Raw genomic sequence first — 64,421 nt, forward strand, 5'->3', positions numbered from 1 at the left:
TTAAGTAAAAATATACACTCTTTTAAAAAAAAAATCCCAAATACAAAATATTTACATTTCTTTTAAATATTAAATATTTGCATACTTTCCGCAGCTTTTCAGTGGTTTCGTTTGTAATTCTCTAAAATCATGTGCTTTCGTTCAAAAACAGAATTATGGAACGTTTTTAAACCTTTTAAGCGTTATCAGACTATGAGAACACAGCAACACACTTCACTGACAGCCGCACTCCTCCACAATCATGTCCTCATGGTGGCGCATGACCACACCATCGCCTTCATAGTAAAGCATGGAGAGCGCGCTGAGGCGCGTCGGCACACAGGACGGACAGGTGACGCGCTCTGGATGGTAAAGCTTCAACAAACTCTGGAAAGAGAAAGCAAGCACGTTATATCACCACATATAGTAGCACTAAAAGCCATTAAACACTTTAATTCTAGATATTGTTGGTCTATTAAAAAAATACAAATCAAATAAAAAAGAGAGAGAGAGCTATGTTGCACATAAAATATGCATTGCATTATATTAGGTGGCCTTAACTACTATGTACTTTCATTTAAATTAATCATTTGGTAGAATGTACTTATTGTGTACATACATGCTTTTACATTGTACTTATATATTTTTAAAACCTATATGTAATTAATTTTCTGTAATTACCACTGTTAAACCCTTATACCCTGTTAAACCTACCCATATCCCACCTTAATAGAAGCAAAAGTGTTTTGCAATGCAACATGACCACATTAAGTACATTGCACTTATTTTTTTGATGTAAGTATATAAAAGTTAAGGCCACCTACACTGTAAAAAGTTTTCACCAGTTTCAACTTAAAAACTTAAGTTTAGCAGCGGTCTTAAGATTTTAAGTTAAATCAATTTAAGCCATTTAAATTTACAAGTTATATCAACTCATTTTTATTGTAATAAGTTAAAATGACTTGTAGTTTTAAGCTGATTTAACTTAAAAACTAAGATTTTTAAGTTGAATCTGGTGAAAACTTTTTACAGTGAAAGTGGGACCGAAAAAAATTTACTATTAAAACAAAACAGTAATTTTCTATTCATTTATTTTTCTCACCTGCATATAGGCGTGGTTTGTTGGGTTGAAAGACTCATCCAGCGGACTTGGACATTCGCCTTCGCAGCGGTAAGCATTATAGCGCTTTGGATGCACGATCCATTCATCCCATCCAATCTGATCAAAATCCACCCACATATCGACTCGCCGACAAAGCGATCCTTGTTGTTGCTCTAGAGGTGCTACCATTCCAGTGGCGTTTCTATCATCTGTTGCGCGCATCCTTTCGACCCGGTTTCTTTTGTGGCGTCGACCTTGAGCTACACCTGGTGCCTGGTTGAGGATGACATATTTGGAGTGGGCCACTGTACTGATCAAGCTGGAAGTACGCTGCTGGCCACTGTGGGAAAAGTTGTTTTTGTAAAAAACTACAATCATAACTCGTTCTGCAGTGGGATGCTGGATTTTTCTGTGCCAGCTATTTGCAACCAGTTCAGGTAAGTCTTCTCCGCTTCCGGTGTCCTCTCCATCCGGGACATGCTCAGGTGTCTCCGCTCCCTGACTCAGCCAGTGCTCGAGTAGATCTGTAACGTTGAAAACTCTCCAGGCTGCTGGAGTGCCTGGCACTGACTTGATGCTGCCTATAAAAAGGCGCTTTTGGCGACAAAACACCGAGTTTGACTCACAATCTTGTTTACGCAAGTGGAAGATGTCCACAATAACGCGACTGGATGCTGAAAACGCTGGCAGACGGATGCGGAGCTCCGACATTTGAATGCTGTCACTCGCTGAGAGGGAAGACATGTCAAACGTCATGGTCCATCGCTCACCAATTTGATGACAGTCTGGAAAATAAATAGAAAATGTTTGTATCACTTTTTGCTAATGGTGTATTCACACAAATGATGACTTCTTGCATTCAAAGGTTGACGACGTGCAAACAAATGCTCCAAACTATTTTAAGAATTGACTTCTTAGAAAAATAGCAAGTAGGAAACATTGAAAATATTTTTTAATCAGTTGAATGAAGGTTAGTCAGATTTTCATCATTAACAAAATTAAATTATATAATAAATGATATTTTCATAAATAAGGCCTGAATGTAGAATGTTTTTAGTGCCCTCAAATCGATTAATCGTGAATAATTGCATTAAAAAATGTGATTAAAAAAAATAGAAAGAAAGTTTTTCATTAGCAAAATTAAATTATATAATAAATGATATTTTCATAAATAAGGCCTGAATGTAGAATGTTTTTAGTGCCCTCAAATCAATTAATCGTGATTAACTGCATCCAAAATGATGCAATTAATCATGGCCAAAATTATTAGAACAAATGCTCCGAACTATTTTTATTTAATTGACTTCTTAGAAATGTATCAAGTAGGAAACATTGAAAATATTTTTTAATCAGTTGAATGAAGGTTAGTCCAATTTTCATTATTAACAAAATTAAATAATATGATAAATTATATTTTCATAAATAATGCCTAAATGTACAATGTTTTTAGTGGTGTCAAATCGATCAATCAAAAAATCTAAAAAAAATGGTTTTCCAGTGAGATTTTTGTTTGCACAAGGAGCAACAGCCAGTGTTCCACACAGAGATCTGATCTCATCTTCATCAGTTCGTCTGGAATGACATGAAAAATCAGAACAAACTGAATCCAGAACGGTGGCAATGTCTCCAAGACGCTTCAAGAAACCTACCTGCAAAGCTACAGTACTGTTAAAAGATTTAGGCACTTGTGTAAAAATGCTGTAAAATGAGGATGCTGTCAAAAATAATTTCATAAGATTTTCTTTATCAGTTAACTTCTATTAACTAAATGAAATAAATATTTGGTGTGTGCATCCTTTGTGTTTAAAGCAGATTTTGCCCTATAGGTAAATTTGCACACAATTTTTCCAGGCAGTTTTGCAGGCCTCTTGAAGCATCTTGGAGACATTGCCACAGTTCTTCTGGATTTATAGTCTGTCTCAGTTGTTTCTTGTTTCAGACAGACTGGATGACGAAGAGATCAGGGGCCTCATTTATAAAGACTTGCGTAGAAACCATCCTTGATTTTATCTAAGAACTTTTCTGATTTGATCGTAAGAGCGATTCAGAGAAAACGAACGTACCACGAAATCCATGCGTACGCCAGTCATTCGGTTATAAATCACAAATGATCGTGGAATTGTGTGCAGCTGAATGTTCCGCCGTCGAAACGCCCCTGCTTAATTAATTAACATATAAAATGAGCTCATACCTAAAGCAAAAACTCTGTGACAATGGCAAGAAAAAAGGAGCGCAAGAAATCAAATTATAGTGAGGCTGAACTATCTGCAATACCAGGCATTACCACAAGGAAACGGTCGTACGCCAAAAAGACGGTTTCTATAAATCTGTATTTTGACGTGGATTTGATCGTACAAACACTCTAAGATCAAATCAGTGCGTAAGAAAGTTTTATAAATGAGGCCCCAGATCTCTGTGTTGTCAGACTTTGCAAATAAGAATCTTACTGGATTATTTCAATTAATGGCACAATCATTAGAAATGTAAACTGATATTTCTGACACACTACAGCAAAAGATAGAAATAACTGACTTAAAACCATTTTTTAGCTGGTGAAAATAGTGTTCTGGTAATGTTCTGTAAATATTTCTTTATTATATACATGTACATTTATGTCTTTGTACATATAGATATACACAGCACACACATGTACAGTACATAAACAAAAACTTTTATTTTAGATGCGATTAATCGCGATTATTCAATTTGGCAGCACAATTTTCGATTTTTTTTTTTAATTATTGTGACTTATTTTCAGCATAACTAAACATGTTCTACCTTTTCTCAATGACTGTAATTCGTAATAGGCTAATGTTTTACTTTTCCCATTATTTTTTGATTATTAAAATAAAAAACATCATCAATTAAAATCGGTAGTGAAATGTAGTCAGATTATTTTCAACAACAGGCAGCAGGTTCTGTCAGCGCGGAGCGGCCAAATGTCAGCACACTGTCAGGACAAGAGCTGCTTGACAAGAGATGTGTATTGAACCTCGCGTTCTAACAGACGTCTGAAGGGCTAATACACACACCCGTGTACATAAAACAGCCAGCTCTTTAAAGTTGAATAAGCATTGTGACACTACTGAGTTGTAAAAGCTGAGGGTCAGATAGCTGGAGAGCGACGGGCCTGATAATGAGCCCACAAGTTCCCCAGATGCTGAGGCGTTCCTCTTCTATAAAACGCATGTGCTTTTATTGAATAAATCTGTTAAGGTATGCAGCGTGCTACTTACTAAAACAAACAAACAAACAACCAACCAAAAAATCTTGCTTGCTTTGTATTCAGACCAATACTCTTTGCAAATTACAAAACTGCTTAGCACAGTTAAGGATGCAATGGTACTTTGATATGGTACTTGACAGAATACAATGCAATGCAAATCGCTTTAGATTAACGCGTCCGCCAAATGCATAAATTTAATGAAACATAAAATATGATGATTAATTATTAGCCATTTTATGCACTAATAAATGCATAGCATTTAATCGTAGGCTGCTTCCAAGAGTCACCAAATGTCCAAATGACAAGGTTGCGCACTGTAACAAGTGGCAACCTGATGTCCCATTAAGTGTCAAATCGGTAGAAATCGAGGTATGTGGCTAAATTGGTTAAGTGGCAGGCCAATTTAGATTTTATCATTTAATTTTCAGCGTGCACCGTACGTTTCTCCATCGCTTTGACATTTGACATGCAGAAATAATTTAGGCAGGTTAAAGCAAATAGCAATAGTGCGTGTTTTACCTTGTGCAATCAGGCTTAAGACGAAGTCAGACTGATGAAGAGTTGGGTTGTCTTCACTGGCTGGGGTAGTTGTCATCTTTCCGCTGAAGTCTCTGTATAACTGCATCATGTAGAGTGGGTACCTGTGATACGACTGGAGGCTGAGGTCAGAATATGGACCTAAGAAGGCTTTACGATGCTCTCCCATGAGTGCGCCGTGATTATCGATCTTTACGCATCCAGCGCGCAACAGTGAACCCATCAAGACGGCGAACAATATGATTGGCTGAGTTCCCATTGCTAATCGATGAAGTTTTCAATTGTGAACTGATCTAACGCGTCTGATTCCTTCTCCTGGCTCGTCTGAGGTCCGAGTGATCGCGGTGGCCGAGCTGTGGACAGTGCTTTTAAAGTGTGCAGCTGGCCCCTGATGACCCCTGTCATCTTGTAGTCTCCGCGGAATCCCTCTGATCCGTGAGGCACATCAGAGGAGAGCAGAGCTGTCAAGTTCACTGCTTCTGGAAACTGTGCAGGCTTTTATTTGCGGGAGGCGCGACACTCTTGTGCTCTAATGTGCCAGCCACATCCTTTGATTTTGGGCCACCCAAAGTTAAACTAAATCTAGTTCATTTCATATGAATGCAGTACAGTTGTTTTAAGACTATTATTACTTTGCAAATTTTTTCTTTCTTTTTTAGCGGCTAATAGGCCTTTAAAATCAAATTAGGTATTTTTTATATTTTAATTGCCTATGCCACACACAAGAAGCTGTTATTCTGTAAAATCTAAATAATATATTATTGATTTATTGATTTATTATTATTGATTTTTCTTTTATGCCAAAATCATTACATCAAGAAAATATAAATGTAAATATATCCAAACAAATTTTTTGATTAATAATATGCATTGCTAAGAACTTCATTCGAGGTGATTTTCTCAATATTTCTCAAAAGCGTGAACATTCGGCATTCCCATGGTGATTGAAAAATGACAATTTGCATGTAATTTGTAGTAAAATGCAGATAAAATAAACATTCTGTGTGGATAAGTTCTAAAGTTTACACTGTTAATAAACTGAGAATGCCACTACTATCCCATAGCCTACATTTGTCTTTATTTTATAACCCTTACGAAAATTAACCATAGTTTTATTTCAGTAAAAATGTAGTAACAATGTTTTTTTGCCGCATTGATTACTATTTGTATAACCATAGTTTTGCTACAAATACTATGGTTAAACTATGGTTAGTGTAGCAAGACCATGGTTAATTCACTGCAAAAAAATATTTTCCTATTGTTTCCAGCCAAATATAAAAAAATTCTTAAATCAAGAAGGATTTTCTAGACGAGTAAAAATATTCTCAATATTTTTTTTTTTTTCACCCTCAGATTCCAGATTTTCATATAGTTGTATCTCAACCAAATATTGTCCTATCCTAACAAACCATACATCAATTCAAAGCTTATTTATTCACAAAAATTTACCCTTATGACTGCTTTTGTGGTCCAGGGTTACATATTAGAATTAATTTATTGTTAAATCCTATTGTTAAACAAGTGTTCTGTATGATATGATGTGTGTGTGATAATAATCTATTTCTTTTAGCTTATCCAATATACACAGACATGTTTAAACCAGCAATAGTGTTGTAAAATAAAATTCAAATCTTTCACTTCTAGAAAATAATTAGTAAATCCACATCAGTGAGGAGGTTAAACTTACAGCTCTGCAATGAATATTATTTAGTTTTTGTGTTCATGTTTGATATTTCTTTACTCTTTCCGATTTTTTTTTTTTTTATTTTATTTTTTTGTGGTTTGTTTGAAAGAAAATTAAGTATGTTTACTACTGAATAAAAAGACGATGAAATTGCTGTGTGAAGCTTGTGGACACTGAGGACACCTTCCCTATAGGCCTATTTGATTTTCTTGATGCTGCAATGCACCAATCTATGTTTTTAGGATGATTAAAAAGTTAAACATTTATGCATTTTTGGCAGCATATTGTAATGTTTCACAATAAATGTAAATGGCATAAAAAAAACTTGTTTTTTTGCACAATATGTAAACATCTGTTATGTGAAATACCCTATTCAGGAGAGAACAGAATTAAAATACATGGAATGTATATGATCTCCTCCTATTTTGTTAAAAATACTAACATATTCGCAGATTCTACAGGGGTATGTAAACTTTTGAGTGGAAGTGTGCAGATTCTGAAACAGAGTCGGCCAAAATCACACTGCAAAAAATGCTTTTCTTACTTAGATCTTGTTTCCAGACAAAATATCTGAAAACTCTTAAATCAAGATGGATTTTCTAGACAAGTAAAAATTATTTTCTTGTTTTCTAAAAAAAAAACAAGCCACGATTAAGTGATTTTTTGCTTAGAATAAACAAAATAATCTGCCAATGGGGTAAGAAAAATAATCTTATTTCAAACAGAATGAAGATTATTTTAAACACACTTAATTTTGACTTGTTTTTTTCTGAAAACAAGACAATAATTTTTACTCGTCTTGAAAATCCTTCTTGATTTAAGAATTTTTAGATATTTTGGCTGGAAACAAGACAAAAAATCTTAGTAAGAAAAGCATTTTTTGTGGTGCACACATTAGATACACACTTCATTATTGTTGTTCAATACGCTTCCATGTGCCGATACTCAAGCAAAGAATCAAGTCTTTTGGAGGAAACGTAAGTGTTATTTCCTTAAAATAAAGCTACCTCCATTAACCCTTTCACCCGTTCACGTCTCCGCTGATAAAAAAAAACAAAACATAACCTATGACTAACTCGCCTTCCAAAGCCAATGAAATCTATGTTTATGCGAACAGACCTACCTGTTCTTGTGACGAATCAGGAAGACTGTCGCTGGCTTGTGATTAATCTCGCTACTTCCTCCTCTTCAAAATACTGTAAAACATTTAGACACAGAGCGTTCAGGTTTGTTGTTTCATTGACAGCAGTGCAGGAGCACTTCTCACTCCAGAACAGCATCATGCAGGTTGCCATCGTCGCTTTTTTTCTCTTCACTGCTTCTACCCTGACCTCAGGTAAGAGAGTTTAAATGTGTAGTAAAGCTAGACAGGTTATATGCGTGTTTATAAACTGTAACACGAATAATTAACACGCTTAATATTACTAAAAGAGAATAAGTTAGGAGTTGAATTAAGATTTTCGAGTTAAGTAGACTCCATGCAATTCCATTTTATTCATAAAGCAATACCTCACATGTTCTGTCTTGTCTATAGGATGGGCAAGAAGTGCAGACCATCGAACATCCAGTATGGTGAGTGACCAATCTGATTCAAAAATTACAATTTGCATGTCATTTGTAGTGAAATTCAAATGAAAATAAATATAATGTGTGTTAATACTGTTAATAAACTGAGAATGCTACTACTACCCCATAGCCTACATTTTCTTCATTTTATAAGCCTTACGAAAATTAACCGTGTAGTAACCATGTTTTTCTGGCCCATTGATATTTGTATAACAATAGTTTTGCTACAAATACCATGGTTAACTATGGTTAGTATAGTGAGACCATGGTTACCTCGCTGCAAAAAAAAAAAAAATGATTTTCTTACTTAGACTTTTTGTCTTGTTTCCAGCCAAAATATCAAAAAATTCTTAAATCCGGAAGGATTTTCTAGTATATAAAGGACAAAATATAAATGAGAATTACACTCTTAAAAATAAAGGTTCCAAAAGGATGTTTTTGCAGTGATGCCGTAGAAGAACCATTTTTGGTTCTCCAAAGAACCTCTCAGTGAACGGTTCGTAAAAAGAACCATTTTGAAGAAATCTGAAGAACCTTTTTCAAATATAAAGAAAATTGAATGCATTTGAACACTGCAAAAAATGCTTTTCTTACTTCATTTTTTTTTGTTTCCAGCCAAAATATCTCAAAATTATTAAATCAAGAAGGATTTTCTAGACAAGTAAAATTATTATTTTTTATATTTTAGAAAAAAAAGCAAGTCACAATTAAGTGAGTTTTTGCTTAGAATTAGCAAAATAATCTGCCAATGGAGTAAGCAAAAAAAATCTTATTTCAAACAGAAAACAAGATTATTTTTCTTAGCCCATTGGCAGATTGTTTAGTTTGTTTCAAGCAAAAACACACTTCATTTTGAGTAGTTTTTTCTGAAAACAAAGTAATTTTTACTCGTCTAGAAAATCCTTCCTGATTTAAGAATTTTGAGATATTTTGGCTGGAAACAAAAAAAAAATGAAGTAAGAAAAGCATTTTTTGCAGTGTTCAAATGCATTCAATTTTCTTTATATTTGAAAAAGGTTCTTCAGATTTCTTCAAAATGGTTCTTTTTACGAACGGTTCACTGAGAGGTTCTTTGGAGAACCAAAAATGGTTCTTCTACGGCATCACTGCAAAAACATCCTTTTGGAACCTTTATTTTTAAGAGTGTAATTCTCATTTATATTTTGTCCTTTATATACTAGAAAATCCTTCCTGAGAATTTTTAGATATTTTGGCTGAAAACGAGATAAAAAAATCGAAGTAAGAAAAGCATTATTTGCAGTGTTGTGGTTACCATGGTTTAACTATAGTAACCATGTTATTATGTTTTGGTTTTATTTGTAGCAAAACCATGGTTAATTTTCCTAAGGGAAACTACTGTCATGCCAGCACACACCGTGTCTATGTTACTTTATATTGAATAGAAGAAGTAGAAACATGCATGCTTTTATCAACTCAAGCATGTGTTGCTGCTGATGATACATGAGGCAACTTTTTGAGCAATGTTGCATTGCAACTTTCCAGAATGTCTAAAGAGTATCTGGATCTAAGAAGTATCCAGACGGAAATTTGTTACCAATTCTCAGTGGGAAAGTACCCAAGCAACATTGCTCAAAAATAGCCTTAGCGTCAACTCTCTTTTTGACCAGTTTTCTTTTTGGGGTCAACTAGGTTAATGTTTGACTAAATTACACTTAATACTGTTTACCCCCCTTATGGATTTATCAAAGGTCCTATTTTATACTTAAACTTAACCACCACTAAATATATAAATATGTTTATTTGTTAACCTGCAAGTTGTTTCTGATCATTTGTTTACTATTTGCAAATATACTAACTTTATTTCTTATATTGCACAATAGCAATAAAGGTCTTGCATTGTCAGGCTCACGCATTATTCCTCACACAGGTGCACGCTTGATCTAAATATAACCTGAACAGTAACAAATAGATACGGAAAGCGTCATTTCAAAAATGAGTTTTATGTTCTGCTCCATTTGGATCATTAGAAGATAAATTATCACTATTGTTATATTTATTGAATACTATTTGTATAATGTAGGTTGCAGGCAATTGGCCTTCAAATAATAATAAGTCATATTATCCACATCTGTGAACTGTGAACCTTAAAAGCAGATCTGAAAAATGGTAATTTTTACACTTCCTTCTTTCTAGTGAAGATAGATTCTCTTTTACTTATGCATCCCTAAAAAGAGGTTGTGAAAGTTTGTGGTTTTATGTTAGAAACAGTATCACATTGCAGTCAAAACTATGCCTTTGTGCATTTAACTGTGCAGCCAACACTGCAAAAAATGCTTTTCTTACTTAGATTTTTTGTCTTGTTTCCAGCCAAAAATATCTAAAAATTCTTAAATCAAGGATGATTTCCTAGTCAAGTAAAAAAAAAAAAAAAAAATCTTTAGAAAAAAACAAGTCAAAATTAAGTGAGTTTTTGCTTAGAACAAGCTAAATAATCTGCCAATGGGGTAAGCAAAAAAAGTCTTATTTCAAATAGAAAACAAGATTATTTTTCTTACCCCATTGCAAGATTATTTAGCTTGTTTCAACCAAAACTGCACTTAATTTTGACTTGTTTTTTTCTGAAAAAAAGACAATCATTTTTACTTATCTAGAAAATCCTTCTTGATATTTTGGCTGGAAACAAGCTAAGTAAGAAAAGCATTTTTTACAGTGAATAAACTACGCACTGAAATGCACTTATATTTAAGATTTGATTAAGTCATCAAAGAGTCCACAGAACATAACTTTGATGACTAAGTCAACTTGATATTCCACTGTCCTAATCTTTTAGATGAACAGCACATGCACCGACTGCAAAAAGATTGTACAGCTGTTGACAGAAATGCTCTCCCATCAAGACTCACAGGTGAGATTGTGTTTCTATTGAAAGTAATAGTTTGAATTACATATTTTCATACCTAGTAAATACCACCTATACAAAACAATCTCATGGCAGTTCATATCTATTTTCTGTTTTAGAGAAGCGAAAATTGCAATTGCCTTATTTTCAAACCAAAAAGCTAGTTTCACTTTCTTACAGTTAAGCCATGGAAACTAGTTTATCTTGCTATAATAATTTGCTTTGTGTAGAAGCATCAACTAAGCCCTATATGAGTTGTTCATATATTGATCTTGAATTGTTCCCTTTTCACAGCATCTTGTTGAAAAAGCTCTGGACAAGTTTTGTTATGAACACCCTGTCATCCCTTTGTGTATGGATGGAGCGAAGACATACATACATTTGGTTATCAGACATTTCAGTGCATTTGCAGTGAGTACTTCCCAGTGCTATTCATAACCAACTTATCAACCCAGTCTAATTTGGACTGTCTGACTGTTCTTTCTTAAATCTAAATACTTAGAATATTTAAAAATGAGTAATATATATTCTTACATAAATAATACAACAGATGTTTTCGCCCTCATTGCAGAATCAAAATGGTGACATCTGCTCAATGTTGGGACTGTGTGGCAGCCAGTCTGAGAGAAAAGCACCATCCGAGCTCACTGTTGGCCTGAATGAGCAGGGTTTGCTCTATGCAAAACCTTCACAAGGAGCTAGTCAAGAGGTATGTGCTAGATAGGACATAAGATAAGCAACAGAAATTTAACCCTCTGGGGCCTGAGGTGTTTTGGGGCCCTGAAGAAGTTTTGACATGCCCTGACATTTGTGCTTTTTTCAGTATCTTAAAAACATATGAATGGTTAAAGTCAGATTTCATTGTAATCAGCACATATTGGGCTACAATAATATGCAAGCAACATTAATGTGCATGTTTGTGTTTTTGAGAAAACTATGTTTATGCGTGGTTATTGAAAATCTAAAGTTTTGAAGTCACTGAAATAAGGCCATGAAGCACATACAGGACATTTCTTTACAAGACTTTTGATAATTGGATGTCGTAGGCTAGAATTTTTTCAACCAAATGATGTGAAAATCATCTCGTTCACTCGTTCAGAGAAAACAATATATTGATTTAAATTTTATAAAACATGTTTTGTGATCGAAAGGGATTATTCATAGGTGTGGCAATGGCCCATGAATATTTAGCAATTCACACCTGAAAGACAAAAGGGCCCTCCCTAATGGCCCCATCAATGATTGACTTGACTATAGCAGGTAAGGAAACAATGTGAAAAGATTCAGAGAATGGTGTTTTAGATTATTTTTATTTTATTTACTATCACTGTATAAACAAAACATACATAATGAAGGTCAAAGACACATTATTGAGCTCCCTCATCTAACCACACAGATGTGCACAGACTTTGTGGCATTTCTGAAAACTTCTTCTGAATTCTGTTCAACAAATGAAACAATCTTACCTGCTATTTTGTGTGCCCTTAAAAAAATACAAAAAAAGTCAAAAACTTGTTTTACACTAGAATATCAGTGTAGTTGAACATCTCAAGTTTCTAGTGCTCTCAGAGGAAAACAGTTTGAAGGGACTCAAGGGAAAGAGGGCAGGATTCATCTTTTGAGCAGGTTTGAGATCACTACAAAAAACAAAACAAACCAAAAATCATATCAGGATCATCTGTCAGAATACAGTCTATACTCTAGCATTTGTACTAATGTAAAAAAAAGGACATGCAATATCTAAGAAACTAATAATTATCGTTTAGCACTATATTACTAATAAACGTGATGTAAACACATTCAGTGTAAGCACTCATATTACTTTTACACTATTATACAATAAAATAAATAAATAAAGTATGATTCTACATTCATAAAGATAACGTCATAAATGCATCTCACAGTCATAATCACATCGTTTTTCTAGAACATTATAAATATCCTGGCATCGTGAGAGATGCAATGCAATCAAACGTACTTCATAATGTTTCATTTGATAAAGTCAGGAATTTTAGTTTGGAATAAGTCTAACTAGTAAAATGTGTACATGTTTTGTCAAAGGAAATAACAGCGAAAGCTAGTAGGAAAATGAAAGTAAGACTTACTCATGTAAATGTCTCCTCCTGCTGGGTTTGCGTCGCATCGCGTCCTTCTTAGGGTTGAGGTAAATATAAGTCTTATTCCTCACAGCATATCTTCATTCAGTAACAAACTGTAACCAAGATGAACTTGAAGTCATGTTGCTTTGTTGCGGTGATGTGGGAGTTTCCTCGTGTACAGATACTCCGGTCCTTGCCGCGCCTGCAGCACATGGCTAATTTGCATGGCAAAAGATTTCGCGATAGTGGGCGCGGTCACATTAGAGATAATTAGTTGGAACTGGATAGACTAGACATCTCCTTTGTTTCATATTGATTAATTTGTCACAGATTATTTGTTTTTGATAAAACTTACTTCGTTTAAAAGCATAAATCTCAAGCTTTCAGTAGATACCACTTTTATGTTTGTGTGCTAAATATTCACCGTGTTTGACTGATATAAGTGACGCATTTCTAAAAGCAGTTCACGGAGACAGAGAAAACAGAAATCACCCTGTTTGTTTTCTTTATTCTAAATAAAAAAACACAACTTTCTGCTGTTCTTGTGAGTGTGCCCAAATAAAAGTACACGCTTTACAGTTTCCATTGATGTATATCTCTAATGTGTATGACTTCAACCGACAGAGCATTTTTAATGTCTTTTGCGCTGATCTTAAAAAAGTAGGTTGGTCACGCGGGCGTGACCGTCGGCCCCAGAGGGTTAAGTAGGGATGCACTGAATTATTCTCTTTCGGTGTTTGGCTGATTAAGCGAAAAGGCTGAATAAAGTATACTGAACAATGATGTGATGCGATCAAATAGAGGTGTGCACTGAAAGCATTTAAAACTGTCTGAGAAAGATGCAAAAATCATTCCAAGCACAGACAACGAGAGACTGTTTAGTGTCGCATCGCATGTCTTCCATGAGAAGAGAAAGAGCTGGTTGTTGCTGGTTACTGTATGCTGACTGAAATCACCAAATGGCCTTAAACCATTAGGAAATAAACTACAGAATGTTACGTTGTCTAATACATGCACAAACTGTATTTATTCTGACAGATTTTGAATCTGCGTGATGAGAATTATTCATAAATCTGCTGCTGTCAGCAAAAAGCAGTACTGAGGTCTTCTTGCGGGTTTCCGACAAAATAAAAGTCAACATTCATAAATGTTAGTATTGTATTTTTACTGTTGTTCTGTAAAATAAAATAGTAAAACAAAAATGATAAAAATCATTACAACAGCTCTATTAATACAGTTATTCTAACATTCTCCTTTGCTCAGCAAGGCTGCATTTATATGTACATTAAAAAACCTGATTCAAGAAGGGGGTCTTAAAAATGGCCAAAGAATATTATTTCACTAACTTATTACTTTTAAGTTAAATTGTGGTTTGTTGGTAGGCTATAATGTCTACTAGAATGTTAAAAATGTTCAGTGTTAAATAAATATTTTTAAATTGTTGTTTTCTAATAGATTTTTTCTTTGAAAAGCACGAAAAAACTGTAAAAAGCAAATATTGGCTATTTAATTTATGCAATGGTAAAAAATATTGGCAAAATACATAGGGGAAAAGCATGAAAAAACAGTGTGTAATTTTGTTCAGCTTCCGCAAAGAATTATGATTTCGGTGCATCCCTAATTTCAACATAATTAAAGGAGAAGTTCACTTCCAGAACAAAAATTTCATGTCTTTGTTCACATCCTAACCCTTTCTTCAGTCGTAAAGAAATTGTTTTTTGAAGCAAACATTTCAGGATTTTTCTCCATATAGTGGACTTCAATGGTGTCTATGAGTTTGAACTTCCAAAATACAGTTTAAATGCAGCTTCTCATCTAAGGACGCTTTAACCTCATATGCTCATCGTGTCTGGCTCTGTGTGAACTCTGTGTATTCCGGTTCAGTACAGTTAGGGTATGTCGAAAAACTCCCATCTCATTTTTTTTCTCCAACTTTAAAATCATCCTACATCGCTGCAGAAGTAAAATGTGTTTACAAAGTGAATGCACAAGGTAGGGTCAAACACCCTTTACAAAAAAAAAAAAAAGATAAAACAGTGATGTAGGGCTATTTTAAAGTTGGAGAAAATGAGATGGGAGTTTTTCGACATACCTTAACTGTCATGAACCGGAATACACAGAGTTCTCACAGAGCTAGACAAGATAAGCATTTGAAGTTAAAAAGTATATAAATTGTCCTTAGATAAGAAGCTGCATTTAAACAGTATTTTAGAATCTCAAACTTGCAGACTGTAGCTGCGTTTCTATTACCTGCATTGCGCAAAATGAAATTTCTAATTGAAAATATGCCTAATGGAAAAGCGTCAATTGCGCAAAAACTCCCATAATGCAAAACAGCAATGGAAACATTTTTTTTTCTTGCATTTACAGGTCACATTCGATTAATTGCAACTAAAATCCCACAAAAATCCGTTGCCATGACTTATCGAGAGAGGAAAAAATTTGGTTTTAGTTGCATAACATTGGTTAATGTAAACGGCGTCATTTTGCAATACTTTTTAATCGACATTTATAAAAATCGCCAAAGATTTGTGCAAATCTGTAATGGAAGTCCACTGTGGAGAAAATGAAATGTCTGCATCAAAAAGCCTTCTATTTCTTCACGAAAGAAAGACATAAACATCTTGGATGACAAGAGAGTGAGTAAATCATCTGTAAATATTTGTTCTGAAAGTGAACTTCTCCTTTAACTGTTTATTGTTTATGTAATGAATTATAAACGGCCCCTTCTGGCATTATGGTGTGTCATTCACCCCTTCATTTTATGACTACGCCCTTCCTGCGGTCAAAGACAGTGAAAGATCACTTTTTTGTGCTGAAAGATAAGCAGATGTGAGAAAATGTGTGAGAAAATATAAATGGCACAGTTCCTATTCTGTTTTAATTTGTGCTCTATATCACTGATATATCACCGTCAGCGATCTTAGTGGAAGGGCAGCATTTAATGAACTTGCAGTAAAAAAGTAACATATCAATACATACATTTTTGATTGTAATATTTGTATTGTGTGGTGCATGCAGTGCTGCAGTGACTCACATCAGGCCTAACAATGCCCTCACTCATTGACAATCATTTAATAATGGACTGGTAAATACTCAATAGACAGTTTTCACTGGAAAACAAATGGAATTGTACTTTCATGTTCATGCATTCAAAATAAAAACTAAAACTTTAAGATGCTATTAGTCATAAAAATACATTCTGCTCTGATATGCATTTCATGCACAACTCCGCATTGACTCTCAAGTTCTACCACTTCTTCGTTTCATAGGTTCAACTCAATCCCATCTGTAACTTCTGCATGTTCTTCATAAAAACAATAGAGAGCATGCTGCCAAAAGAGAGAACTGAAGTAAGACTGCTTCTGTTGGAAATCTGGTTCACCATTTAAAAAGTGTAAGATGTTAATAATTTAATTGACGAGCAAAAGCCTGACTATAAATTGCTTCTGGGTTTTTTCGTTTTGCTTGTCTGACTTGTAGGATGCTATAGTGAACCTTTTGGAGAAAATCTGTGACTATTTGCCTTCACAATATAAGGACACATGTAACAACTTTGTGGAAAAGTATGGAAAGCAGCTGATTGATCTGCTGTTGTCCTCCCTCCCTCCACATGCCATCTGCACTGCGCTGGGCCTGTGTCTCTTTGCAGAGACGCCACTGTTATGTGAGTAGCATGAACGACAGAAGCGCAACACAATGTTTTTATCACAAGCTTCATGATTTTCTAAAAATCATACGTTTTCATACAAATGAATACAAAACGAGAGAGAAACACGGAAGATTCTAACATGAGAAACTCTGTTTTCTCCACAGGAGGATTACCTTTGCAGAGGAACTAAATGAAAGTGATCAATCAAACAAGATCAGAAGAGCAACAACCTTTTTTTACTTTACTTGAAGCTTTTTATATGCACTTCCCCTAACCACACACAGAATTAAGAGGAATTTGAGACAATTGTGAAGACATTGGCTGTTCAATTTGTCTCAAAAGACATTAATATGTTTGTAAATGCGTTTGTACTTAACTTCTTCCTGTCAATAATGCTTTGTACCTGTATTTTCATATGCCAAACCTCACTGGGTAAACATCTAACACAAAACTAGTTAACTTAACATAGGAAATCCTAACACGGTGTGCATTTTGTGTAACATTTTATAAAATCATTACTTCTGCATTTTTGTTAAAATGATGTAAGAAATTATCTCAACAGATTGATATTTTAGAGAGTGACATTTCTGTTTTTGTCAACTCAAATTGAGACCTTTGACAATTATCTTTACTAATATACCTGAAAAACTTTAACGTGAGAATGTCATGTTTTTTGTTGAAAAACAACTAAGTCCTATTATTCATTTCACCAACAAACACATTTCTTCGCAACTCTAGAACAGACTGGACATCAAATGAATGTTCTACTTTAATTTTGAAGGCTTTGATTTAGCGTATTTTTCACAATATATGTTATCCTGTTGAGCTAAATGAACAACACTGTATATAGTTTTGAACACTTTAATAAAAAGTCTCATTCCACAAACAGCCAAACTTCATAGGCAAATGAACACAACCAAACTGAAATAATTATAAAAGATTTCTAATCACCAGTTACATGAATTAAAACACATGAGGGTTTTAGTTTAATGTCTTCTTTCAATGTAACTCAGTCTCTGCAGTCTTAAAGCCTTAATGTGGCTTTAAGAATTTAACTATAACTTGTTTCATTTACATCTCACCAAAGCTTGTTTTTGGGCTTCCTACGCCCCTGTATGGCTTTCTGCTCCATCGTCGTTATCCTGTCTTTTCCAAATCTGCAAAAGAAAAGAATCGGGTGAATTCAACAAGAGATGACATTAAATATTGCATACACTTTAAAAAAAAAAAAAAAACATCCTACTCATGTGTTTTTGTCTCGTTTTCCAATATAAATATCTAAACATCCTTATGCAAAAAACAGTTGTTGTTTTTAATTGAAAACTGCAAAACAATATTACAGTTAAACCTAAAAGTAAAACAAAATATATAAGAAAATTTATATTTATATTTTATTAGGCTACTTCTAATTTCATCAAGTTTAATAATGTAATAATACAAAACTTAAACTGCAAAAACAATTGGTCTTAAAGTCACAAATTTATCTTCATTAGCTGTTGAAACGCTATCTTTTTGAATGACAATGACTACAGCATCATATGTAATGCTGTATAATTTAAAATTAGGCTCACAACAGTACTAGAATTGACTTCAATACAGCTTGTGTGTACTACTTTCCATTTAATGTTTCTTCACCTTTAATCAGAATAATATGATCAGAATATGGCAAATATTTGAATTTATGAATCCTTCTTTATTATTTTTAATTATTTAATTTCATTTTTTTTTATGTACAATTGAGGTCAAAAGTTTACATACACCTTGCAGAATCTGCAAAATGTTAATTATTTTACCAAAATAAGAGGGATCAAACACTGACCTGAATAAGATATTTCACAAAATATATGTTCACATATAGTCCACAATTTTTTTTTTTTGTTCAGTGATAGTTCATGTGTTCCTTGTTTGTCTTGAACAGTTTAAACTGCCTGCTGTTTTTCAGAATCCTTCAGGTCCCACAAATTCTTTGGTTTTTCAGCATTTTTGTGTATTTGAACAGTATTAGAATATTGCATCAAAATGCATTAAAAACATTTTAAAACCTAAATTATGTTGAAAAGGATGTGTTATAGTTTCTAGAGTAAATATGAAACAGGGAACCAACACTCCTGTTAAGCAAGCAGTGCTAACAATAACAAGAAAAAGGATGTTTAATTCAGAAGCCAATATTTCATTGGGATTTTCTCTGTAACAGGAGTGTGTCGGGGATTTAAACTGTGAATCATGGGTCTTATTGCTGGTGCATGACCAAAATACCAAAACGGTGTAATTTTGTCAACAAAACATGTGATGTCCATTATGCTCAGCCATGTTTTAAGTAATGAGCAGCAAACCTGTATGTAGGCTTCTGAGAGCGTGATCATCTGTGGAAGGATGTCAATCACCTGCAGGTCCTGAAGCTCGTACCACTTTCCTGTACCCTATCAAACAACACAAACCACCCAGATTATATAAACCACACCAATAACAGTGCCGGCATCCTCTGAATAGACTGAAGTGCAGGCGACACACTCACATGATGCAGAACATGAATTCTGTAGGATCCCTCGGTGGGTTTTCCATCATGAACTACATTGGCCACCAGATCATAGGTGGTGATCTTCTCTGTAGCCTGCGCCTCTTCTGTCAGGTATTCACGCAAATCAACATTCCTATTGTGCAAGAACATTTCAACATACATTTACAGAGAATATAAAAGTCTAAAAGAGTACAAACGAGGTTATCCGGAACACTGGTGGTCACATACGTGATGGGAAAGTTGACGATAGTTGGGTTCTTTTCCACAAAGAAGTTGTTTTTGGTGAATCGTTTGATGCAGAAGATGAGGTACGGAGGAAGTTTGGTAAGCTGGAACCTTTTCAGAAAGTTCTCTTTGTATGTTTTGTACTCCTGTGATGAAAAAGTTAATCATTTATGAAGTAATAATAATAATAATTAAAATAAATATAACATTCTACATGACAAAAGCATGCCTTTCTGTATCCACAAAAACGCACAGGTGCAACTCTGGATGGAATTCTATTCATACTGTACTCCAAAGATGACATTATATTTTCCTTGCAAAATAATTCAGTGAAAAAAATGCAAAACACAGTTGAGGTCAAAAGTTTACATACACCTTGCAGAATCTGCAAAATGTTCATTATTTTACCAAAATAAGAGGGATCAGACAAAATGACTGTTATTTATTATTTAGTACTGACCTGAATAAGATGTTTCACGTAAAAGACGTAAACATATAGTCCACCAAAGAAAACAGTTGAATTACTAAAAACAACCCTGTTCAAAAGTGTACATCCACAGCTGTGTTTTTTGTTTAGTGATAGTTGTTCATGAATCCCGTGTTTGTCCTGAACAGTTAAACTGCCTGCTGTTCTTCAGAAAAATCATTCAGGTCCCACAAATTCTGTGTTTTTTCTGCATTTTGTGTTCTTGAACCCTTTCCAGCAATGACTGTATGATTTTGAGATCCATCTTTTCACACTGAGGACAACTGAGGGACTCATATGCAACTATTACAGAAGGTTCAAACCCTCACTGATGCTTCAGAAGGAAAAAACGTGCATTAAGAGCCTGGGGGTGAAAACTTTTGAACAAAATAAAGATGTGTCATTTTTCTTATTTTGCCTAAATATCTTTTTTTTTTCATTTAGTACTGCCTTTCAGAAATACAGGAGACACTTGCATGTTTCCCAGAAGACAAAAAAAGTTAAATTTACCTTGATCTTCAAATTAAAAAACTTTTTACCCCCTTAATGCATCGTGTTTCCTTCTGGAGCATCAGTGAGTGTTTGAACCGTTGCTTATGAGTCCCTCAGTTGTCCTCAGTGTGAAAAGATGGATCTCAAAATCAAACAGTCATTGTTGGAAAGGGTTCAAATACACAAAAATGCTGGAAAACCAAAGAATTTGTGGGACCTGAAGGATTTTTCGGACTAAATGTAAACATCTGTTATTGTATGATCCTCTTATTTTGAAAGATTTCATACTACAAATACAGCTTTAAAAGTAACTGAAAGCAAACAAAACAAAAAGGAAAAACAATATTTGTATTAACAGACTTATGTTTGATGGTCATTTTCTCAAGATACTAAAAAAGCAAACAAAAAAAGAATTCTGAATTTAAAGAAAGAAAGAAAAAAGTGAATGAGTGAATACACACCTTCTCATTGTTTCCGTTGAACTTGGCTAGGATGTTGAAGAGAGGAACCTGAGGAATGATGAGCTGCTCCTTCTCGTCTTTGTAGAGGGGTGCGGTGGGCAGATCCAGCGTCAGGTACAGGAAGGTGGACTCAGACATCTCCTCCTGGTACTCGTCCTTAAGCAGCAGCGCTTCCTTCTCTTCTGGAGGCTGTGAGAAACAAGCACGGAAACCTATGAGACTGTTCAAATAAAGCATTTCTCGAATCTTACATTGCAAATATTCACAACAATCCCCCAAAAAATAATGTAGAAAGGCTCTCGAAACTGTTTAGCATGGACAAATCAGGCAGTTATTGATGCAAGAAACTGTCCAGCAGACACCTACCAAATCTGGATGGGGAAGCTTCTTTGAGAAGATTCGCATGGACCCCTGAAACACCTTGGTGACGATGGCTGCAAAAGACAAAAACAGAGTAAACAGATTTTACTCTATAGTGCTGTCGCGATTCATTTATTCTAATCGACTATTTGATTTTTAAAAATCCTTGATTTCATTTTTGCCACATATTCATTAAATTATTGCGGCTATAGCATTCTGTGGTAAAGATATGGCCAAATACTAAAGATTAAGTGGACATTTTAATTAAATGTTGTTTATGCAATATTAAACAAGGATTAGATCAGACAGTGAAGTGTAAAAGCAATCGTTACATTGTAACGCGTAATGTACATGCTCTATTGTTTATAATACATTGAGCATTTCAACAGTTTTGTGCAATAAACCCATATGATTTCGTGTTTTTTTTTTGTTTTTGTTTTTTTAACTAATTATTATTGCATCAGTGCTATTATATATGTGACCCTGGACCACAAAACCAGTCATAAGGTTAAATTTGACAAAACTGAGATTTATACATCATATGAAAGCTCAATAAATACGCTTTCTATTGATGTATGGTTTGTTAGGATAGGACAATATTTGGCTGAGATACATCTATTTGAAATCAGAAATCTGAGGATGCAAAAAAATCTAAAAGACTGAGAAAATCACCTTTAAAGTTGTCCAAATTAGGTTCTTAATGCATATTACTAATCAAAAATTACATTTTGATATGTTTACAGTAGGAATTTTACAAAAAATCTTCATGGAACTTTACTTAATTTCTTAATGATTTTTGGCATAAAAGAAAAATCAAAAATTTTGACCCATGCAATGTATTTTTGACTATTGCTACAAATATACCCCAGCGACTTAAGACTGGTTTTGTGGTCCAGGGTCACATATACGTATGCATTTTAAGAAATTCATTTTCATCTTCATTTTTATTACCACAAAAAAGCCTTATTATAATAATTTTAGGGCCCAATGAAATCCATTTTGATTTTTCTATACTCCGTTTTAATGGCTAAAAAAAAATTTTAAATCAAAAAGCTGTCTAATTAATTGAGTTTTACCGTTTTACTTTTACCAAATTATTTTCCAAGAATTTTCTCGGTTTCATTTTAATGGTTCCATTAATTAATTTTATTAAGATAAAAAACAAACAAAAAAACAATTGTGGGAAATTAGTCATTTAGATTATTTGATAAATGAGTTGATAGATTAATCAATATCAATTTAGTTGTTAGTGGCAGCCCTACTTATGAACATTACATCTGAGAAGGAGAACTAGCACACAAACAAACACCACTTAAAAATCAAAACATACTAAGAACTCAAAATAAAAACTCACATGATTTCTTCTTTGTCCCACCAAGAGCACCATGCAATGCATTCATAAACCAGGACAGAAAGTCAACAGCGTCCCCTGGAGGACAAAGAGCACAACATTAGGTTTGCATCCTACCACACCATTTGTACTACACCATTTTCTGCAATAAACACGCAACAGCGCCATCTTTTGACAACAACCAGCTAATAATTATGTGCATTCTGTTTTACCTTGTTTAGTGATCTGAAAGGTCTTTTTACTGCATAACACCACCGCCTGCAACATTTCATGCGGCGACACATGGGCTTTGAAGTTACGTGGGTTCCAGAGCTTGCGCATGAGCTCCCCAAAGCGCTGCACCAACAGAAACATAATGTCACCCGGTGGCCGGCGGATTCTGCGATAGTTGTCCTCCTCCAGGAAGTAGTTTCGCAGAGGCGGCGCATTTGACAGCGCCTTAGGAGAAAAGAAAAAAGGGGTCAGATAGTACACTTAAAACAATGTTTATGCCTAAATTTAAGATTCATTTGAATTTATTTGAATTGCATTTCAAATGTTCAACCAATTGGATTTCACAGTTTTACTGAGTTTTCAACTCAGGGTTGCCACTCTAAGCCAAATATAAAATTTTCGGACTTTTTCCTGACTTTCACTAACTAAAAAGCTGAATTTCCATGACCTATAATGAACGGATCCATCCATTTGCAACCTTTATTTTTAGTATAAAACACACTTTTTTTTTTTTTGCTTTTACCCGTTAAATGCACTTTGATATTTCTTTATTTCTACAGAAATTAATTTATGTTTTTTATGCTTTCAGGGGTTAAACATTCTGAAGTAGGGCTGGGCGATTTGGCCTAAAATCAAAATCTCGATTAATTGAACATTTTAACCCGATTACGATTAATGAACGGTTATTTTATTTATTAATAAAATTATATTTAATTATATTTATATAATATTTAAATAATATTTATTTTTTTGCCCTCATAATTCACTGACTAGTTTTTAGTAGTTTTCTAGTAGTGAGAGATTTTTGAATGAAGGGTGCACACACTATCCACTATCTATGATTATTTATTGAACATCAGTGTTTAACAACTGAAATTAAAGCACACACTGCTTAAAACGAAAAGTCACATTTTTCTTAAATTAGTGAAAATAAATAACTTGCACTTTTGGAAACAAAATAAATAATTTTCAATGTTTTTCATATTAAAAGTAGAAAAATAAGCAGTATCTCTAAATAAAATTACTCTTGTATATCCTGTAAACACTTTTTACTGTATAAATACTGTTTAAGCTCTCCATCGACATGTCGGCGGAATAACGTAACGGAGCAGGGTCACGTGACTCCATACGCGGTAGTGTTTTTAAAGGGAAAGTAATTGAAATAATCGACCTGGAAAATTTTGATCGATTATAGGTTCTGAATGTTGATTTCGATTACTTTTCTATTAATCGCCCAGCCCTAAGTTTGTCATTCTGTCTTTTTTTCCTTCACATTTAGTTTTTGCTTTTCTATCATCTACAAAAGTGGTCATTTTGTAGCCAAAGCTCTTGAAATTTACATTTTCCTGGCATGTTTGCCTTAGTTAACAGGTACAGCCTGTCAGTCAGTTGATGTGCGGGAAGGGAATAAAATGATGCTGAAAAATAGCCTAACCATAACAATAGGCAAGACTTGTGAAAAAACAATGCAATGGAAAAAAAGAACAGTATAGAAAAATGCAAATACATTTTGATGAATGGAATCTAAAATTTAAAGCAAAGAATGAAATTACTGATATTCTATGACTTGGACAAAAGAAAAGAAAATTCCCTGGACATTTAATGTCTGGATTGGAATAGACCTTTTAAAATTCCATGTTCCTTGGGAACCCTGTAAACTTAAAGTAATGTATATTTGTTAGTCATGCATAAATAAAACAAGTTTGCTTTAATGATTTCTGTAGAAGTACTAATAAAAAGAATGGTTTTGAATACACAATATATCAGTTTTATGTTTTACCACTAATAAATCCAATCTCAATCTTCAAATACTAACTAACTTCATATTATTTGTTCCCCATTTTAAACATATATGTGACCCTGGACCACAAAACCAGTCATAAGGTTAAATTTTACAAAACTGAGATGTATACATCATATGAAAGCTCAATAAATAAGCTTTCTATTGATGTATGGTTTGTTAGGATAGGACAATATTTGGCTGAGATACATCTATTTGAAAATCTGGAATCTGAGGGTGCAAAAAAATCAAAATACTGAGAAAATCACCTTTAAAGTTGTCCAAATTAAGTTCTTAATGCATATTACTAATCAAAAATTACATTTTGATATATTTATAGTAGGAATTTTACAAAAAAAATCTTCATGGAACATGATCTTTACTTAATGTCCAAATGATTTTTGGCATAAAAAAAATCAATAATTTTAACCCATACAATGTATTTTTGGCTATAGCTACAAACAAACCCCAGCGACTTAAGACTGGTTTTGTGGTCCAGGGTCACATATTAACCCCGTTAATATTTTGGGATAATATATGCAATTGGTTTCACAATGAACAGATTTATGCTCATTTTAAGCAATAGATTAAATGGATTTAGCAAATTGTCATCAAGAAACTATACCATGACTTTTAGGAGTGCAGAAATCTTACCCGTTTCATTTATGCATGACTGACAAGCATGGGCGACATTTGACTCTTGAGTCAGGGGGGGCAAGAAAAAAAATCAGATGTAAGCATTAAAACAGTGCCCTACGGTATTGCAGCACATCAAAGCAGTCAATTAAAGCGCTGCACTTCAGCCCGGGCCGATGGGCCCTGACTTTTTTTTACACCCCAGGGCTACGGCTTCGGGCCAATTTTCACGTCATAGTTCAGACCCGGGCCGGCATCGGGCCTGTTTTAGGCTTCTCCTTATTTTCATAATTTAGACATCCATCAATTATGGTGAAGAAAAAAAAAAGCCGCGCTGGTGGAAACAACACGAAACTTCACTTTCGCTTTCACTTTTGAGACCGACTCAGACACCGTTTAGTGTGCTTTAGCGCAGCTGAATCCGCGTTCAAGCGCACACAATAGGCTAAAACTCACCCCAAGCACCGGCAAAAATAAATAACAATGAATGTGTCGAGGAAAGAGTAAGGACATAAATGAATTATTTATTAATTAATTTGTGTATTCTGAGTCAGTGTCGCAATCTCCTTTTTGGACGTGCCTTCAGAGAGAAATTCATCTTTACGGATTACATGAAAGAGTTTGTGCTTTTGATTTGTTTTATTTCGTTAAGTAATAATTTAAAGCTTTCTATAAATGTATTTATTATGTCTGTGAGGCATGCATTTCGCTTCATTTTGTTAAGCACTCCTGTTCAAGAACCAGACGGCAGAAAGCACATAATTTTTGTTTTCTTTATTTTATAAAAATGCTGTAACGTTTTTTTCGATGTATTACTCGTACTTTGTGAGCAAAAATGACGGATAATTTTAAATTGCTTCCAATGAAAAAAATGCAAGTGATTGCGCTGGTGCCTCGATGTCCTGCAAGCTTTAGCTTCCACTTTCTGCACAAACTATGCGCATATAGCTCACATGTATCTGTAACGTTTAAACTACCATTGTTTTATACTTGAACTGTTTTATATCTATAGATTTCATTTTAGGCAAGTCGTGATGATTTGAGAAGGCAAACTGATCAAACAGACTATGATCAGTCTTCCGCTGGGCGCTGTTCGGTAAATATATATATTTTTAACGAATAAAAAATGCTCCAAGCGTTTTTCTAAATTAGCTAAATAAAAAACGAAACTAAATATAAACATTTTACCATTACATACAAAACTGAACTATTTTATAGCTGAAACAGTAAGTTGTTTTGGGAGAAGGGGAAAATATATTTTTATCCCGTCTATTGCTTCACCGTTATTTCGAGAATAAACCCAGCGTAAATATGCAAATGTCACTCCCAAAACACATCAGCTTACATGTGCCGAAAAACGAAAGTTTCATACAAATTCTAAATGGATTATAGCATGGAAAGTGCAAAGCACGCTCCCCTTATTATCACTAAAAATTCATAGAGATCTCACAAAATTCCGTTATAATTAATAAAGCTCTCTAAACTACACAATTAATATTTTATTTACATCGCGTGTACACTCATAAGATGATTCACGAGCGCACAAAACGGCACTTAATAAAAACCGATCAGGCGCTTTCAGCAGTGAGTGAATTCTGACAAGTGTTTCTAATTGTTCGGAAACAACAGATATGTCTGTGATTGGCTACATTGCTCAACGCTGCAAAAACACGTTGGATAGTTTGCCAGATCTTCAATTGCTTTGCTTTCGTTTGAGGGTTATATAGCACCGTCTAGTTCCCAAGTACAACCGAGCCTAAGCTTGGCTAAAGCAGTTGCAGCGGGGCTGTCGAGGATTCCATGACTAACCACAGGGGGGGCAACTGCCCCCCCTTGCCCCCCCCCCCCCTAATGTCGCCCATGCTGACAAGTATGCATGACATTAAGTTTATTAGTTTGTTAAAACTGCGTAATCCATTTTTAGAATTTTAGTCTTAGATATTTTTTTGAGTGAACATAAACAGTATGTAAAGACACTAGAACAAACCAAGGATCGAAGCCTGACGTTAAAGTTTTTTTTTTATGCAAAACACATTCATGGTTGGGTTTTTCAGAGAACATAAAGTAAAACTAAAGGTAGCATTACAAAAATCATTACAAAAATCTGTGTAATTACATGCAACTAACCTCAAAACAAACTCTCATCCTAAACCTCATTCTAAATACTTAGTATTCAAATGTATAATTAAACTATAACAAATACACAAAGACATACAGTGCAACCAGAATAAAAATCAACCCACAGATGGCTCACTTAAAGCCATTTATGTGCATTTAAACTGTGAGAGAAGTAAAATAAATTACATAACTAGTTGCTTATCTCACCTGCAGAACCACGTTAGCGTAGTCATTAGCCTTGATATTATTGAGACCCACAATTCCAGGTAGATAGGTTGTGCCGTCGTAGGCTCTGTACAGCTTTCCATGCTTGTCCAAACCAGCGATGTGCTGTTTGGTGAATGTGGGTTTCAGCACATACTGCAATAAAGAAATCAAGCAGAACTCAATCAGAGATGTTAGTCTTTAATCAGGGGTGTTCTTCTGAACATAACAGGGTTCCTACATATTTTCAATTTCAAAATTTCATACTTTTCCAGACTCAAATGGCTCAACGAGCATTATTTTCAGCTTTATATTTGGTACATATTACAGTCATCTGTAAATATTTGTATTTTCTTAAGATGTTTTCATTGATTTTCCCAAAGTGACAACATATATATAATAAAAATACAGACTTTTACAAACACACAAGAAACTCCACTATGCCCTCAAGAAACTATTCACATGTGCATGGTATTTTATGCATGCTTACGAGTTGCAATTTCTAGTTTTATATAACCTATTTCCTGTGCATCACTGCCATCTTACTATGAATAAAACAAGAGCATGGATGCACATGAATTAACAAAAATCTACTTGCTCAAAATTAAGCTTTTCTTCTGGTAGTATCACTAATATCAAGGCCTAATGTTCAATTTAACACATCCTCTGTGACAGCGAAGAAACCATAACATGAAATGGGCTGATGGCATAAAATTGGCCAAGTTCAAGGGTTTATATAAAAAAAAAAAAGTGTTTAAAATCTGTCTTTCATGAGGGCAGTATGCTATTTTTTTAAGACCTTAGGTCTCTTTAATGCTTGTCTGTGACGGCCAAGAAACCACAAAGCATAACGGTCTGATGTCACAATAGGTGGATCGGTGTGCATTGTCCTATATGCTAAGTTTAATGGTTTCTTGTGCACACATAAAAATCTGTATATTTTTTATTTTTGCTAAGGTCCTTGAGGTTATGTAATACGGTGCTGAGAATATAGTGAGAAGAAGCCCAAAATGCTTATAACCTGTTTTTTGCATAATGAAAAAGTGCACCTTGAATTCATTCAGTCGTATTTGACCATCACTAAACAGCTGCCATGAAACCTCACTTCTCATACAATAAATGTATTCTCATTAAATTCTTAATTTCCTATTATAAAAAACTAAATGGGGGCAAAAGCCTGGAAATACAAATACCTTTCCATACTCTGCGTTCTTTTTTCCATACTTTTCCCAACCCTGAAGGAACCCATAACCTCTAGGACATAATTTACGTAGACAAAAACTACAATTTCATCGCATTTTTCACAGTAATGAGACAGTTTGACTGTACTCACCGTAATGTCCTCTAATGAGGAATCAATGATCTCATAATTGTCTGGCAGGCAGTAAAACTTTAACGTGTGGAGATTCAGGAAAACATGGTGTGTGAACTGAACGCTGTGGATGTACGCATGAGACTTCTGACCTCGACCTGACAGAAAGAAAACAACAATTGAGTAGTGTGCCTAAAAATGACATTTTGTAAACATAATTTGTAGGGATGCACGATATGAACATTTTTTACCGATACCGATAGCCGATAATTAAGTCCTTCTTGTGGCTGATACCGATACGTTCATATTTATATATGATAATTTTGTGCACACAGGAGAATACAAAATCTGAGATAAACTAATGAAATGTATATTACTGTATATATCTGGGTCTAACAATCATAGCAAACATCAGTCCTGACTCTTCAAAAATGTTTTTATTTTTTGTGTAAGGCACCACAATTCTAAATAAATAAAATGCTTTGACATTAGTCAACCTGGAAAAAATGAAAAGTGCATCATGGAGTAACGTCAGATGTCCAGATGTCCGTTAAAGCTTCTTATTGATCATATTATGAATGTGTGCAGCAACCAAATGGTACAAGGCGGGGAATAAAACATCAGAATCGAGATAAAAACATCAACTTTTCAAAATGCAGGTCATGTGACATGAACCAACCAATCAGCTTCACCCGTTCCCTTAATAACATTGAAAGCACTGCCAAGGTGGAGAAACAGCTCATCATAGCTGTACAGGAATAACCATTTTTAAATAAATTTAATAACAGAGCTACTGCAAGCAATTTTTAATGCTGAAAATCCATTCATCCTTTATCTGTCCGATAAATATCGTGCATCCCTAATAATTTGACATAACAAAACATAAAAATAAGATTATCTGTGACACTTACCTTGGAAATATTTCCCGCAGATCAGACAGGCATAGACGTTAATGTGTGAGAGAGAGATTGAACAAAGCTTCTCAAAGTCAAAATCCAAAACACTCCTAAAGAAAAAAAAGAAGTATTTCAGCAAAAGAGCAATGTTGGGTTACAATAAAGACACTCATGGTCATTAATTTACCTGTTGATCGTGTCCAGATATGGACAGTGGCGGCTTCTTCGGTCTTCAACACCATGAGAGCGGCCGACTTTCACACGCACCTCTGAAATCAACCAAAGACCACATATGAAAACCATGTTGAATTCTATGTTATCAGTTCTAAAGTTAATAAAGATCTATTTTCCATTCCATAAGAAGTTCTATAAGAACTCTGAAATGGGATAGCAACATACTAGGGTGATCAGACATCCCCTTTTTCCAGGAACACGTTACCCAAAAGCATCGTAAATCATCTAAGTTATTTGTTTTTGTCTGTCCTCAGAAAAGCTTCCCATTTTAAAGAAGCATCCAAAAATAGCCCGCAATTACACCACAAAAAAAGCCTTAAAAAATTGTATACTGTATGAAGTTAAAAAATTCAAAACAATAAAAAAATTTAAATATTTGTTAAAAGTTTTATCATTTGTTCTTCTCATATTTATTTTTGTTTCGTTTATTTTGTAAAGTCAATTTTATGGTAATAAAATATTGCTTTGAAATTTTTTTTTTTTTTTGGTGAAATGTATTACAACCAGTTAACACCATAATATTTCATAATTATAATAATAGTACATGTGACCCTGGACCACAAAACCAGTCTTAAGTAACATGGGTACTTTTGTAGCAATAGCCAAAAATACACTGCATGTGTCAAAATTATTGATTTTTATTTTATGCCAAAAATCATTAGGATATTACGTAAAGCTCGTGTTCCATGAAGACATTCTGTAATTTTTTTACTTTAAATATATCAAAACTTAATTTTTGATTAATAATATGCATTGCTAAGAACTTCATTTGGACAACTTTAAAGGCGATTTTCTCAATATTTGGATTTTTTTTACACCCTCAGATTCTAGATTTTCAAATATTTGCATCTCGAAGAAATATTGTCCGATCCTAACAAACCATACATCAATAGAAAGCTTATCTATTCAGTTTTTATGATGTATATGTATACTCAATTTCAAAAAATTTATGTATAATAACAATTTAGATTTCAAATTTATCTAAAACACATAATACCCAGAACAAATATTAAACAGACATGACCACCTGTGTTTTTATCAGATGTGCCTCACGAGTGAGATCATATAACCATCTCCTTAGGATAAATATTTAGTTTTGTAGTCTCTCTGATTTCCTAGTCGCTTTATACACACTTTTATTAAATGCATAACAGTAATGCATTTTATCAACTAACGTTGCGTTGAAAACATGGGCCTGCAGATTGACGTTAAACCGTGTTCTCTAGTCTCCTGCTAAACTATCAAGCTCATACACGCTCCAGACATACCTTCCTCTTCATCTTCATCAACTTCCCTCTCCCGTTTCACGCCAGCGATCATTTTGTGTCTAATAACACGTTAATTTCTAAATTCAGTGTTGAATGAACGCTTCTCAAATATCCCCTGCGTGTGTTACAAACCTCCCGCCATCACTTCCGCTCTAAAATGGGATGGCCAAGAGCACAGTAACCCGGGGTCGAAACAAAAACAAACACTGGATTTATCGCGTACCATTCGTTTTGGACTATACCATGACCTAGTGTACGATGTATTTCACTTTTTAATGTAGAAATGCGCACTGCTGGGTTGTCTCACGAACAATTTTCAATAAAATTGTTTGTGGAAATAAAAAAACAAACCCGAATGCTAGGAGTTCGCTTTCTGTTGGCCAACGTTTTTTGTTTTCGGCCCCAGTTTTCGGAGAGATGTTGTAAAGGGAAAGGTTAACATTGTGGTAAAATGAATTTATTTAGGGAATAATTGACTCTAGAGAGCAGAGCTATGGAGATCATACGTGATGGAGAGGGAGACAATGCCAAATACAAGCCAGGCGGTCGCTTGGACATGAGCCACGGGTTTCTGAGACACATCAGGAGGAATCAGATCGCCAGGTTTCTGCTTGCTCTCATACGCTAACAGTCAACACAGTAGTAGCAGTAGTAGTAATAGTAGTAGTAACTAGTTGTTGTTGTTGTTTTTGTTTTGTTTTTTTGTACGTTGTAGTGGTCCGTCTTATCTGAAACTACAAATAAGTAGTTCGTAATCTTAAAGGAGTAGTTCACTTTCAGAACAAAAAAATACAGATAATATACTCACTCCCTTGTCATCCAAGATGTTCATGTCTTTCTTTCTAAAGTTGTAAGGAAATTATGTTTTTTGAGTAAAACATTCCAGGATTTCTCTCCATATAATGGACTTCTATGGTGCCCCTGATTTTTTTAAAATTACAATTTATATACTTTTTAACCTCAAATGCTCATCTTGTCTAGCTCAGCAAAAAAAGTATATAAGTTTTAAATGTTTTTAGGAAATAACCGATTGTTTCACTAGATAAGACCCTTCTTCCTCAGCTGGGATCATTTAGAGCTCTTTGAAGCTGCATTTAAAGGAACACTCCACTTTTTTTGGAAGTAGGCTCATTCCCCAACTCCCCCCGAGTTAATAAATTGAGTTTTACCGTTTTGAAATCCATTAAGCCGTTTTCCTGTTCTGGTGATATCACTTTTATCATTTCGATATTTGTCCTGTTTAAAACTTGACTCTTCTGTAGTTATATCGTGTACTAATACCGGCGGAAAATGTAAAGCTGCGATTTTCTAGGCTGATAAGATCAGGAACTACACTCCCATTCCGGCGTAATAGTCAAGGACGTTTGCTGCCGTAATATGGCCGAAGCAGGCGCAGTATATGGGGGTAAGCAGATAAATATCAAATTTTCATTTTTGGGTAAACTATCCCTTTAAACTGCATTTTTGAAAGTTCAAACTCGGGGGCACCATAGAAGTCCATTATATGGAGAGAAACGTTTTCCTCAAAAAACAGTTTCTTTACGACTGAAGAAAGAAAGGCATGAACATCTTGGATGACAAGGGGGGGGGGGGGGGGTACATTATCTGTACATTGTTGTTCTGAAAGTGAATTACACCTTTAACTCAGTGATGTCTGACAAATGAAATTTTGGCCAGAAAAAAAAATAAAATAAAAAATGTAACAGTTTATTGAACCTTTAGACAAAATATACAAGGAAGTCTGAAACAAAACAAAAAATGTTTCCATATTTGCTTATTGTAAAGTATATTAGATGAATCATTTATGGTTTATGTAGTATGGTAAATTTAGAATTTGGACCTCAGTTTTATTTAGAGTCCCAAACTGCTGACATTTTTATGACCAAAATTTAAAGGAGTAGTTCACTTTCAGAACAAAAATTAACAGATAATGTACTCACCCCCTTGTCATCCAAGATGTTTGTGTCTTTTTTCTTCAGTCATAAAGAAATGGTGTTTTTTGAGGAAAACATATAAGGATTTCTCTCCATATAATGGACTTCTATGGTGCCCCTGAGTTTGAACTTCCAAAATGCAGCTTCAAAGGGCTCTAAATGATCCCAGCTGAGGAAGAATGGTCTTATCTAGTGAAACGATCGATTATTTTCTAAAAACATTTACAACGTATATACTTTTTAATCTCAAACTCTCGTCTTGCCAAGCTAGACAAGCCAAGCATTAAAGGTTAAAAAGTATATAAATTGTTTTTTGTGTTTTTTTGTTTTTTTTAAAATAACCCATCATTTTGCTAGATAAGAGCCTTCTTTCCTCGGATGTGATCGTTTAGAGCTCTATGAAGCTGTATTTTGGAAGTTCAAACTCGGCGGGCACCATAAAAGTCCATTATAAATAGAGAAATCCTGAGATGTTTTACTTAAAAAACATAATTTCCTTACGACTAAAGAAAGAAAGACATGAACATCTTGGATAACAAGGGGGTGAGTACATTATCTCAAAATTTTTGTTCTAAAAGTGAACTACTCCTTTAAGATGAAATTCTGATAGCTTATAATGTAAAAACTTTATAGCTCACTACTTACATGAAGTTGTATCGTATTTGTAGCAATAGGCAAAAGTCAGAGTTATGGACTCGAGACTTGACTCGAAGTCCCAAATTTGATGACTTGTGACTCAAGTCTTTATGGTCTCACTGATGGTTTCTTATTTTTATTCAACATTTGTATACATTATAACCATTGTTTATTTACTTTTATATTTACTTTTCTCTCTTTGCCCAATTAACATTCTGTATCAATGTATCAAGTACCATAAATATTTTGTAATTATCTATTTCAGTAGGTGGTGATAAATGAAAGTCTGTATTACGTATTGGCAATATTTGACTCAACTGATTCATTAAAATCAATGATTTCTTAACAAATGAAACAGTGGACTATGATTAATTCCTAAATGAAACAACACTAATTATTATATCTTTTATAATTATACCTACTATTGACTATTATTTACTTTACATTTACTGTAGTAATTAATACAGAGACTAATTTGGCCAAACAGCACTAATGACTTGTTTAGGACTTGAAGCTTGAAGTTGAGGACTTGGACTTGGACTTGCCTGTCCTGACTTGGGACTTGTCTATCTAGACTCAGGACTTACTTGTGACTTGCAAAACAATGACTTGGTCCCACCTCTAGCAAAAATACATTTTATGGGTCAAAATGATCGTTTTCTATGTCAAAAATCATTGGGATATATTAAGTAAAGATCATGCTCCATGAAGATATTTGATAAATTTCTTACCATAAATATATCAAAAGTAATTTTTTGATTAGTATTATGCATTGCTAAGAACTTCATTTGGACAACTTTAAAGGCGATTTTCTTAATATTCAGATTTTTTTTGAACCCCTAGATTCCAGATTTTCAAATAGTTGTATTTCAACCAAATATTGCCATATCCTAACAAACCATACATCAACGGAAAGCTTATTTATTCAGCATATATGTAATTAAAAAAATGACCCTTATGACCCAGTAGGAATATTTGTTTACATTTCCAAACATTCATTTTGCCATTCATTGTAATAATCCAGTGAGATTTAGTTATTCTTCTGGTTTTTAAAAAAAGAAGCTAAAAGATGGACATTTTTACAATTTTACTAAAAGGCCTTTTCAGTTTTTAAGACGACAGAATGCATGTAGTAGAATGTGAACAAAGGGTAAATTATACATTAATATTTGATTTTCCTACAGGGATGATTATGACAGAGAGGTAAAACAGGCCAAGGAGAAACAGAAGCGCAGACACACCACCACTCCTCTGCGTCCACGAAGACCCGACCGTCAGGTGTATAACCCACGCCACCGGAGTAAGTTACATAGCTAGAAAGAGTTTAAATTAATATTTCGCAGTGGTTTTCAACTGGTTTTGTTGTATCCACTGGAATCAACAAAGTGCCAAAATTGTTTACCACACCAAAGGAGATTTGATCATTTTGGAAATCCAAAATTGCAGAATTGTAATTTACTTTCCCAAGACATCGACAATCACTGGGCGAAGTGTTGTATTAGTATTAGCCACATTACCAAGTCCATTAAAGCCAGAATACTGCCAGGTTATGTTGACTTTCACTTTATTTTGGATTTAATGTCATAACTTACAAGCAATCCATTAGTTTGAGAGTAGATTTAAAAGTTAAAGTTAAAAATGTTTTTCTATGTTTTTCACATAATTTTGAATGTTATGAGACAGGTTGGCAAAGTGTCTTTTAAATAATTCCAATTGACAAAATACTTTTGTATATGTAGGAATACTTTACTCATGTAGGGATTATTGGTTTATTTTTCAGATGGATCTGAAACTGGTGTGAATGCGGAAGCAGAGGACTGGAATGAGAGCAGCTCTGGCACAGAGCAGGAGAACACTGGCACAGAGCTGTTCTGGCTCGATTACCAAGCTGACAACGGGCAAATAACATCTTTCATTGTTCACAAGGTTTGTAGATTCTTTTTCTGTGGTGGAAAACAACTTATATTTAAAAAAAGGTTAATTACAACTTTTTAGCTTACAGGTTTTGTGAAACCTGTATGATTCTGAGATCCATCTTTCCACACTGAAGACAACAGAGAGACTCATATGCAACTATTACAGAAGGTTTAAACACTCACTGATGCTCCAGAAGAAGAAAACATGCATTAAGAGCCGGGGGGTGAAAACTTTTGAACAGAATGAAGGTTCATTATCTTTTTCTTTTTTTGTAGTACTGCCCATCAGAAGCTACAGAAGATACTAATATGTTTCCCAGAAGACAAAATAAGTGAAATTTACCCTGATCTTCAAATTCAAAAAGTTTCACCCCTGGCTCTTAATGCTTTGTTTTTCCTTCTGGAGCATCAATGAGCGTTTGATCTTCTGTAATAGTTAATATGAGTCCCTCAGTTGTCCTCAGTGTGAAAAGATGGATCTCAAAATCACACAGTCATTGTTGGAAAGGGTTCAAATACACAAAAATGCTGAAAAACCAAAGAATTTGTGAGACCTGACAGATTTTTCTGAAGAACAGCAGACAGTTTAACTGTTCAGGACAAACAAGGGACTCATGAACAACTATCACTAAACAAAACAAAAAAGCAGCTGTGGATCATTCAGGTAACAACACAGTATTAAGAAACAGGGGGGGTGTAAACTTTTGAACAGGGTCATTTTTATAAATTCAACAGTTTTTCTCTTGTGGGCTACAGTATGTAAATTTCTTTAATGTGAACTATCTTATTCAGGTCAGTACTAAATAAAAACTAACATGCATTTTGTATGACCACTCTACTTATTAAATAATTAACATTTTGCTGTATTTTTTTTTAACTGTATTTGTGTAAAACCACATTGTCAAAAAAGAAATGAAACAGAGGAAATGTTTACAATACGATCTATAATATTCATTTAAAAAGAAGAAATTAATTTTCTTTTTATGCTGACTTGCTAACAAGATAAGATTTAAAAAGTTTAAAAATACTAATATACTTATGTAAAGCATAAACAGCAAATCTCATCAGCGTAACTGATTATATGTAAACTGTAAACAGCTCTGTATGTAAAGTTGGATATATATTAAAATCTTTATTTGCATATTGTACATACAGTACACTTACATAAAGCAATATATATGCTATATAGCAAAGCTCAACTGTCTGATTTTAATGTTGTTGTTTTTGTCATAAAATGTAAGTATGGCCCAGCTCTTTGTATAAAGTTGGCTATGAAAGTATGTCTAACTTTATCCAACAACATACAGTGATATATACTTATTAATAGCAAATCTCAGCTGCTTGATTGCTTGTATGATTGCAAAATGTAAACTACTTTATCGTCCAGATCTAATCTGCTAACTGCGACTATAAAATATGACATTAAGATATTATAAATATTAACATCAGTATTTTTTAAAGCTACTTGGATTCATGGAAAACACTGTGTTCTGTGAAAAGCGCTGTATAAATAACCTTGACTTAGTCTTTTGTTATAGTCAGTTGTCTTCCTAATGTATGTATTAAAGCAACAACTAACAATGAATTTTTTTTTTCCAATCAGGAGGACAAGCCAGAAGTTATTGTGGAACGTGTGGCGGAAAAGAACGTTCTGGACTCGGCCATGAGGGCGGCGCTGTTGGCACGTGTGGGACAGGAAATGGACAAGCGCTGTGACAAATGCTGAGAGGAAGAGTGAGATGTGTTTTAAATTAAAGTGGAGATTAAAGAAGGCACTGAGACACCGCTGAGCCAGAGCTGAACCTGAACTGCGTTTCTGTAGGACGGCACCAAGCATGCAGCATTCACAGATGTCTTGGAGATGCCCTGTATCCTAATATGGGAAATGTATACTTCTTAAAAGAAGAAGAGTGGACTCTAACCTCAAGAGAAATGACACTGTTAACCTTGAAATTGATCTTGTTTGATCTAAAACGGAGCATAAACTGTTCTTTCAACTGGAAACTGAAATCCTTGTCACTTCTCGCTTCACACTTGGGAAAGACGTTGGACAAATGTTGAGGGCTCTAGGGTGTTGTGCAGCGTAGTCGTGGTGCTTTTCGCACCCGAGGTGATTCGCTGGCACTTTATAACCACAAGGTCTACATTTCTTCACTAGGTCCCATATGTTTATGTCTTATACGTTTCCAGAAAAGAGTGTTTTTTTATATACAGTTTAGGCTTAAACAGGACAAAAATTAAACCGAACCTTGAACACTTCCAGGCTGTTTAGTCTAAGCAAAGGTTTAAAGGGATGGTTCGGAGTAGAATTGACTTCATTGCTATGCACTCCGAAGCCCATCTAAATACCCCATCCGAAGTTTTTTTTACCTTAGTCGAACATTTATGGAGATATTAGAGTTTTTCGAATTGCTTGTTAAAGGAGTGAATGGTACATGTGATGTATCTCGTAAATTGCACCACTAAACGTGCAAGTAATCTTACCAAACTTGTACAGTAGTGTAAATAGGTTATGTACTCACAAAACGCTGCATCAGAACATTTGTAAGTCCACCATGAGTGTTTTAAAAACACGTTTTAGCCGAGAACTATTAGTCTCAAAAACTACAATTGGCGACACGTCGACGTCACTTCCCCGGTTTGAAAAAAGCACGTAAAAGTCCTCCTACAAGTTGACATGCACACAGATGTAGTAGGAGGACTTTTACGTGCTTTTTTCAAACCAGGGAAGCGACGTCGACTTGTAGTTTCTGAGACTAGTAGTTCTCGGGTAAAACGTGTTTTTAAAACACTCATGGTGGACTTACAAATGTTCTGATGCAGCGTTTTGTGAGTACATAACCTACTTACACTACTGTACAAGTTTGGTAAGATTACTTGCACGTTTAGTGGTGCAATTTACGAGATACATCACATGTACCATTCACTCCTTTAACAAGCAATTCGAAAAACTCTTAATATCTTCATAAATGTTCGACTAAGGTAAAAAAAACTTCGGATGGGGTATTTGCATGGGCTTCGGAGTGCATAGCAATGAAGTCAATTCTACTCCGAACCATCCCTTTAAAGCAGGGAACCTATTGCTTTGATGTAGATGCAAGTGGAAATAGCTGAGGAAGTTCAAAGAAAGTTTAAAGAATGCTAATGAGCTCCTTATTGCTCTGATATTTATATCCATGCATTTGGATATCTGCCTTTTTCTTAAATGTTATACATATTTATGTTGATAGACTGATATAAATATCATCTTTTCCTCTGTTCCTCTTCCTCTCTTCATTGTACAGGTAGATTTTTATTTTTGTAATTGTATTTCAACTGTGTCCTTTTGTGTTCCGGTTTAGATTGTAGCATGAATTCAGATTGCAGGATGAACGGTTCATTCTGTCGTACAGACAGATGATGGCAGTGTGCACTATGTTTACATCATGTGCAGAAATAGATTTTTCTGTAACTGCTGCTGAGTTTCATTCATTGTGTTTGAGCTTGTATTCTGGGTGCTTTTATGCCTGGAAAGTATTTATACCGGTTAATTTTTTTTCTCTTTACTCTAGAAAAGAGCATTCATATCGCTTGTAGATGTCAATACACTTCGAGTGGGGTTAACCTGTGGCAATTTCAATTGATTGAGTATGATTTGGAAAAAGCACACACCCCTCAATAAAAAGACTAACAGCTGAAAATGCATATTAGAGCACAAATCAAGCCCTGAGGTCTAAAGATTTACAGTGGGGTGAAAAAGTGTTGGCCCACTTCCTGATTTCTTCTTTTTTTTTTTTTTTTGCATATTTGTCACACTTTAATGTTTCAGATCATCAAACAAATTTAAATATTAATCAAAGATAACACAAGTAAACATAACATGCAGTTTTTGAATTAAATTTTTTATTATGAAGGGAAAATCCACATGGCCCTGTGTGAAAAAGTGTTTGCCCCCTAAACTTAATAACTGGTTGGGCCACCCTTAACAGCAACAACTGCAATCAAGCGTTTGCGATAACTTGCAATGAGTCTGTTACAGCGCTATGCAGGAATTTTGGCCACTCATCTTGGCAGAATTGTTGTAGTTCAGCTACATTGGAGGGTTTTTGAGCATGAACCAACTTTTTAAGGTCATGCCACAGCATCTCAATAGGATTCAGGTCAGGACTTTGACTAGGCCACTCCACAGTCTTCATTTTGTTTTTCTTCAGCCATTCAGAGGTGGATTTGCTGGTGTGTTTTGGATCATTGTACTGCTGCACTTTTTCACACAGGACCATGTGGGTTTGGATTTCCTTCATAAAAAAAAACTTCATTTAAAAACTGCATGTTGTGTTTACTTGTGTCTTTGATTAATATTTAAATTTGTTTGATGATCTGAAACATTAAAGTGTGACAAACATGCAAAAAAAAAATCATTAAGGGGGCCAACACTTTTTCACACCACTGTACCTATAGGGTTCAGAGACAGGATTGCGTCAAGACAGATCTGCAGAAGAGTTCAGATGCAATTCTGCTGCTATGAAGGTTAACAGAAGCATGAAGCCTCCATTAACCTTTAATGGAAGAAGCTTGGAACAACTAGGACTCTTCCCGGAGCTGGCCTTTTGGCCAAACTGAGCAATTGATGGAGAAGGGCCTTGGTTAGAGTGACTCTTAGACTGTGAGAAGCAAGATTCTCTGGTCTGATGAACCTCAGTTCCAAGCATCATGTGTGGAGGAAAGCAGGCACTGCTCATAACCTGCAGAGTACCATCCCAAAAGTAAAGTGTTGTGGTAGCAGCCTCATTCTGTGGGGCTGTTTTTCAGCGACAGGGACTGAGGGACTCAGTCAGACTCGAGACTCAGAGTAGAAGGAAAGCTCAATGCACCAAAATACTGAGATAGTCTTAATGAAAACCAAGTCCAGAGCATTCAGAACCTCAGACTGGGCCAAAGGTTCACCTTCCAGCAGGACAATGAACACAGCAAGAGTGGCTTATAGACAAAACTGAATGTCCTTGGGCTTGAACTCAATCGACCTTTCTGGAAAAACCTGAAAAAGGTCTTTCATGCCACATCCAACCTGACAAAGCTTGAGAGGGGAGGAGAAGAATAGCAGACAATAGCCAAAAGTAGATGTGCAAAACTTGTTTTTAATAAATTTGCAAAGTCATTGTGGTTTAAGGAGTGCAGACTGATTTGGAAATTATTACATTTATTATTAGAAATACTTCAAGTAAAGGTTTCTTTGTTTTTACAACTGGATTCACAAAGGTTTGTGTTTTGATGATCCACGGTTAGTTTTTCTCAGGTGAATGTATGCAATTTCCCTGCAAAATCCATCCCGACAGCTCTAAAATAAATCTGTTAAAGTGTATTTGGGCAAACTATGTGTCCAAATAGTTGCGAAATATAGTTTGATCAACATATAACAATGATTTATATTTAAGAGCTGTAGGGATGGTTTTTATTTTTTAATTAAAATTTTATTTGTTTTAGCAAACAAAAGTTACATAAAGTTACAAGATGCCAAGTATACAAAGGAGTGGCAGCCCTGATTAGTCTGTACCAACTAGCAGTGTATGTATAAATTCGCAATTTGACATCCAATCATCCAATCAGATTTTAGCGCAAAGAGGATCTGTTTCATAAAGTACAGTTTACCACAACAAACTTCACAAGAATTTGCGCCCAAGGCACAGATTATATAAGAGTATTCCACATGCATAAGAGGCCCTTCAGGGGAGCGAGGCTCTGGCACTGGACCAAACCCCAGATATAGAGAGTGTGTTCCTTCCTCGTGTGAGAGGAGACAAATGTTCACATTCCCATGCATCCATGCCCCGCCAGCAGACCTCACCCTTCTCTCCACATCCTGATTGGAAGTTCAGAGACCAAAGACAGCGAAGAGTCTGACACACACCCCTGCACGTGTCTCCATGTTATGGTTTTCATATTTTGATATTTTATACACTGTATTGTAGCAGTTAAACCATTGCATTAAAAGTATTTTTGTTTGGATTCTAATTCTAAACAAAAATCTGACAATTAATAAAAATTATTTTAATTTAGTTTTCATTTTTGACAATTGGTGTTGTCTTTATGTGGTTTCATAGAAGAGACATAGATCTTGAGTCTGGTGACACCATAGTGCATGTGAAAGTTTAAAATGGCTAGGCCTTAAGTTAAGTTCTATTGATCAGCTTATGTCAGGTTTACCGTCCCTTTCAGTCCAATCGATGAAGATTTTTCAATTCGACTGCGCCATTAATCCAGTTACTAATGTTTGCTTGTAAACGTAGTGTGTACCGACTCCTGTTTTGTCCTGTGGCTTTACGCCATCTGATAACTGTGGATGATGCAATGATGTCCGGTTTGTAAAGCGTACAAATGGAGCTGATTATTGTGAAGGTCAGAAAGTATTTCCATTCACAAAGATCAAAGTTGTTACAGGAAAAATGATAACATGCCTGGATTGAATGATAACATACCTGGAATAACTGGAATAAAAGATGCACTTAAAAAAAACTGTAGTTTCTTACTCTGCAAAAGAATGCTTATCGTAGCATTTTTGTCTTGTTTCTAGACAAAATATTTAAAAATTCTCAAATTAAGATGCAAATCAAAATATATTTAAGGATATTTAATCTTGTTAACTAAATTGTATGCATTTTGCTTAAAATAAGTCAAATTATCTGCCAGTGGGCCTTGTTTTACGAATATTTTACTCACCTCACTGGCAGATAATTTGACTTGTATTAAGCAAAATGCACTAAATTAATTTTTTTTCCCCCTGGAAACAAGATTAAATATCTAATGCCATCTTGCTTGTCTTGTAAATGCATCTTAATTTAAGAAGTTTTAGATATGTTGACTAGAAACAAGACAAAAATACTAAGATAAGATAAGATTTTTTTTTTCCAGTGTATATTCAGCTGTATTGTTTTATTGCATCATTAATATCGCTGTGCATGTGGTAGGCCTAACTCGTCGTGGGACCGTTTATGATCTAACCTTTAATTTAGTTAACACTTATTTTTAGTGAAAGATATCAAATGATATTTCACATCAGTCAGCACATATCAGTACTGTACAAGCTATTAATATGATGCAAGATATAAATATATGCATGTGATACACACTCAGGGTGTTCCCTTGGCAGTGGAGAATGTTCAGTGATTGATATTTACATTTGGAAAATAAGCAAACTAGACGTAAGTTGAGCACACATGCTATTCAGGGTGACTTACTGCTAGATCTGTAGAACTGTTAGTGACGAGCAAAATATGAATATGATTCTGCATGCATGCAACTGTAAAAAGCACTAGTGCGATTGGTGCAACCACTGAATTACCAATGAGCGCTTTAATAGGAAAATACTAAATTATCAAGTGAGAATTTAAAATGCAAAAAAATGCAAGAATGCAAGAAATGCTACTAAACTATATTTAAGAAAAACACTTGTCAGCTAACAGTATGTATAAAATGCATATTAGTCATAGCTATACATTAAAAAGGTGTATTTTTCATTGACAGACAAATACTGTATCTACTGTAATCTGCATCATAGGTTGTCTGCAGAGAGAGCACAGATCAGGAACCACCTGAAAATTAAAGAGATGCACTGCAGAAAAATGCTTTTCTTACTTAGATTTTTTTTGTCTTGTTTCCAGCCAAAATATCTAAAAATTCTTAAATCAAGTTGGATTTTCTAGAAGAGTAAAAAATATTTTCAAAGTCAAAATTAAGTGAGTTTTTGTCTTTAAGCAAAATAATCTGCCAATGGGGTAAGCAAAAAACAAACAAACCATTTTTTAATTATTTCAAACAGAAAACAAGATTATTTTTCTTACCCCATTGGCAGATTATATAGCTTGTTTCAAGCAAAAATGCACTTAATTATGGCTGGGGGTTTTTTTTAAACAAGAAAGTATTTTTTACTCATCTAGAAAATCCTTGTTGATTTAAAATTTTCTTAGATATTTTGACTGAAAGCAAGAAAAAAAAATCTAAGTAAGAAAGGCATTTTATTGTCGACTTGAAATGTTATTAAAATGTGAGTTTGGCAAGATTTCGGTATTTCCCCATTCAAGTAGATAGGAGTTGGTCTTGCTTGACTGAAACAGCTGGTTGGACACATTGCCAGTTTGGCTGCAGAGTGAACTGACTTTCCTTGAAAGGGCTTTTAGTGGAAGCAAGCCATTTAACCTTTAATCCTTAATTTGTACTAGTATCCATTGGCGTAGCAAGCCAGCCCCGGGCCTATATGCAAAACATTTGTTCAGGCCCCCCAATCATTATGGGCTCAACTTGTTGATTTTTCTTAAGTGCATAACCTAACACTACATGAGTATTCACAAGCTGTTTTATTTAGGGTATAAATGCTTGAAAATAATATTTAACATTTTTCTATTCATTACTTGCAAGTCTCAGCCTATAGATTCTGTCAATTTTACGATAAAATACAAACAAATAACAATAAATGTTTTTAAGCTCTTTAATTTGTAGTGAGATTATAACTATATTCACCTCAGATCAAGCGGCATGTGAATGAGCTTTTCCCTTTTAACATTTGCAGCATGAAAAAACATGTAAAATATTTGAATGCATATTTTAAAAAAATTACAAACACAATGTTTCATGAAATCATTAAGAGTAAAAAAAGAAGAAAAAAAAACATCTTGTGAATAAGCCATAATAATAGTAACATAATATTTAGCCGACCTCAGAAAAGCCAACAAGCCTATAACATTGTTCTATTTTACTCATAAATTGTTTACATTTTTTTTTTTTTGAGTTGAAGCCTATGTTTTTATTGGTGTTTTTCATGTTAAATGTAAAGACAGGTTGGATGCCACAGACCTTTTTTTTTTGGGGGGGGGGGGGGCAGTGGAATTTTCAGAATCAGAATCAGAATCAGAATCAGAATGAATCAGAATGAGCTTTATTGCCAGGTATGTTTGCACATACTAGGAATTTGTTTTTGTGACAGAGCTCCACAGTGCTACAGAATGACAGTGACAAGACGATACATATTATAAAAAGAACAATATAGAGGTATACAAGACAGACAATGTGCAAAAATAGCAAAGACATTTGAATGGAAGTAAGTATGTGCTTTAAATAAATAACGGAAAAATGAATAAAGAGTGTATAGTGTTGTATGTTCCACGATCAAGTGTTCATGAGATGGATTGCCTGAGGAAAGAAACTGTTTCGGTGTCTGGTCGTTCTAGTGCTCAGTGCTCTGTAGCGCCGACCGGATGGTAACAGTTCAAAAAGTGAGTGTGCTGGATGTGAGGGGTCCAGAGTAATTTTGGCAGCCCTTTTTCGTACTCTGGATAAGTACAGATCTTGAAGGGTAGGGAGGGTTGTACCAATGATTCGTTCAGCAGTCCGGACTATCCGACGTAGTCTTCTGAGATCAGAATTTGTAGCTGAGCTGAACCAGATGGTAATTGAAGTGCAGAGGACAGATTCAATGATGGCAGAGTAAAACTGTTTCAGCAGTTCCTGTGGCAGGTTGAGTTTCCTCAGCTGGCGGAGGAAGTACAGCCTCTGCTGGGCCTTTTTCACAATGGAGTCTATGTGAATGTCCCACTTCAGGTCCTGAGAGATGGTATTTCCAAGGAACCTGAATGACTCCACTGTGTTTACAGTGCTGTTCATGATGGTGAGTGGGGGGAGAGCAGGGGGGGTTTTCCTGAAGTCTATGATCATCTCCACAGTTTTGAGCGTGTTGAGCTCCAGGTTGTTATGACTGCACCAGACAGCCAGCTCTTTTACCTCCTGTCTGTAAGCAGACTCATATTAACTTTATGCAATATTACATGATTTTAGCACATGAATTCTTTAGTTTTAAAGTAGTAATTTAAAGCTTCTATAGATATATGTGACCCTGGACCACAAAACCAGTCATAAGTTGCACATAAGTTGTGTGAGTCAAAATGATTGTTTTTTCTTTTATGCCAAAAATCATTAGAATATTAAGTAAAAACCATGTTCCATGAAGATATTTTGTAAATTTCTTACCGTAAATGCATCAAAACTAATTTTTCATTATGTATTCATATTAGTAATATGCATTGCTAAGAACTTCATTTGGACAACTTTAAAGGCTATTTTCTCAATATTTCGATTTTCACATAATAGTATCTCAGCCAAATATTGCCCAATCCTAACAAACCATACATCAATAGAAAGCTTATTTATTTAGCTTCAGATTATGTATAAATCTCAATTTCCAAAAATTGACCCTTATGACTGGTTTTGTGATCCAGGGTCACATATTTATCATCTGTGAGGCAAATATTCGCTGAGTTTCGGATTATTTGTGTGAAGCGCTACTCCTCAAGACAGAGATGGCAGAAAGGGCATGTTTGTTTTCTTTAGCTATTTTACAAAAGCATAACGTTTTGTTGATATTGTGAGTGCATACAAATAAAAGTAGTTTGCAGTTCTTACCTTTATGAGCAAAAATGATGGAGTATTTTAGGTTTCCACTGTTATTAAGAAAAAAATGCAAGTAATCACGCTGCTGCTTCCGTGTTGTACAAAGTTCGCTTTAGCTTTCACTCTCCACACAAATGCTTGGATATGCATCTAACAGCGCACATTTAAATGTTTAAATTAATATTATTAATATTTTAGGCAAGTCGTGTTGATTTGAGAAGGCTACACTGATCAAATATGCTCAACTCATTGCCGCTGTCTGCTTGGTCATTATTTTAATTTAACATAAAATGTTCCAAACATACACTACCGTTCAAAAGTTTGGGGTCAGTAAGACTTGTAATAGTCTTTAAAGAAGTGTCTTATGCTTATCAAGGCTGCATTTATTTGATTAAAAATACAGAAAAAAACAGTAATATTGCAAAATGTTTTTACAATATAAAATAATGTTTTTTATTTTAACATACTTTAAAATAGAATTTATTCCTGTGATGAAAAGCTGAATTTTTATCAGCTGTTACTCCAGTCTTAAGTGTCACATGATCCTTCAGAAATCATTCTAATATGCTGATTTATTATTAGAATGATCAATGTTGGATAATATCAATACATATTTTTTGGAACCTGTGATTTTTTTTTTTCAGGATTCTTTCATGAATAACAAGTTTAAAAAGTACAGTATTCAAAATATAAAAATATTTTATAACAATGTAAATAATTTATTATTAACTTTTAATCAACTTTTATTAACTTAATACATCCTTGGTGAATAAAAGTATTAATTTCTTTAAAAAAAAAATGTATTGACCCCAAACTTTTGAACGGTAGTGTATTTCTAATTTAACCTATTAAAGAAATGCAATGAAATCTAGCCACTTTGCCATTTAAAAAAAAAGAAAACTGAGCTATTTTAATGGCTGCAACACAGGCTCTGTTCTGATACGCTGTTGGACAAGGGCAGGGCTCTGGCCTGAGAGTCTCAATCCAGGGCCGGGCCCGTGAAGGACTCTATTTGTTCCCTCGCTTCAATTAAAAGTTCCCCTTCGGTGGGCCGCCAATCTGCACCTGCAAACCTAGTATCTATTTTAATGCTACTAGTATCTATTCCGTTTAAGTACTAGTACTCATCCATTAGCTAATAATGCTTTTTTAAGCTTCTTCTTTAGGTACTAAAAACTTAAAGTACTTATTCATTAGCCCCTTAGCATTCCTGGAAAATGTGCCTAAACACGCAGTGTACCTTGGGTGATACAGTGGAATGCCAACCAGTTAGAAACTAGTTCATATTTATTAGGTGCTTATTTCAATAGTGACATGTTTAAAATTTTTGCCATTGTCTTTTACAGGGATCAGCTATTCAGATATCAACCATTTAGTTCTGACTAGATTGTATTCGACTATTATCTGTTTAAATAGTACTTATTAGATAAAAGTGCTTATTACATACTTCTACTTTAATTCGCTACTAATTGCTGAAGTAGTCAAACCTGTTCATTAGAAGGCGGTGTCCTAATACTTTTGGCAATATACTTCTAAATACAAAGAGAGGGGGAAAACAAAAAAACAGTGACATCCAAAGCCATAATAGAAAACATTTTATTGTTAAAAATAAATTAAAACTGGAAGAAGGTAAAGAGAGACAGAAAGAGAGAATGCATATAAACAAGGCTAGTTTCTCTGTACAACACCAGCCAAAATTGCAATCCCTCTGCTGGTTTATATTTTGAATAAATGCTGTTCTTTTTTAACATCGATGATTAAAAAATTTAATAAATCAGTACATTAGAATGATTTCTGAAGGATCATGTGAACTTAAGACTACTAGCTGATGAAAATTCAGCTTTGCATCACAGGAATAAATTATATTTTAAAGTATTTTAAAATAAAAAACACTATTTTATATTGTTATAACTTTTTGCAGTTTTTCTTTCTGTATTTTGATCAAATCAATGCAGCCTCGATGAGCACAAGAGACTTCTTTACAAAATCAACAACATTAAGTCTTACTAATCCCAAACTTTTGAGTGGCAGTGTACATATAATATAATATAAGCACAACTGTTTTCAACATTGATGATAGTATCAGAAATGTTTGTTGAGCAGTAAATCAGCGTATTAGAAATTTGGCAATATAGTGTACTTCTATATACAAAGAAAGGGGAAAAAAAAAAATAGTGACATCCAAAGCCATAATAGAAAACATTTTATTGTTAAAAAATAAATTAAAACTGGAAGAAGGTAAAGAGAGACACAGAGAGAGAGAGAGAGAGAGAGAGAGAGAGAGAGAGAGAGAGAGAGAGAGAGAGAGAGAGAGAGAGAGAGAGAGAGAGAGAGAGAGAGAATGCATGTAAACAAGGCTAGTTTCTCTGTACAACACCAGCCAAAATTGCAATCCCTCTGTATAAGTAAAGAAGAGAATGTGAAAGACAGACAATAAGCATCTAATAATGCATTAGTATTGGCCAAAATAAATGGCACTGCAGCAACCACTTTCCTTGTAGCCGGTCCCCAAAGTTTTTCTGTAAGACACTTGGGAACCACAGAGCTCTAGAATAGAGAAGTTACTCGTCAGCCAAGAACAGCAACACACAGCATAAGAGCTGACCTCCACATTACAGATTCCAGCACAAATAAATAATACACTAGGTGTAAAACTACTAAAACAGTCGGGAATGCTTCTGATACAGTGGCCAAGGGCTCAATAGAGCTGCATATAATAAAATCTGTAATTAATACTGGGCAACCAGTTTACAATTCCTACGATTGAAATTCATATGTTAAATCTTCATTTATCCTAATGCTTATGAATCATTATCACCTTTGAAACTCAAAGACTATGAAGTGAAACGGGTAATGCAACATGAGAGGAAATATAAAGGCCTAAATAAGATGGACCAGCAGGACTTGTACCAGAATAACCAGACTTCTCCCCGTAAGCCATGTGGGCTTCTCTGTAGAATACGCCAACAGGCCTAAAGAGGAAAAACCTTGACAAAAGGTTTAGTAGTGCAGCTTTTTGGGCACTTCCCAAGCGAATGAATCACGGCCAAAGTGGCCGTAAGCAGCGGTCTTCTGATAAATTGGCTTCTTCAGCTCCAGCTCCCTAGAACACATCGGACATGGATTATTGACTCGTTTAAACAAAACAGCATGCATTTAAAAGATCATCATGTGGACGATACTTCAAGTGTGCACCCAGCCAGCCAGAGAAGAGATGAAGCGCTCACTTACCATCACGCTCACTAGTCAGCCTGAAGGAGGAAAGGTAGCATGAAATAGAAAGCAAGTCTAGCAGCAAACATGCTGGCTCTGTTCCAAACCTGCAGCTACCTTCTAAGACAACATCCTAAGCAGAGTGGAACCTCGTAAGTGACTGATTTGAAACGCTCTTCACAGGTTTATAAAGGGGTTTATGAAGTGAATGTAAAGTGCACTCTTTTACAGTGGAATTTGTGGTGAAAAACTACATTACCCATGATGCTCTACAGACTATTTCACCATTTGGAGAGTTGAAGGAAGCATAATGTCTCTGCAAGGATGCTATTATAGAAAAGTTCTCAAGTGCTGTCAAAAGTTGGAACTAAAAATAAAATAAAAACACCCATCTTTTTACATTATCATTTATCTGACTGCTTTTTACAGAACATTTGCAATTATTAAAATATCAGCCTTTTTTTATATTTATGCGTCTGTGTGTGTGTGTTTGTGCACAAATGGTAAAAATGCCTGTTTTGGTATTTAATGTGCATGCACTGTTTTAATTTGCTTATGTAATAATCATGCAGTGAAATGTATGACAATAAGTAATTAGTTTTACATTATTCCTTTTCAATTTCTGCAAGTTAAATACTTGTGGGAAGTTTGAGGTCAGTACGATTATATATATACACACATGTTTTTGATTATATATAACATACATTAGATAGTTTGGGGTCAGCAATATTTCTAATGTTTTTTAAAAGACATTTTTTATGCTCATCAAGGCTCATTTATTTGATCAAAAATACAGAAAAAAAATAACATTGTGAAATATTTCAATTTAAAATTGTGAATATATTTTAAAATTTATTCCTGTGATACAAAGCTGAATTTACAGCATCAATACTCCAGTTTTCAGTACATCTTGATCCTTTTGAAATCATTTTAATATGCTGATTTACTATTAATGTTGAAAACAGTTGTGCTGCTTAATATTTTTTTGGAACCTGTGTGGAACGCTTTTTTTCAGGATTCTTTGATCAAAGAACAGCATTTATTTAAAACAGAAAGGTTTTCTAACAAAAACACTTCCGTTCAAAAGTTTGGGCTCAGTACATTTTTATTCTTTCTTTTTTTGAAAGAAATTACTACTTTTATTCACCAAGGATGTGTTAAATTAATAAAAAGTGATAGCATAGATTTACATTCTTAGAAAAGATTTATATTTTGAATAAATGCTGTTCTTTTTAACATCGATGATTAAAAAATGTAATAAATCAGTATATTAGAATGATTTCTGAAGGATCATGTGAACTTAAGACTATTAGCTGATGAAAATTCAGCTTTGCATCACAGGAATAAATTATATTTTAAAGTATATTCAAATTAAAACCATTATTTTATATTGTTATAACTTTTTGCAGTTTTTTTTCTGTATTTTGATCAAATCAATGCAGCCTTGATGAGCGGAAGAGACTTCTTTACAAAATCAACAACAACATTAAGTCTTACTAATCCCAAACTTTAGAGTGGCAGTGTACATATAATACAATATAAGCACAACTGTTTTCAACACTGATGATAGTATCAGAAATGTTTGTTGAGCAGTAAATCAGCGTATTAGAAAGATTTCTAAAGGATCATGTGACACTGAAGAAAATTCGGTAACACTTTATTTTACGGTTTCTTAACTGGTTGCATATTACTAGAATATTAGCCATTTATTAGTACTAATTAAGCACATATTAATGCCTTATTCTACATCCCTAATCCTACCAAATACCTAAATTTAACAACTAGATTACTAACTACTAATAAGCAGCAAATTAGAAATTTATTGAGGGAAAAGTCGTAGTTAATAGTTAATAAGTGTTCCCTATTCTAAAGTGTTACCGAAAATTCATTTGATCACAGGAATAAATTATATTTAAAAAAAAAAATTAAATAGAAAAAAAAAAATATATATATATATATATATATATATATATTTTTTTTTTTTATAACATTACTTTTTTTTGACCAAATAGATGCAGTCATAGTGAATGCATGACCATTCTTTTACAAACATGAAAAAAAAAAATCTTACCAACCTCAAACTTTTGAACAGCAGTGTGGTTCAGTAGGATTGTTTTCTTGCCTGTATTTCTTGCTTTTTTATTTTATTATCGACTGTTTTTGTACTGTACTGAATCTTGAATAATTACTTACAATTACAAAAGTTGACTGAGTTTCTGGAGCCATTATCATCATCTATCTAATAGAATCAGGGAATGCAAAGACCCAAAGAAAAGGGAAGCAAAGTCAGAAGCAGAAGAAGATGAATGATTCACTCCCATCGGCGTTCAGCTGAAAGATGAAGGAATATGAAAGGCTTCGATCACAAGAGCAAGGAGAATGTGTTAAGAGAGGAGCTGTTACCTCACAATGACTCCTGGACGAAGATCAAAGTTTTTCTTGACGATTTTAAGCAGCTCCTGTTCACTCTTCTGGGATGTGCCATAGTGGAAGATGGAAATGGAAAGAGGATGGGCCACTCCGATGGCATAAGAAACCTGTATCAAGGTAATTTGATACAAAAATGAATAAAATAAAAATGTAAAGAGTTATACTTGCTCAGCAGAATGCAAAATATCTGTCCGACTTACCTGCACGAGAACACGCCTGCACAGTTTAGCCTTCACAAGAGATTTGGCCACCCAACGGGCAGCGTACGCCGCAGAACGGTCCACTTTAGTGTAGTCCTTTCCAGAGAATGCTCCTCCACCATGGGCTCCCCAGCCTCCATAGGTATCCACAATAATCTTACGACCAGTCAGACCGGCATCACCCTACATTAATGGAAAAAAACCTTAAAACCACTTTGAAAACTGAAGATTCAGGTCATGTATTATAGCTTTTCAGAGACTAAAAGATACATGTATATGTACTATGTAGAAATATCTATTTCTACTGTTTTTGTAGAAACCCAAATATTTGGGTTCAAAATAACAATCTGGATGCTTTTTCACCAGTTTCAACTTAAAAACTTGAGTTCATCAGATGCCTAAAAATTTTAAGTTAAATCAACTTCAAAGTACAAGTCATTTTAACTCACTTTATTGTCGTGAGTTGAAATGACTTATTGTTTTAAGTTGATTTAACTTAAAATTTGAAGGCAGCTAATGAACTCAAGTTTTTAAGTTGAAACTGGGAAAAACTTTTTACAGTGCATGGTAAAACGTGACTTGCAAAGTTGTCAAAAAAACAAAGATGATGGGATTAAGTTTAATGAAAATATTATTTCTAATATGCTCTAAAACTTTGTGTCTAATTATAGGCAATACTTGTCATTTCTTTGTAATTATTTGTGAAAAGTGCTTTAAAGCAAAACATTAAGATTTTTTAGTCTAAATAGTATTTATTGACATTTGCACTTAATGTAAACAGCTTCCGACTTTTTATTCTGGTAAAATGGGTTTCTGACACTTCTTTTCAATGCTGCAACAGACTAGTAATTAGCATCCAAAAAACTAACAACCAAAAACAACCTGTCAGATTTTTTTGACTGTGAACATTAAACTGATGGAGAAACGGTGAATTCTCCTTGAATGATTTAGATAATTTTAACATCTCAAAGGGCTCTACATTACACCAATCAAATCTGGCGTTGATCTGATTAAACCTCTAGGAGGAGTTTGTTAAAATACAACACTTAAAAATGGCAAAAACACAAAATTTGCTGAGAAAATTCCTTCCAGTTTGGTTTTGGATTTTGCTCCAAGACACTTTTTCATAGATGTAAACTGATTTTATACATGTATGTGAAGCCTAGTTTAAGGGGCACTTCATTGAACGTGTATAGGGGGCACTATCAAGCCATTTTGCCACACTCACTTCTAAAAACCTATATCAGACGTAAATGTTCACTACTTCTGTGGCATGTGTGCAAATGTGAGCAAACCCTTAAACTGATTAATTTCGGAGAAGAACAAAAAGATGACACACACATTTAGGATAGGACAGTATTCCCAAAATATTCACTGTATTTAAATAAGAAATATAAACTTTTTCAAGCAGTTTAAAAACTGAATGCAGCTCAAACTAACATAAAGGCAGTATTTGATTTCATATTTCATAGCATCTCACCATTAACTTAAAGGGGTCCTATTATGCTTTTTCACTTTTTGAATTTTAGCCAGTGTGTGGTTTGTATGTTTGGGCATAAAAAAAAACATCCACAAAGTTACAAATCTCCAAGTCCACTCCAAAGGGAGATACATAGTTTTTAAAAAAATTCCTTTTCAAGAACTACAACGAATGGCTCCTTTGGACTACAGCGTTTGTTGTCAGTAAAATCCTCCTTTAGCGATCCAATGTGTTTTTGTAAGAAAAATCACTTATCTAGTTTGCGCTAACAGTTGTACACAAAACTTGCTGCTTTGTGAAGGGGCGTGGCAGGACTAAAACACCGTCTAAGCTGTTCGCCAATTGCAATGCAGTAGCACTGCTAACCAATCACAACACATTTAGTTTTTCGGAAGCCGGACCTTCATCAAACCCAGAACTAATCGAGCCGTTTGTGCCAGTCTGGAGAGAAAGCTATTGTAATAATGTAAATTATGTAAAAAATAATGCAGTTTTTCAACCACCAAGCATAAAAGCATGTTCTAGTGCACTCCCAAAACTAAATAAAGACTATAAAAGAGCATAATAGGACCTCTTTAAAGGAAATTTAGAAGCACTGCCAAAAACAAAACCAAAACCGGTCTCTACCTGAGCAGTGTTGTTTTTGACAACCATCTTAGATTTAGTCTTAGTCTTAGTCTTTTGGACTAAAATGGTTATTAGTTTTAGTCAAATTTTAGTCACTTCTATATGTGATAGTTTTAGTCCAATTTTAGTCGACGAAAAGTCAAGAAGGTTTTAGTCTAGTTTTAGTCGACGAAAAGTCAAAAAGGTTTTAGTCTAGTTTTAGTCGACGAAAAGTCAAGAAGGTTTTAGTGTAGTTTTAGTTGACGAAAAGTCAAAAAGGTTTTAGTCTAGTTTTAGTCGACGAAAAGTCAAAAAGGTTTTAGTCTAGTTTTAGTCGACGAAAAGTCAAGAAGGTTTTAGTGTAGTTTTAGTTGACGAAAAGTCAAAAAGGTTTTAGTCTAGTTTTAGTCGACGAAAAGTCAAGAAGGTTTTAGTGTAGTTTTAGTCGACGAAAAGTCAAAAAGGTTTTAGTCTAGTTTTAGTCGACGAAAAGTCAAAAAGGTTTTAGTCTAGTTTTAGTCGACGAAAAGTCAAAAAGGTTTTAGTCTAGTTTTAGTCGACGAAAAGTCAAGAAGGTTTTAGTGTAGTTTTAGTTGACGAAAAGTCAAAAAGGTTTTAGTCTAGTTTTAGTTGACAAAGTCAAAAAGGTTTTAGTCTAGTTTTAGTCGACGAAAAGTCAAAAAGGTTTTAGTCTAGTTTTAGTCGACGAAAAGTCAAAAAGGTTTTAGTGTAGTTTTAGTCGACGAAAAGTCAAGAAGGTTTTAGTGTAGTTTTAGTCGACGAAAAGTCAAGAAGGTTTTAGTGTAGTTTTAGTTGACGAAAAGTCAAGAAGGTTTTAGTGTAGTTTTAGTTGACGAAAAGTCAAGAAGGTTTTAGTGTAGTTTTAGTTGACGAAAAGTCAAAAAGGTTTTAGTCTAGTTTTAGTCGACGAAAAGTCAAAAAGGTTTTAGTCTAGTTTTAGTCGACGAAAAGTCAAAAAGGTTTTAGTCTAGTTTTAGTCGACGAAAAGTCAAGAAGGTTTTAGTGTAGTTTTAGTTGACGAAAAGTCAAGAAGGTTTTAGTCTAGTTTTAGTCGACGAAAAGTCAAAAAGGTTTTAGTGTAGTTTTAGTCGACGAAAAGTCAAAAAGGTTTTAGTCTAGTTTTAGTCGACGAAAAGTCAAAAAGGTTTTAGTCTAGTTTTAGTCGACGAAAAGTCAAAAAGGTTTTAGTCTAGTTTTAGTCGACGAAAAGTCAAGAAGGTTTTAGTCTAGTTTTAGTCGACGAAAAGTCAAAAAGGTTTTAGTCTAGTTTTAGTCGACGAAAAGTCAAGAAGGTTTTAGTCTAGTTTTAGTCGACGAAAAGTCAAAAAGGTTTTAGTGTAGTTTTAGTTGACGAAAAGTCAAAAAGGTTTTAGTCTAGTTTTAGTCGACGAAAAGTCAAAAAGGTTTTAGTGTAGTTTTAGTTGACGAAAAGTCAAAAAGGTTTTAGTCTAGTTTTAGTCGACGAAAAGTCAAAAAGGTTTTAGTCTAGTTTTAGTCGACGAAAAGTCAAAAAGGTTTTAGTGTAGTTTTAGTTGACGAAAAGTCAAAAAGGTTTTAGTCTAGTTTTAGTTGACGAAAAGTCAAAAAGGTTTTAGTCTAGTTTTAGTCGACGAAAAGTCAAAAAGGTTTTAGTCTAGTTTTAGTCGACGAAAAGTCAAAAAGGTTTTAGTGTAGTTTTAGTCGACGAAAAGTCAAAAAGGTTTTAGTGTAGTTTTAGTTGACGAAAAGTCAAAAAGGTTTTAGTGTAGTTTTAGTTGACGAAAAGTCAAAAAGGTTTTAGTCTAGTTTTAGTCGACGAAAAGTCAAAAAGGTTTTAGTGTAGTTTTAGTTGACGAAAAGTCAAAAAGGTTTTAGTCGACGAAAAGTCAAAAAGGTTTTAGTCTAGTTTTAGTCGACGAAAAGTCAAAAAGGTTTTAGTCTAGTTTTAGTCGACGAAAAGTCAAGAAGGTTTTAGTCTAGTTTTAGTCAAAAAAAAAAAAAAGGGGAAAAAGTAGTCTTTTAACAAATTAATGTAGGTCAGTAAGTATTTTGCTGTTGGGTAGTGTCACTTGTAAGTTCTGAAAATAGCAGATCTATAGTTCAACACAATGTGAGCTTCCGGATCGACTATTTTTTACCAATAATTACAATAATGAAGGAATGTTTTAAAACATAAAAGACAAACAAGGATGGAATGCTAAAACGGCTTGCCATAGTAGTATGGCAAAGAGTATTTAATGATAAAACGGCTTGCCATAGCGGCAGATACTTTTTTCGGTTTTAATTGGCATGCACAATAAGCAGAAATGTCATGCATTTTAAACGTCTGACGGACCACCCACTAACATTTTCGTCTATTCTCGTCTCGTCAACGAAAACTCACACACGTCTCGTCATGTTTTAGTCATCAACGAGCCATTTTTATCTCGTCAACGTCTCGTTATCGTCATGGAAAAAAAGTGGCGTCAACGAAATGATTTCGTCATCGTCATCGTTGACGAAAACAACACTGTACCTGAGGGCCTCCGATGACAAAGCGACCGCTGGGCTGCAGGTGATAAATGGTATCGTCGTCCAGATAAACAGAGGGCACCACAGCTTTGATGACTTTATCTTTAAGAGCATCACGCATCTCATCAAGGCAGATGTCTTCGTCGTGCTGCACAGAGACGACGACAGTGTGGACGCGTACTGGCAGCATGGCGCCACGCTCCTGTCTGTACTGTACGGTAACCTGTTTTCAAAGAACATGTTGCACTGTCAGGAAAAGCGAGTCTACACAAGTACCTGCATGCAAACACTTCCAGGTATGCAAGCTTAATTTCATAAGTTTCTGTGTTTCCGTTAAGCAGACCTGAGTTTTGGAGTCAGGCCGGAGCCAGGACAGGGTGCCGTTGCGGCGCAGTTCTGCCATCTTGGCGTTAAGTTTGTGTGCGAGGACGATAGTGAGAGGCATGCATTCCTCGGTTTCATCCGTGGCATAACCGAACATCAGACCCTGAACGAAGCACAACACAGAAGATATTAATACTGAAATGGTATTAAAAGAGTTTCATTTATGGTTTTCAAACGGCGTTGACTTACCTGGTCGCCAGCCCCAACATCCTCTTCATTGCGGTCCAAATGCACACCCTGAGCGATGTCTGGAGACTGCTGCTCCAGAGCCACCAGGACATTGCAGGTCTTGTAATCAAAGCCTACAGGTTCAGGAGAAAGATTTTGGAAGACTTTATGGGCCATTCAGCAACATTTGTTTACTTGTTTGTTAGATTTCTGTACTTAAGGAGACTTTACTCTTTCAGTTGCACTACACTCTTAAAAAAACAGAGGTTCTTTATTGGCATCGGTGGTTCTAAGTAGAACCTTGAACATCTATGGAACCTTTCAAATGCAGAAAAGGTTCTTTAGATTTTTTAAATGCTCTTTAAAATGGTTCTTTTAGCAACTGTTCACTGAAAGGTTCTTTGAGGAAGCACAAATTGTTCTTGCAAAAACACCCTTTTGGAACCTTTATTTTTAAAAATGTACTGTTTAAAAATTTAAAGTCATTACTTTTTTTTTTTGAAAGTAACAAATACTATTATTCAACACATGGACACTGTTAAAAATAAAGGTGATTCACAATACCATAGAAGACCATTTTTGTCTAAATAGTTGCATAAAGAACCTTTAACATGTTTCACAAAAGGTTCTTTGTGGCAAAAGATGCTCTTCAGATTATAAAAGTTAAGAAAAAGATTGTTCTTTAAAGAACCTTTGACTGAATGGTTCTTCATGGAACCAAAAATGGTTCTTCTATGGCATCGCTGTGAAAAACCTTTTAAAGCACCTTTGTTTTTATGAGTGTTCATTAAAAAAAAGAGTGTTTCTTGAGCAGAAAATCAGTATATTAGAATGATTTCTGAAGCATCATGTGACACCGAAGACTGGAGTTACAGCTGATAAAAAAATCAGCTTTTCATCACAGGAATAAATTCGATTTTAAAGTTTGTATTTTATATTGTAAAAACATTTTGCAATATTACTGTTTTTTTCTGTATTTTTAATCAAATAAATGCAGCCTTGATGAGCATAAGAGACTTCTTTAAAGACTATTACAAGTCTTACTGACCCCAAACTTTTGAACGCTGAATGCTGAAAATCCAGCTTTGATCACAGAAATAAATTATATTTTACACTATTTTCAAATAGAAAACAGTAGTTTTTAATTGCAATAATATTTAACAATATTGCCATTTTTACTGTATTTTTGATCATATAAATGGTGCGCAAAATTTGAACTTTTGAAATTTAAACAGTAAATTCTGCTGTATGTATAATAAAATGCATTATCAAACAAACCTTTGGTTGAGTCGTCATAGCCAATGTGTTTTATGGTGTCGCGGACCACCTTCTGATAGTCGACAACAGCACGAGACGTCACCTCTCCTGCCAGCAAAATCATTCCCGTCTTGGCTACGGTTTCTAGAGAGAAAAAGGACAATGAAATATTCATCTTCATTTTGGGAGGACATAAAATCTGAAAGAACACATGCAAAATATTTAAATGAGTTTCAAGAAATTAAACTCAGCATACCGCAAGCCACTTTTGCATCTGGGTCTTGCTTCAGGTGAGCGTCCAACACAGCGTCACTTATCTGGTCGCATATCTTATCTGTGCAATGAAAACAATAACATTTATTAGTATTCTATATATGCAGTTGTCAAAATCCACACTGCATTTGCTTATTATACTGTTGAGAATCAACTAAACAAGCTCATAAATGGTTTCCTATGGGCTTTATTCCTACGTACATGCATTTGCAATTGGACTAGAATGTGTAATCTACGTATTACAGACAGCATAATAAACAGAAAGAATCAGAAAGGAAAGAAGACATTTAGAAAGGCACATAAAAGAGATAGAATGATGTCTGCCAGGGATGGGGCCAAAAAATACAATCGGGTAGGGGGCCGAATGTAGATAAATTTATTAAAATTGATGTTTAATGTAATCTAAATTGATGTTCTAATGTAATTTAAATGCAATTTTACACAGTTACATTATAAAATTAAATATAATTAAATGCGTGCTAACCAAAAATCGAATATATTTAATGTTTTAATTAAAAATGTCAAATTAAAAACAAACCTTATTAATCATAAAAACACTCATATAACAACTTCTTGTTGTGTTCTAACCCAAAAGTGGCCCAATTTACCTGATATCACCCTATATTAATAAATAAAAAAATAAAAAAAGTAGTATTTCATTGGTTGTCTTTATGGCTTATATTTTAAAGCACTAGTATTTGAATAATAAATTATGACTTTTGTCACATCATGTTGTATACAACTTACAATGCAAATCTATAAATAATTTTTGATCCAATAATATTTTACATTTTCTATACTATTCTGTATTATAAGGTACAGTTGTGCTAAAAGACCTTCCAAATGATTTTTTTTAAATATTTTTTTTTAATGTTCAACTACAATTATCAAAACGGAAACTAAAATAAATAAAAATGTGTCCAAAAATACAAACTAAACTGCAAAGTATTTTACTGCCGTGACTTTTATTTGACTTTTATTCTGGAGGTCCCTTCATTCACTTTCATTTGTGGTGAAAAGAACCGCGGTCTTTTTTTTAATAATGAGGCCGCGGTGGGCGGAGTCTCAGACCGCATGTTTGATCCCACATGTTGCGTCTCAAAATCTGCTGATCTGCCTACCTAGACTACCTTTTTAGGAATCGGAGGTGTTTGCATTGCTATCTGAGATGAGTGTGCATGTGTTTGAAATCAGCTGAACGCGACTATAGCGCTTATAATGCTGTCTAGATTGGCCGCTCACTAGTTTTTTGACACACAGCCATGGAAACGAGGTACAATAGTTTTCACATTTACAGCGCACTGCTACATAGCGACACAATGTTCATTTAAGTTGAGCATTGAGTTATATTATTAAAATATTTCCAAACAAAAGCAGATGTTATTTTGGTAAAATAATGCAAGAGTACACTGCGTTATTTTTTACAATTAACGTGCAGAACAGGTGCTGTTACGTAATAGCGAAACTGAATACTGTAATGTGAATGTCCCACAGAGTTTAGTCATTTAGACATTTTACCTGGATGCCCCTCTCCAACGGACTCCGATGTAAATAGGAAGCAGTCCTCCTCAATAAGAGAGTTGTGGAAACCGTTAATCTCTCCGTTCATCATTTTTAGTTTCTCTTTTGTGGTACTTCAATACACTCGTTTACAAAACGCAGAGAAAGTGTCACCCCTCCGAGGAACGTGAGAGTATTTATGGAGCCGACCGACTCGCGTCACGAGGGGCCCGCATTCATTCGTCCTCTCAGGTGACAGGACGAAACCATGTCGCGGGGAGGGGGGGACTTGGCACAGACATCTGTGGGGCAGTGTGGTAAAATGTCAAGATGACGTAAATTTGCAAGGGATTGCATCTTCTGCGAAGTCCACGAACACATACTCTTGCGCAACGTACTTTTATAATAAACACTTGAAAACATCATGAACAAGGTACGAATTTGCACAGTCACGGTCAAAAATACTAAACTAACAAAAACAAACAAATGAAAAACTTCTTTTCTTTTTTACAGTAGCCTGTTAATTCATCAGGGATAATAAATTTATCATAGGAATAATAAATTTATATGAACACACACTTGCGTAACTCTTACTGATAAGTACGAATAGCCTACTTAAAACATAATTGACCACAACCAGTTATGTCTTTATACAAACACTTACATTATATATACACTACCGTTCAAAAGTTTGGGGTCAGTACAATTTATTGTTTCTTTCCTTTTTTTTCTTTTTTTACTTTTTTTTTTTTTAAAGAAATTAATACTTTTATTCACCAAGGATGTATTAAGTTAATAATTAAAAGTTTATTAAAAGTTAATAATAAATAATGTAGGCTACATTGTTATAAAATATTTATATTTTGAATAAACACTGTACCTTTTAAACTTGTTATTCATGAAAGAATTCTGAAAAAAATAAATCACAGGTTCCAAAAAATATATATTGATATTATCCAACATTGATCATTCTAATAATAAATCAGCATATTAGAATGATTTCTGAATGATCATGTGACACTTCAGACTGGAGTTACGGCTGATAAAAAAATCAGCTTTTCATCACAGGAATAAATTCTATTTTAAAGTTTGTTAAAATAAAAAACATTATTTTATATTGTAAAAACATTTTGCAATATTAGTGTTTTTTTCTGTATTTTTAATCAAATAAATGCAGCCTTGATGACCATAAGACACTTCTTTAAAGACTATTACAAGTCTTACTGACCCCAAACTTTTGAACGGTAGTGTATTACATTAACAACAACATGTTTTTGGACATGCACCTTAAAACTTTTATTCTTTTAAGTTAATTTATAAATCATGAAATCAACAAGGTATATGTACTATTAATAGACTACCGCATTAACAAAATGTACAAATTATGTTTTTGTACATGGGAGTATCATGTAAACAACATATGAAATCCATGTGACACACTCTTGTTCAACCTGTAGTGATAAACAACATTAACCATAACTAGTTATAATTTTACACACAATATAGGGATAATATACTAATAGGTTACTACAAAAGCAAACAAGTACTGTATGTTTTTATTTGACCTTGGAGTACCACGTCATTGTATATGAACCTTGAATATCAATGCCATTATGTATGAACATGAAATCTGTGTGAAAACACAGGCTTGCGCAACTTCTGGTGATAACGCTGAACACTTGAAAACACGATTAACCACAATGTTGGCTTCAGAGAAAAACAAAATACAATTACAAGAGATAAAATGTATGTCCCGGAGGTTTGTCCATGCAGCTTTAGGTCCTTATCAGCTGTTCTGATGTGATTTGAAGAAAGGAAAATTGTGCATCTGCTTCTTACTTAAGCATTGCTTCTTTTATCAAAATGGCCAAGAGGATGATGAGCGTTGTCAATTTCTGCCTATTCAGTCTCAGGGCTGAAAAAGGACATGTAACTGAAGCAGTTACAGTCTGATAAAACACTGATATTGATCTGAAGCGAAGCTTGTCACGTCCTCTAAAATGAGATTCATAACCACTGTCATGTCATCAGTTTCTGTACCTTTCGAACCTTGAAAGAATAGTTATTTTAAAATCCAGAAATGACAACTGTGTCAGAAATATTTGTTTGATTGTTTGAAATAAATAGAGTTGTCTGACAAGGATGCATTAAGTTCCAAGCAAAGGCATTTATAATGAGAAGAATTTCAAATTTATTTCTATCGATCAAAGAATTCTGAAAAAAAAAATGTATCACCGTTTCCACAAAAATACGAAGCACAAATTTGTTTCCAGCATTGATAATAATGTTTCTTGAGCAGCAAATCAGCATATTAGAATGATTTCTGAAGGATCACGACACTAGCTTTGTTTCCATTACAGATTTGCACAAAACTTGTGTTATTTTATAAATGTTGATTAAAAAGTATTGCGAAATGACGCTGTTTCCATTTCCATTAATTATTTTGGCTATATTTAATTGAATGCGACCTGTCAATGCAAAAAAAAAAAAAAACATTTCCATTGCTGTTTTGCTAAATATTCCTTTTACGAATTGCCTGAAAAACCACCTCATGCAAGCGTGAAAACTTTTTTGCGATAAAGGATTTTTTGCGCAATTGACACGTTTCCGTTAGGGGTATTTTCAATTCGCAATTTCAATTTGCACAGTTTAAAGAGTAATGTAAACACAGCTATTGAAGACTGAAGTAACAGTGCTGAAAATTCATCTTTGGTCACAGCAAAAAATTACAGTTTAAAGTACATTATGGTTACAGTTAAATTAACAGTTATCTGAAAGTGCATTGCTTTGATTATCATTTTGAATGAATGATTATGAACCAATAACCAAGTTTAGCTACCAAATTTAAAGGCAGGTCATGACACACAACGCATGTTCCTCATCCAACACCTGACGGATACCAAAGTGCAGCGGTTATGTCATTAATTGTTACATAGTCTGTACACTACTGTTTAGAGGATAATAATACAGGTCACTAGTCCTAGAGATAAAATATGGAAGCAATTAAAAGGTCTGCAGAAATATGTGAGATAAGGCTTTAAACTTCAGATTTGTGGTGTGATATGACCCAGAATGTTCTTGAAATTCACTCAGGTCTGCAACAGAATTAGTCTCAAATGATTGTATGCTGATGTACATAGATCAACATTTTAAGCTACTGTTAGCAATGCTTTATCTTTATCACCCATATTCATAAATTCTTATCTATTGTTGACAATAGTAACACCTCGGATGAATCAGACTGTGTGTAAGACTGAAGCAGCACGGACACACAACACATTTTACTTTGAAATCTGTTGTGTCATATTAGAGCAGCAATTCAGGCTTAAATGCAATCGTGAATTTATGATGACTCAGGTTTTCTTATTCAATATGACGCATGAAAAGACAGACTTCCAAACCGGGGAGTGTGTGTGTGTCCTTGACATGGTCAGGATGAGACAGCAGTTTATAGACACAAATCTCCACACAATGGCACTGCTGAATACCACACCTCTCAATCCAGGCCAGTATTGCATCAGAAACAGGCGACAAACACTGATACAACCACACGCTTGCATTGTATATACAGACGTTTCCGTGATAACCGTTGTTATGTTCAGGCTGTTTTTCTTATTAATCTCCCCCTGAATTCACATTACATAACATGGGGGGAAGTTTTCTTTAGTTATGTTATATGAGGCAAAGCCTGTTATTCAACGCTGATGATTGACAGCTCAGTGACAAGTCTTGTCTTGTGAATTAGATAATGTTTCATTCACGTGTTGGTTTCATCTTTATTATCAGAGCATGTCATTCAAAGCACTTCAAAACTATACTGTCACCCAGGTTATCTACAAAACTATGTGCAGTTAATTGGCCAAATGTCACATCGCAGCAACTCAATGCATTAAGGCATGTAGACAAGGTGATATAAGTGACTTTGAATGTGGGAGGACAACTGCGGATTTCCAAGCACAAATATCTCTATAGAGTTTACCGAGAATAGTCAGAAAAGGAGAAAATAGCAAGTAAGCAGCATTTCTGTGGCTTAGAATGCCTTGTTGATGCCAGAGATGATAGAAAGGCAACAATAAGTCAATTGGGGTCTGCAGAAGTCAAGTACAAACCTTGAAGACGATGAGCTACAGCAGCAGTAGACCACACTGGGTGCCACTAAGAACATGAAACTGAGGCTACAATTTGCCCGACTTATCAAACATTACCAAAACAAATTGGAAAAAGGTTGCCTGGTCTGATGAGTCATGGTTTATTCTGCAAC

At 34.5% G+C, this 64,421-nt stretch overlaps 5 protein-coding genes across 5 annotated transcripts; 2 read left to right on the forward strand and 3 right to left on the reverse strand.

The window, feature by feature from the left end:
• Positions 1–213: 213 nt before the first annotated feature.
• Positions 214–5,103, reverse strand: spaw (southpaw). Its single transcript, XM_073841409.1, has 3 exons — positions 4,827–5,103; positions 1,082–1,866; positions 214–366 (listed from the first exon to the last, which is right to left on the reverse strand). Exons 1-3 carry the CDS (start codon positions 5,101–5,103, stop codon positions 214–216), a joined length of 1,215 nt encoding a protein of 404 aa, XP_073697510.1.
• A 2,574-nt stretch (positions 5,104–7,677) lies between these two features.
• Positions 7,678–17,359, forward strand: sftpbb (surfactant protein Bb). The gene is made up of 8 exons (XM_073839439.1): positions 7,678–7,864; positions 8,063–8,100; positions 10,886–10,960; positions 11,249–11,365; positions 11,526–11,663; positions 16,326–16,406; positions 16,537–16,720; positions 16,870–17,359. Coding segments are annotated over exons 1-8 (690 nt in total). The 5' UTR covers positions 7,678–7,809; the 3' UTR covers positions 16,872–17,359.
• A 286-nt stretch (positions 17,360–17,645) lies between these two features.
• On the reverse strand, positions 17,646–31,375 carry usp39 (ubiquitin specific peptidase 39). The gene is made up of 13 exons (XM_073839437.1): positions 31,240–31,375; positions 29,925–30,006; positions 29,753–29,847; positions 28,863–28,999; positions 27,533–27,685; positions 22,791–23,016; positions 22,582–22,656; positions 21,234–21,301; positions 20,868–21,056; positions 19,452–19,594; positions 19,221–19,356; positions 19,039–19,125; positions 17,646–17,862 (listed from the first exon to the last, which is right to left on the reverse strand). The coding sequence occupies exons 1-13, from the start codon at positions 31,289–31,291 to the stop codon at positions 17,809–17,811; spliced, it is 1,497 nt and encodes a 498-aa protein (XP_073695538.1). The 5' UTR covers positions 31,292–31,375; the 3' UTR covers positions 17,646–17,808.
• Positions 31,376–31,653: 278 nt separating this feature from the next.
• On the forward strand, positions 31,654–38,208 carry c5h2orf68 (chromosome 5 C2orf68 homolog). Its single transcript, XM_073841357.1, has 4 exons — positions 31,654–31,842; positions 34,994–35,109; positions 35,590–35,735; positions 37,329–38,208. Exons 1-4 carry the CDS (start codon positions 31,733–31,735, stop codon positions 37,449–37,451), a joined length of 495 nt encoding a protein of 164 aa, XP_073697458.1. The 5' UTR covers positions 31,654–31,732; the 3' UTR covers positions 37,452–38,208.
• A 9,512-nt stretch (positions 38,209–47,720) lies between these two features.
• On the reverse strand, positions 47,721–60,323 carry mat2ab (methionine adenosyltransferase 2Ab). The gene is made up of 9 exons (XM_073840312.1): positions 60,179–60,323; positions 58,644–58,721; positions 58,409–58,531; positions 57,152–57,264; positions 56,922–57,065; positions 56,583–56,801; positions 51,982–52,164; positions 51,755–51,888; positions 47,721–49,241 (listed from the first exon to the last, which is right to left on the reverse strand). Exons 1-9 carry the CDS (start codon positions 60,270–60,272, stop codon positions 49,139–49,141), a joined length of 1,191 nt encoding a protein of 396 aa, XP_073696413.1. The 5' UTR covers positions 60,273–60,323; the 3' UTR covers positions 47,721–49,138.
• Positions 60,324–64,421: the final 4,098 nt, after the last annotated feature.

This window comes from Garra rufa, chromosome 5, assembly GCF_049309525.1.
Source record: "Garra rufa chromosome 5, GarRuf1.0, whole genome shotgun sequence".
Lineage (NCBI taxonomy): Eukaryota > Metazoa > Chordata > Actinopteri > Cypriniformes > Cyprinidae > Garra > Garra rufa.

Bases quoted from the DNA above. Each gene is read 5' to 3' on its own strand.
- sftpbb (XM_073839439.1), top strand. From the start codon at position 7,810: ATGCAGGTTGCCATCGTCGCTTTTTTTCTCTTCACTGCTTCTACCCTG. The intron at 10,961-11,248 runs GTGAGATTGTGT...CCCTTTTCACAG, and splicing joins TCTCCCATCAAGACTCACAG to CATCTTGTTGAAAAAGCTCT. The intron at 11,366-11,525 runs GTGAGTACTTCC...CCCTCATTGCAG, and splicing joins GACATTTCAGTGCATTTGCA to AATCAAAATGGTGACATCTG.
- usp39 (XM_073839437.1), bottom strand. From the start codon at position 31,291: ATGATCGCTGGCGTGAAACGGGAGAGGGAAGTTGATGAAGATGAAGAG. The intron at 21,302-22,581 runs GTGAGTTTTTAT...TGTCTTTTGCAG, and splicing joins TGGGACAAAGAAGAAATCAT to CCATCGTCACCAAGGTGTTT. The intron at 17,863-19,038 runs GTTTGCTGCTCA...TTTCTTTTGCAG, and splicing joins TCTCAGAAGCCTACATACAG to ATTTGGAAAAGACAGGATAA.
- mat2ab (XM_073840312.1), bottom strand. From the start codon at position 60,272: ATGATGAACGGAGAGATTAACGGTTTCCACAACTCTCTTATTGAGGAG. The intron at 51,889-51,981 runs GTAAGTCGGACA...ACCTTGATACAG, and splicing joins GCAGGCGTGTTCTCGTGCAG to GTTTCTTATGCCATCGGAGT. The intron at 49,242-51,754 runs GTAACAGCTCCT...GATGTGTTCTAG, and splicing joins CGTCCAGGAGTCATTGTGAG to GGAGCTGGAGCTGAAGAAGC.
- c5h2orf68 (XM_073841357.1), top strand. From the start codon at position 31,733: ATGGAGATCATACGTGATGGAGAGGGAGACAATGCCAAATACAAGCCA. The intron at 35,110-35,589 runs GTAAGTTACATA...TTTATTTTTCAG, and splicing joins GTATAACCCACGCCACCGGA to ATGGATCTGAAACTGGTGTG. The intron at 35,736-37,328 runs GTTTGTAGATTC...TTTTCCAATCAG, and splicing joins CATCTTTCATTGTTCACAAG to GAGGACAAGCCAGAAGTTAT.
- spaw (XM_073841409.1), bottom strand. From the start codon at position 5,103: ATGGGAACTCAGCCAATCATATTGTTCGCCGTCTTGATGGGTTCACTG. The intron at 1,867-4,826 runs GTAAAACACGCA...TTTATTTTCCAG, and splicing joins CTTAAGCCTGATTGCACAAG to ACTGTCATCAAATTGGTGAG. The intron at 367-1,081 runs GTGAGAAAAATA...TTCTCTTTCCAG, and splicing joins CAAACCACGCCTATATGCAG to AGTTTGTTGAAGCTTTACCA.